Source organism: Vigna radiata, unplaced genomic scaffold (genome assembly GCF_000741045.1).
Source record: "Vigna radiata var. radiata cultivar VC1973A unplaced genomic scaffold, Vradiata_ver6 scaffold_332, whole genome shotgun sequence".
Lineage (NCBI taxonomy): Eukaryota > Viridiplantae > Streptophyta > Magnoliopsida > Fabales > Fabaceae > Vigna > Vigna radiata.
Window position 1 is genome coordinate 168197 of NW_014541824.1, and position 69620 is coordinate 237816.

Sequence of the window (69620 nt, forward strand, 5' to 3'; positions counted from 1 at the left end):
GGATGCATCAACAAGTACAAGCCATTTTTGAGTGGAGACTATATTTCCTTCATTTTCATTCTATCTCCTCTAAATTAATAAGACACTAAAAACAGCTGCAATTTGACAATAATAATATTTTTACAACTTTTTTTTACAATATTTTAATAACAAGATACGTGTCATCATTTTACTGTTTAAATTTATGTTTAAAAAAATATTTAAAACGGATCGATCATATTCTCCCATATATATATATATATATTCAAAAAATTGTAAAAGTTGTTTTCTTTTCAAAATCTCATACAACCTACTTTTTTTGAATAGTTGTGTCTCCCAATTTTTCAGAATTAACAGATACTGTACTCTCTCTCATCTAATATTAAATATCTGTTGCTTCATTTTTTTTGTTCACCCATTACAAATAAAATTAATAATAATGAATATTATTTATTGAAATAATGTTGTCAAAATAATTCTATTATCTTGATAAATACATCTTTTTTTATTTACTATAAATATGAAAACTAATGTAAATAAATTAAAAAGTAATATTTTAGTGCAAATTAAGAACAACAGTCAATTAAAAATAAAAATAAAAATTATAAATATTTGAAGACGTGTGATTTAGTAAACGTTCAACCCTCTCGTGCATTTGATATTTCAGTCAACAACTTGACAAATCCAATTGGATGGAATGAATAGTTATCAAAATCAGGCATGGCATCGCCACATATAACATTGTTTTTAGAAAAACTTGTTATTTTAAAAAAGCATCTTATATTTAATAATTCAAAATTTTAAGAAGATAATTATTTAATTTATATGTTGAAATAATCTAAAATAGAATGATAGTGGGTAGAAATTACAAGAGATTGGGTCGTGTATGATTAGTGTTTTAAGAAAATCAACCGGTTGGACGTGAAAAAATATCAATGGATACATTTTTTATTCTTTAAAATATATATTTATATGAAAAAAAATATTTTTTTAGTATTATATAAATAAAAATTGTATATTAAAATATTAAAGTGAATAAATTTAATTTTTTTAAAAATAAATTTGAATGAGTTGCACCAAATATAAACTTAAATTTATTAATTTTTTACAAGACATCCAAATAAACCAATAGATATATATAACATTATTTTGATTACTTAATTTTTAAAAATTATTAAAAATAAATATATCAATAATTAAAAATAAGTATTACAAATACTAATAAAATTTGTACTGAATTAAAACTAATTTATCTAAACTAAATACTAATAGTTAGTTGATATTTACGAATTGAATATCGTAATAATTATATTCATTCCATAAAAAACAAATAATTAAACAATCATACTCATTATTTTGTATGTATCAATTAAAAAAAATATGTATTAGTGAATGGATAAATTAGTGTACAACAATTTTTGGAGAATTTTATTTTAGTACACATACAATGTCACAAATTTTGTTGGCAACACTTGAACAACTAGAAACACATCATCCAAAAACTTGATTACGTCCACATAAAAGGTAAGTGGATATTACATATAATACACAAAATTTCATAAAATGAAATATATAATACACAAAAAATTTCTTTGCATTATTCTTTAATTAGAAAATGAAATCCTTATATATTAAAAGTTTGAGAAATGATTATTTCACATGCATAAGTTTGAAAAACACTCACAAAGTTTTCCTTAGTTTCTTTTCACAATTCTTAATTAAAAAAAGCTGGATTTAATTAAATATTTCTTCAGTTTCTTTAATTAAAAATTATTAATTTATACATTAGAATCATCTAATTAACAAAATAAGGGATCACGTGATTTAAAAAAACATCATCAGACATCAAATTTAAGAGTAACATTAGAAACATGATGTTCACATAATGTCATTTTTGTTGATCCATGGAATGAAACATCTAATGGTAACAAGAGCCAGCGAGTGTGACGTCATTCTGATCCTAAAAACTCTTATTTTAAGTCGTCTCTTAGACAGCACCCTACGATGCATGCTCAAAACAACTCCCATGGCTGCTTCGTTAACCTCCTTCACCGATTTCTTCAACTTTTCCTTGAAGCTTCTTCCATTGTTGTTTCTTTCCAAACTCAAATGGTAACTGTTCAGAAACGCTCTTCTCGCCTCACAAAACTCACGACCACGCCTTGACCACCCTCCATGGTCAAGCTGTGGATAGTGTTGTACATCAGGTGATTCATCAGAAGCTGCATCTGGACGAACCTTGGAGTGTCGCATTACAAGAGTACGAAGAAACAATGAGAACCACATGTGTGGGTATGAAGAAACATTAGTAGAAACAAAAGGGTTTATATAGTTAGTAACATATATTTAAGATAAACTTAGTGTAGTGGTTAAACCGTAATGGAAATTAGAGTAACCTGGTTGGTAGCTTGGTTACACCCAAGATGAAGATTAAATTTGCAAATCCTGCTTGAAGTTTGATGCGTATAAACTGTTCTTGAAAATGACATGTTCTTTATTTTGGAGAATGTAAATTTTCGTTGATAACTTTAACTACCTTTGAAAGGCAATGAGATTCACCAAGTTTTGCAGTGTGGTTTTCCTTTCTAGAACGGATAACGTAGGTCAAAAGTTACATGCTATTTTCTTCTGTTTATAATTATGTTTTCAATGTTTGAATTTGATTCAGCATAGCATGTGCATGGAATAAGCAAAAGGACTCTGCAACTTAACCAAATGGCAACAAAATAGTTGAAATTTGGAAAAGCGTGATTCAGATGCTACCAATTAATTCACTCTAGTCAGAAATAGTGGCAATTAGTTTCTCCAAATTCTGTTCATACCACATACATATATATATTATTTATAAATTACAAAAACTATATATATATTAAGGGTTAAGATGAATTTACATGTGGAATTGAAATCCTTTTTCTCAAAAAAGAATGTAAATTCATTTTATATTTTAGTAATGTGTGAAATATGGCATTTTCCTTGAGCAGCAATTTTTTTCTGAGATCTCTAGATGTTAAGTGAATTAAAAAGTTTAGTTAGACGTAATGTAACTTTAAAAAAAGCTTCTTTTTTTTTATCTTTTACATTTTTTTTTCATCTTTTCTTTTCATTTCCATATATTAATTCGTAAATGTTAAGTATAATTTAATTTTATAAAATCAATTTTATAAGATAAAATTTATATATATATTTATATACTATTTATACCGTCTTATCGATTTCTAACAAATTAATGACTAATTTTAGAATTATTATTATTATTATTGTTATAACATATTACATATAGCATTGGCACATTTCAATAGGATCCATTTTAGATTTGAGATCATCCTTGCATGGAGTCAAATGAGGACACAGACTATCAATAGAATGATGACCAAGCACGCCGCTAATCAATAATCTAGAAGTTTTATACTTAGTTGGCATATGCCTGTAAGCAGCATGCTTTTTTGAAGACCAAACTTTGACTGCAACACAATATTTTCATTAAAATTTTCTATTATGAATCAAAAATGGCAAGATAATTTTATTTTCATTAAATTTTAAAAACATTTCATAAGTCTCATTAATTTGAAAAAAAAATTAACAGACACGTATCAAGAATTTTAAATATCAAATATCTAATAATAAAAAACACGATTAAAGTGTTAAAATTATATATATATATATATATATATATATATATATATATATATATATATATATATATATATTATATTTTTGGCCCTGTTGGAATTTGGAGGGAGATTGGTGTTTTAAGCTTCACACAAACCTATCCTTCGGAGCTTATTAAGATCGGCCAAAACCATTGTCTGGGTAAGTCTCTCATAAGGTATTTTCATAAACTCTTCCAAACACTCAACATAAGTCCAACTAAGTTGTTGATAAATAGAACATCATGAAACTAAGTGATTCATGAAATAGATAAATATACTCAACTATAAATATTAGTTTCAATCACTTGATTTCTCAGAACTGTTTTAAAATAAATCTATAAATTTAAAGAGCGAAAGTGATAAAATTAAGAAGATACATCACATTGATATGTGTTGAGGTAGATCCAAAACTAAAACAGGACTTAAATTTGAAATTAAAAAAAAAAAGTGCTACGTTTTATGAAGTGGAACCGATAAGAGGGGTACTAGCAGATATTTAAGGTTGAATAATAACAAGTTCATGGGGCTTTGGCAGAATTAAAACTACTAATCGAAATGTTAACTTGAAAATGTAAAAATCCCTATAAAAACATGTAAATATGATAACATGCAATTCAGGAATGGACATCAAAGCCAATAATATGAAAACGATGTAAAACAACCAACCTTTTTACTTTCAGCATAAAAATAACAATCTGGCTTGGGTACAGTAACACCACACCTCCAAGCCAAGGATATAACATAAAGATTTCCTACGCAATGCTACAACAGGGATTGGTTACCGAAAATTTTCAACCTCAAAAGCACAAGCTGTTCCATCAAGCGAGGCCGAAACAAGGTAATCCCGATTAGCAGANACAGAAAGAGANTGAATGGCATCAGNGTGTCCCTTTAATGTTTTTACACATTCACCAGACCGGCTATCCCACAATCTCACCTTACCATCCACACAACCAGTAGCTACATATGATGCACCGAGCCATGCCAAACATGTCACTCCATCCTGTCCACAAGGCAAAATTCCTTTAAAGCACACGATATAAGCCAGTGTATGGTGCAAACAGACCAATCCAGTCTCTGAATGCACAAACAAAGCAAGATTACAACAAACCTCGTGTTCACAGGTGGCTCGGGGTATTAAATGCTCTATATCCCAGATGATCAATTTTTTATCCATGCTTCCAACTGCGGCCCACGAATCACTATCATACAATTTCAAGGAACAAATTATTGATTACTTATAGCAAATTTAAGAGTACAAACTATTCAAAATTCCACATGTATAAACTATTCATATTTGAGCAAGGTTTGGATCATTTTGCTCTCTCTTATTCCTCGGAAATAAGTAAAATTCTTTCTTGAATTGGTGTTTGTACTGTAACCAAGTAACTTTCACTCTTCTTAATAAACAAACCCTATTATATTATGCGTGTCATCCTGTTATCAACAAGGGCACGTTTGTTTCACAGATCATTGTTTTCCCAATAATCATATTCCTTGGAATATTATACCCAGGAATGATATTCCTATAATCATGTCTGGTTGGTATTTAATAATTTTAAAAAGAAGTATGTTAGAAAATAAATCTTATCCCGAAATTATTGAGAGAATATATTGTTACTATTATAGGTGGTTTGGAGTAATAATGTTACATTATTATAGAATAATTACAATAATAATGTTACATTATTATAGAATATTTATAGGGATAAAATAGCAGAATTATAGATTCTTTCTCTTGTATATATTTCTCATATTTTATTCAAAATTAATAAGACAATTTTTCCCTTATTTTCTTTCTTTGCATGTTCTACTTTGTCTTTGTTGCCGCCCCTAAAAGTCTCCTTTTCAACCTGTGCTTTTATACTTCAATGGGCAATCTCTTGTTTTTGTCTCGCATATGTCCGGTGTTGCCATCCGGCCACCATCTCCGACCACTGTCGCCGGCCACTGACGTCGACCACTTTCGCGGCCATCGTCTCCGCCACTTGTGCCACCGATGCACCAACACCTAGTCCTACCTCTATTGCTTCTGCTATCTTCTCCTCTATTCTGAAGGCCTCCCTTATGTTCAGGGCAGTTAAGTCCCTTGAAGTTTTGTTGCTACTCAGGGCAGTGAAGTCCCTGAAGGTTTGTTGTTGTTTGCCTCTGCAGGACAGTCGTTTCCTGAAGGCCTCCCATATGTTCAGGACAGTTAAGTCCCTTGAAGGTTTGTTACTGTTTAGGGTGATTAAGTCCCTACAGGTTCCAATCGCTGCATGGTAGTGTAGTCCCTGCAGGTCTGTTGTTGTTTGCCTCTGGAGGACAGATATTTCCGGAAGGCTTGTTGCTGTTTAGGACAGTTAAGTCCCTTGAAGTTTTGTTGCTGTTTAGGGTGATTAAGTCCCTACATGTTTGTGGCTATTAGCCTTTTAATTCCAGCCGCTGCAGGATAGTGTAATCCCTGCAAGTCCGTTGCTGTTTTCCCCCGCAGTTTGTTGCTGTAGGCCCTTCATTTGTTCTTGCAATTTGTTGTTGTGGCGAACAGCGGAAATGACGGCGCGCCGATGACACTCTTGAAGACAAATTACATATTTCAAATTGAGTTTATGTATTCCAAGCTTTGCCCATACAATCTGTATGCTCCAGCTTGAGGGGGAGTGTTAGAAAATAAATCTTATCCCAAGATTATTGAGAGAATATATTGTTATTATTATAGGTGATTTGGAGTAATAATGTTACATTATTATAGAATAATTACAATAATAATGTTACATTATTATAGAATATTTATAGGGATAAAATAGCAAGAAGAATTATAGATTCTTTCTCTTGTATATATTTCTCATATTTTATTCAAAATTAATAAGACAATTTTTCTCTTATTTTCTTTCTTTACAAAGTAAAATTCAATTAAAGCATATAAACATAAAAATAAGATAAGAAAGACAGAACGATGTAGTGAAAATAGGTAGTTATTGTGGCGATAACTTCCATCCCATAGCATACCCACTCCCTTCCCACGGGAATAAGCGGTCTAAAATGTGAAGGGGTCATTTTTTTGGATGTAATGTTATCAGAGAATATATTTTCTTAATCATCTAACAAAAGCAGGAATATTTATTCTTATCATCATCATTGTCTTCATCCCTTTCAGAAAACCTCTCCGTCCATTAAAATTTCTATTGTACACATGCGAGATTGCACATATAGATAAAATATGAGAAGTCTCTTAATCGTAAAACATACCTTGGTGAAAACCCAACACACTCGATGGAATCGGAATGAGGAGCAAGGGCATTATTATCAACAACCTGTCAAACAGGAACATGTTTCTTAGAGACAAAATGGGAAGCTAATATAATCTGTAGAATGCAGATACAAACAGACAATTAGCACGGTATAAAGTGGTGAAAGTGTGAGAATTTGCTGTCATAAAACAGGACAAGATAGGCTACAGTATTAAGGAAAAATTCTTAGAAAACTTTGGTTCCTCCATAAAACAAAAAAAATAGTAAAATTGAAGGCCTCCTTAAGAGTCTAGCTAGGTTACAGACTGTCTAGCTGAATTAACTAATTACGCAATTTCCAAACACAAGTCCACCAAGTAACTATTATCCGTGTACATTTGAGCATGACTAAGATAATATCAATATTGACCAATGTATATTGGAGAAAGGATGACAGCTGGTTTGAAGTTAATGTCGAATTAAGCATCAGACTATTCTTGCCAGTGTGAACTTTAAATTAAAACAAAGGTACAATATAGTCCGAAAGTAGTCTTGCTAATCGCTCTATGATCTGATTCCCATACATGTTCACATGCTTGTTCCCTTTAGCTCTTGACAGGAAAGAGGAAATTACAAGACAACAGTAGTCCAACAAAAATTGTTCTTCAGTCAAATATTTATAACTGACATTGGAGGAGGCTCTTATTGTTTGAATAAATGCCAAGATATTTAGCATTAATCAGTTGATTAGATGATGTTACCTCGAATTTCTTTTAAGAAACTATTGCCTCTGACATTTTCAGTAAGATATATAACTTGAAGTCATAAGACACAAAATTTAGTTTGTCAAGACAAGACTTCTTAGAATAATGAGACGTGCCCGAAGGCAAAGACACGAGACAGGACAAATAGACTAAAGAAAACAGTGCAGTGAATATCAAATGCAACGAAAAGACATACTCTTCCTGTGGTAATATTCACAATATGAACAGATCCATCCTTAGAACCAGAAAGTGCGAGAGTTGAAGTTGAATTTATTGTCAAGCATGTTAACCCCTCGGTATGATACGGATGGCCTAGAAAGCAAACTCTAGAATGTTATCAAAAGAAAATAAAGGAAAAAAGAAAGTTCGCAGATGAAAGGAAAATTATTAGATTTTTGTGAAACTATCATGACATGATGTACATCAAGTTTTATCTCATGAATGGTGTCCCTACTTCGTATAAGAAAAATAGATATAATATGCATGTGAAGTTGCTTTTAATTGATTTAAAAAGTTGTTCAAACTACATCCTATCCTTTTTTCTAGTGGAAAATTCAAGAATATGTTTTCAAAATAAAATAACTACAGAGAGTTGCAATACCACAAACTATTTAGACTGGAGGCATGAATAATCGGCAATATGTATTACCGGGGAATAGAAAGCAAACACAATAAACACAAATAAAGATCAATTTACATACCCCGCACAACATGAGTGCTTTCTGCACTTTTTGGATTCCATATTCTCAAGGTTGCATCGTTAGATCCAGTACATATTATTTTCCCTGCGGTATCAAGTAAAAATAAACAGAAGCGTGTAAAATTATATGGCACAAATAACAACAATTAACAAAAATGCACTAAGATGAAGAGAAATACTACCATCAGGAGTAAAATCACCACAGCTTACACTATCACCATGACCAATAAATGTATTAAGTAAGGCAGCATTATCAGTATTCCACATCCAAATGGTAAAATCCTCAGAACCAGCTAAGAGTATATGTCCTCTTGGATGCCAACTAAGCCACTGAAAAGTTTCATGAAATCTAACTTAGCAACTATTTACAACAGGGAAAAACAAGAAAAATAAGGGTGGTTTTTTCTCTACATTTCCAGTTGATATTTTCTTTTACTACTAACTACAAAATAACACCTTGTTTTTACTAACAATCTCACCTCAATGCCCCCTCCAGGACCTTCAAGTTTTTTACCTTCCAAATTTCCTGATACATCCCAGACTTTAATAATTCCATCTAAGCTTCCTGATGCCAAACGCTGTCCATCATAGCTAAAAGCTAAACTAGATACAGATTCTTCATGACCTGCACAAATTTAATAATAAAAAACCATTTGGATATTCAAAAAACTGCAAGTAACATATCTTGACTTTACCAATTATTGTGCAACAGCACTAGTCCTAAATGGAAAGATATCAATCCATGAGTAAACCTGGAGTCATGCAACTACCTGGAAGCTCAAAAGCCCAATCTCCTTGGCCAATCTTCCAGAGAAATCCTCTGTCATCACCACCCCCAGTAGCCACTAGGGTTGCATCAATTGGGCTGGAGGCAACTGAGTACAACTCCCCTATATAAGAATTCAAGAAAACAAAGAAAATACCATAAATTCCCCGGTAATAATACATTGCATACATAAAATACACGACTTCAAAATTTGAAAAAAAAGGAAAATAGTAATAATAATAATGATAATATATTGTTAATAAAACCATTGAGGAACGTCTACTTAGAATCCAGAATTTGACCTCAATCTAATTAAGTCTCAACAGAATCAGGATAGCTATGTATGAAATAGGAAGAAACTATGCATAAACACAAACAAAAAAGTACAAAACTTACCGGTATGAGCCGTGAATTTGTGCACAAAATCACCATCCTCGTCCTCTGAAATGGTTCAGAAGAATATCATTATCAAATATATCATCACATAGAAAAACAATACATCTAAATTCTGACACAATGAAGGTATAACAAAGAAAATAACAGTCGAAAATTTTCACATAATAGAGAAATAATACACAAGACATGCCACATAGAACCCTACTAATATTGAAATTAAGGATCAGAAGGTTTTACCGCAATTCCCTACCAAGTTCAGAATCATCATCAGCGTCAGGAAGATCTTCATTATCCATTTCAACTTCATGGATAATGTCGGCCTCGTCAATGAAAGATGGTTCGTTATCGTCTTCATCATCAAGAAGAGGTGGAGAACTCATTGTGTTTTCTCAATTGTCAATGAAATATTTTCGATACTCAACCTGAGAAAAATTAATCATTATCATATAGCTTCTTTCTTTATCCAACCAAAATTAAATGCATCATGAATTTCTTTCACGTAACAACTCGCAACTTGAACATCTAAGAGTGTAGATAGAATTAAATTTACTCAAGAAATATCTAGATTATCCAGAGAAACTGGACCACTTACTGCATTGAACAGCACCGCTTTCAAAGTAATGACAAAGTTTATTATTGTTTTATACCAACCCAATTCCTTACTTATGCTCGTTCTGTTTTTTAATTCTGTTGCACTTCTAGAAAACCAACCTAATACATCCTGTATCATCCCGGTTGCTCAGGTCCGACCGGAAGGTTGGACCCGAATCTGAAAAAAGAAATATAACACCTCCGGAGACCGACCCTATACTGAAGTTTGTTTCAGAAATGAATAAAGCGGCCATGAATCGACCCAAACACATGTGGTACCTTGAAGATACAACAAAGTTATTGGGTTCAAGACTCTTAGGAAGTTTTGTATAACAGATTACCATAATTTAGTTAATATTATAGTAAAAGATACCATTCCCTTTATCTTCTAGTTATTTTATTATCTCTTGGGGTTTAGAAATATATAATTTAAAGTGGTTACAAATAATAGGTACTTGGATTTTCGTACCTAAAATACTGTTAACTTTGAATCAAACACACAGAATTATACTGTCCGTGACAATAGCTCCATAATTTACGAGCTGTTTTAAGAGGATCCAAGCATGCATAGAAATAAGTAGCAAGCAGAGAGGTATTGGAAAGAGAAACAGAAGGAGGAAGAAGGCAAGGAAGGATTGAAAACGAAGTAACGCACCTGCGAGAGGTTGATCAGAACCAAACTGACGGATTCCGGCGGAGGTTGAAAAGAGGAGCTAAAGAGGGAAGTTTGTGTCGGTTAGGGATTGATTGCGGCGATTGAAGGACTGCTTCGGTGGGAAAAAAAAAAAGATAAATGGTTGAAATATGTTTTTAATGCGGGATTAAATAATACTTAGGTCAAGCAATAATGTTTTAATCAATAAATAATCACTTAATTAGTGTGTAATTAATTATCATCATATTATAGTATTCTTTCTTTATTATATTATGATGAAATCAATTTAAATAAATCTTTGTAATATTTTTTTACTGTTTATTTTATCTCAAGAAAAAGGTTAAATAACCGGTTGAAATTTGTATCGTTGCAATTAAGAAAATCGTAACAATAATTTTCAAATACCTAGAAAATTACTCTAAACTTCTGATGTAGGGTTGTTTGTTTGGTCCTATTTTTCTTTGGAATAAACTACACAATTTTTTTTAGTACAAACAATAAAAATCTCAATGTGATTAAGAAGGTAATAATTTTTTGTGGTCACTTAATTATGAATAAATTCATTAGGCTAACTGAACATCTAAATCACACTATTAATTATCTGTTTAACTGGACATTCTCATTCAACAAATAAATAATGGTGTTATCATTTTTTTTTACACCTCAAAATATTTCATCTTACACTTCCAATTTTCAAAAATAATTTTAAAGATTATGTTTCTTTTTAACATCCCAAACCTTCAATTTTCAAAAGTAATTTTGAAAATTAAGGATTTCAAAATCTGTTTAAATTTTGATTTTCAAATTTTTTTTCTTAACAAATTTCGAAATCTGTTTAATTTTTTTTTCTTTTACCAATTTTTAAATCGGTTAAAACTTTTGAAAAATTCTTTAATAAAATTCAAAATTTATTGAATATTTTTTTTAACAGATTTTTAAATTCATTAAACACAAAAAATATGATATAGGGTTTTCTGAATTGCAAATACTAGTTTTGGAATTTTAAAAAAAAAAATCAAAAGTGAAGTGTGAAATAAGTGGAAATACAGTGAAAAACAACCAAAATTTGAAGCAATTCTATTCAGATAATCCATCAACTATAAACAGTAGATTTTACTTTAAGAGATATACATAACAGTCCAGCTAAAAAAATGTAGCCACTCTTAAGGTTTCTAAGTTTCTGTAGTATTACAAAATACTGACACAGGAAAGAATCAAGTAATACAACAGATGCTATGAACTGAATAATAAAAAAATGGCTAAAAGAATAATCATCTCAAATGGAACTCCACACCCTTTCAATTCCTCCAATATATCTGCAGACAAAATCATTGGACATTAAACCCAAATGAGAAACCAAACATACGAGGATGTATGTTTTTAAAGTAATATCAAAATGGTTATCAAATCACAAACACATGAAACTCACCAGTTTTTGACTTCAGTTGGATTATCGTTGTGATCTGCTACAATTTTAGCATGTTGTGAATCAGAAGAAGAACCATCTTCTTGAGGACCTGAATGAAGAATATGGGAAAAGCCCTGTCCAATTGACTTCCACAATCTAGTAGGTAAAGATGTTTGTACATCGTCACAGTTCACAACAGATGATGGTTCAACTGATCTAGCTGAAGCAGGATCAAGATCAGAAAATCTGAATGCACCTAAAATTTTTTCAGGAAGCTCTGATTCATCTTGGCTCTCAATAAGAAAAGCCAAGTCAACAGTCAGAGTTGAGATATAACCAAATGCCAAATGAACTATTGCACTTGCAACCATGGAAGACCCTATATCAATATCTACTTCAATGAAATTCTCTCCTGTGCAATATTTACAGGAAAGGGCACGCCCAATCACACAAATAGCCTGTTCTCCAACAGCTTTTCTAACAATCCAAGGACCTTTTACAATGTTGGCAATCAGCTTTAGTCTTGAGTTTCTGAATGCATTGTCACCCTTCAAAAATTTCTCCACTAGGGAATCCTCAAGAACTCTCTCTTTGGTTGTAAAATAAGCAATGGCACTATAGTTATCCTTGTTTGGAACTTGAATATTGAAGGCCCATACAAAGGGTTTTTCAGCTGCTGAAAACTCATCATCAATGACCTTCCTAACTCTACTATTTGGATCGTTTAATATCTCCCCAATTTTCACAGAACTTTTAATCCAATCAAAACCAAGAGGCTTCAGCAGATAATCACCAGCAGGAATCTTAACCCTTGTCTTAAAATACTCAGGGCCTCTGACCATGAATACATCACCAGGAGGTGTAGCCCAACCGTTTGAACAATTGTCTGGCTCAAGAAGTGGAACGGCCCCTTCAGATATTATCCTATCTATCCATTCAACGCTGGCCATAAATGGGTGCTGCTTCCCCAGTAATAACAATATTAGCTTGCTTATAGTAATGAAACTAAAATGGAAAAAACTTTCTTTACCAATACGATTGCAAGATAAACAAGAATGTTGCATGCAGTAATCCTAAGCTCATCCCAACTCCAAAATTTACAAGCTTTGCTGAATATAGACAGAATTTGTCTCTAAGCAAAGAGTATATCCCTAACTCCCAGTCCCAATAACTTATTGTCAGTAAATTTCATTGACGGAACTCCTATAGGGTTTTAAAGCTTAAACCGTGATCATAGACTTCCTTTGAATTCTGCTAGCACAAACGCGCAACAGAACCAGATGAACAGCAATAATTCATAGACCTTTTCTACCTATGTAAGATACAACCTTAGTGTCAATTAGCAGCCAACTACAATGCCAAGAGCCAATAACCCATACATGAAGAAGGAATTGTACCATCAGTTGAAAATATTGCACTAACGATAAACCAAATTTGGAAATTATAAGATGGTTACAGTAGTCTCATAACTGAATACAATCTGAAAAGAACTCAACTTTACTTTAGGAAACATTTAAACCAAAACCTTAGAATATTAGGAGGCAAAACATTGGAGAGTACAAGAAATTGCTGGTTAAACAATTCCAGGAAACAAGGTCTAGAAAAATTGAAGTAGAGCGAGAGGAGCAAATTGTAAAGAGTGACGAAGGAAATAGCATTAACAGTCAATTCAGAAATGAGAAGTAAACAAAGATAGATAAAGATGAAATACCTGTGTCTTTGTGTGAAGTGATCAGAGAAATTAAAAGGGTAGGTAGAAGAAAACAGCACAATCCTCTTGTAGAAGTTGAATTGAGGAAGAACTGAAATCAAAGGTTTGTTTGTTTTGGGAGAAACAGATGAAAAGGTTTTCGTGTTGGAAAACACAACCGACAAACAAAAGGGCGAAGAACTCGAACTTTACAATCCACGTCATCCGCTATCCATGCATTATATATTTTTATGGTTAATGAAGTGCATTATTCGTTAAATTAATTAACTACTTATCTGACTTTTATAAATTAATTTGAATAATAGAAGATAAGAAATATTATACGAATTTCTTTTAGAAATTTTATAACTTAAATTGCTATCTACAAGTTATTCTATTAATAGATAATTTATAATATATTTAGTTTATCATCTTAAGTTTCTTTTAGTTTAATTATAATTTTATAGAAACATTTCTTTTCCTTTATATTTTTAAAATTTAATAACCATTCAATCATTTTTTTCAAAGATACAAAGTATAATTATTTATCAATATGCTTTATATTTAAAAAAAATGAAAACTTTACTTATGAAAAAATATATATTTAACTATGTCGTTTTATGTTTATTAACTAGTGTATATTAGATAGGAGTTCAGTTTCTTTATTGTCACAATGAATATGAGAGGTTTGGATTTTAATAATGTATAATTTAATTGGGTTAATAAAAAATTGTTGATGAAATTAGCTTCTTTTAATTATTGATTATACATTAGATATTGCAAAAAGCTCATCATACAAACATAACAAAAAAAAACATTAACTTAATTGAATCATACAAACAACTAATCATGAATTGTCTCAATATATAGTAAAATTTATGTGAAATTTTGGGATGATGCAACATCTAAATAAATCTAACTAGGTTCTAATTATTAAGTTGATGTAATATTATAGTTATCTTGAAATAAAATAAAATTTGTTAGTAACTTTAATAAAATAATTTGTTGTAAGTTATTGTTACATTTATAACAAGTTATTCTTAAAAGTCTTAACATAATTACTTATATTGTTGAATTTTTCAGTTTAGTAGCAATGTTAATGGACTCTATTACAATCAATCATTGCATCACTTTCATGTCTTGTTCACCTTTATAATATTTTTTTTTTCAAAAAAAGCTTGATATACTAGCAAAATAACATATTAATGAACAATGACAACACAACATTCCTTATTATTTACATTTTCTATAACTAAAATGTCCACTCTTTCATTCTCTACTATGAAAATGTCTATTTTTCTTTTTCTTAATATTACTTGTATTACTCATTAAATATAAAAATCAATCTCAATTATCTTATTAGACAAGAAAAATATACTTTGAAAAACAATAACCAAAAACAATAACCAAAAACAATTATAATGTCAAATTATAATCAGACTAAAATTGAACACTAACATTAAAATTCAAATCCCCTAAACCATGGACTCATCACATTCATAAAGTTTCAATAACCAAGTAAAACTAAAATTGCAGAGTTTTGAGGACTCCTCAAAGTAAAACTAACTTGGAACTAAAATTGAACAGCCCTCTAAAATAGGAAAGTTGCAGAGTCCTCTAAAATATCACTCTCTAAAGGACTGAACACTACAAAAAAAAGTTTGAACTAAAATTGCAGAGTCCTCCTTAAAGGACTCTTCCAAAAATAGGCGTATGCCACTTAGTGAAACAAACACACGGTATTCTTTAGTAAAAGGCGAAAGAATAGTTCGCTATGTGTTTATCTCATGGCTCCGTGAGAAACATATGAGAACATTTTCATGTTATATAACGATCATGTATAGCTTTATACACTATCACAGTCGATGTGGACTTTGGTAAGAAATGTTTGCTTAGTCATGATATAATTCAATTTTATTTGATTTTTATATATCATCATTTCATATGTTTTAATAGGCGTTAGTATAATTTTTCAGTTTCTATTATTATAAAACAATTTAACATCCTTTTAAAAGATTACAAACATCTCTAACAAAAATACTATTGAATATTTTGTAAAGAAACTTTATCCAACATAAATATGTTAACTATTTTTTTTTTCATAACTTTCATGTTTTCTAATTTTAATTTTCCCATTGTTAAATATTTTCAGCATCTATTGGTACTAAATAATTAAACACCATTTTAAAAGACTCATTATAAAGAAAAATCATCAAACACACAAACATATTACAAATTATTTTTTATAGTTAGTATATTTTGTAATTTTAACTCTTCCTCCAAATATATTACATATATTTTCAGTTTCTATCAGTTGTAAAACTTAACAAATAATACATTGCCATTTAAATGAATGAGAATAATGATAATTAAACCCTGCTATAAAATTACTTTTAAACTAAGATTCATAGGACTTGCCTCTAAGGGAGTCCTTCCAGAAATTCTCGTAGGCCCAGGATGAACCAAGGCCTAAGAGGGGGTTTGGAAATAGTTTTCAACCAGCAATAGACGCGCCTCGGTTAGAACCTCACTAGCTGCGTCATTGCCCCAAGCGCAAAGATAGTTTATCCTGTCTTGTGTTAAGGTATTTATTAGCATTCGCCAATCTCAACAAATACTTATATCCTATGTGGGACTTAGGAACTAAGTAAGAAGAAGAGATTTTAATATCAATTAATTCATAATTCATGACTGAGAGGACTAGAGAAGACCTACTCAAGGTTTTTCAGATCTTTGATTATATTATATTATTTATATATGTAGCAACACACTAGTGTGTGCATTGGGAAATTGGAAACCCATCTACCAATGTTTGTTTTCATATATTTTTCTTGTTTATTTAGGCAGATATCTAATGTCTTGCTTGATGCCAAATTTAACTAATACTCATAAAATATGCTAATTTCAGGACAGAATATGTTATATAGTACAAATACATTAGGTTTTATTTACATTAGGTTTTATTTATTTGAGTGGATTTGAAAGAGAGTAATTGATTGGATTTGAAAGAATTTAAAGATATTTTTTTTATATAGTTTATTTGAGTGAATTTGGAGATAAACGAGAGTGAATTTTGGAGTAAAATTTGTAAAAATTAATATAAAATTTAATTTATAAGACAGATTAAAAAAATTTACTTCCAAAATAGATGTTAGTGATTATGTATCACAGTCATGCATCAATATGTTTATTAGACACCAACTATTGTCAACTACTTTCTATATAGATATATGTTTGTAAAAAATACTCTATTACTTAAATTAGGTACATGTGAGTTAATAAAAACAATAATTGAATGTGGGATATTTATCTTGTGAACAGGGTATTAACATATTTGTGAATTATACTCTATCTTTATTAGCTTTAGTAAAAGTGTTCAATTCTAACTCAAATCTAAATCTGCGATGAATTAGATTATCTCAGGATTGACATCAATAATTCAACTTTACACTTCTAATTTAGAGGTTTAAATTAAGTTAGTGTTCACTTTAGTCTCCACTTTTAAAAATGTCAACCTTTGGTCCCTAAGTTATAAAAAATGTATCAAATCAGTCCTAACTGTTAACGAAATCAATGAAATATGTACCAAGTTGCCATCCAAATATGGAGATTTTACAACCTTCAAAAAACCCACAAGTATAAAAGAATATAGATGAGACTGATTTGATACATATTTCATTGATTTCGTTAACAGTTAGGACTGATTTGATACATTTTATATAACTTAGGAACCAAAGGTTAACATTTTTAAAAGCGGAGACTAAACTGAACACCAGCTTATGACTTAGGAAAAAAAAAGATTTAAACCTGTAATTTAATAAATCAATGTATTAGATAAAACATTAACCAATTTATAAGTTAGTTCTTATAAATATAACTTAAATATTTTAGTAACCCTAATGCTTTTTTATAAAAAATTAATTGAATTTAATAAAATTTATGTAATTATTTTTATAAATTTAAATATAACTTATAAGAAATATTAACTGTATGTTTTGTTAAATTTAATTATTAAAATTAGAACAATATATGTCATTCTTTTTAGACTAGGGGACTATTGTTTATTTACTTTAAAAAAGTAATTGATTTATATGATATATATATATATATATATATATATATATATATATATATATATATATATATATATATATATATCTGTGTGTGTGTGTGAGAGAGAGATCCAATGATATACCCTTCCAAATCATACTTTTTTAAATATGTTTTAAAATGGTTTTAATTTGAAATTTTCAATATACGATAATTAGTTGTGAGTTAATTTTAGTAAATTAAAAAAAAAAACAGTTGAGAATAATAAGAAGGAATTAATAGAAAGTATAAAATAACCATTAATGTTAATTTGTCAATAGTTATGCTTATATATATTTATAAAATTTTAATAGCGGTATATTATTAATTTCCTATCATAAGTCTCAAATTTTAAATGATTTTTGTTGTTATTTATAAAGTAAGGACTCATAATATATATTTTTACATTCATTTATATTTTCTATTAGATACTTCTTTACATTTTTCGGTTTTTATTCTGATATGTTTTTACTTTGTTTCCAAGTAGTTTCTCAGATGTGTTAGGTATAAGACACTGTCAGTGTTTGAGACGAGATGTGACTTCTAAAACACTCTCATGCTCAAAGTTTAGGTATACGTCTTAAATGATAATAGAAATTATAATAGATGCAGATATTTAGATATTTATATCAGGAATAATGTTATTTATAACAAATTTGATAATTATGCTTTTTTTTTTTATTTTCTTTAGTCAAAATACTTAATTAATTTTTGTAAGTGTTACACTGTATTAATCGAGATGTTCTCGTATGTAGTTAAAAAAATATTAAAGACAATTTTTTTATAAACGAAACTAAGTAGTTGTTATAATATTGAATTCATGCAGTTAAAAAAAATATTAAAGAAAAGTTTTTTATATATATAAACTAAATTAAGTAGTTGTTATAATATTGAAGAATTATCCAATTGAAACTTAATAAAACAAAGGGAAGAGATTAGGTGAGAATTTAGAACTTATTCATTTGAGTGTATTTGAATAAGGAAAATGATATTTTAACACTATTTTTTGACACTATTTTGACATTGTACACGTGTCAAAATGTGGTTGGACGATTTCAAATTAAAAAACAAACTTTGGTTTTTCTCTTCCAAATATACCTCTGTCTCAACTTTTTTAATTTGAAATCGTCCAATCATATTTTGACACGTGTGCAGTGTCAAAATGATGTCAAAAAATGGTTTTAAAATATCAGTTTCCTTTGAATAAGATCTTAAGACCGAGGTAATTGTATTTTTTTTATTCTTTTTTTTTTAAATTTTACCACATTTGATAAACTTTATTTAGTAATAAAATGAAGGGTAATGAAACTTCGACACCCGTCACAAATTTTTTATACCGCCACGTGTCACATTCTGGGTGATCCATGTGGTTTAAAAAATAAAATAACAGAATGATGTGAACAGAACTGGGATCAATGTACAAATAAGTGGATAATTTAGGTTAACTTTTAGCACGAGGAGGGCATCTTTGAATCTGCCACTTGTTTTGAACTCCAGAGTTTATTTTTAACCAATTTATTGAATAAAATTCATTAATTATCATTTTAGAATACATTTAAATCGAAGTCCATCTTGAAGGAATCATTTTTCTTTAAAGTGATGATGCAGAAAGGAAAGTAGTAACAATGTACAAATAACGGGATAGTTTAGGCTAACTTTTAGCACCAAGAGGACATTTTTGAATCTGTCACTTGTTTTGAACTCCATAGTGAATCCACGTCATTCTGTCATTTTATTTTTTAAAACACATGGACCACCTAGAATGTGACACGTGATGGTGTAAAAAATTTGTTGGGTGTCAAAATATCATTACCCTAAAATGAATAAGTAAAGGAAAATGATATTTTAACACCAATTTTTTGACACCATTTTGACAGTGCACACGTGTCAAAATGCAGTGTCAAAATGTGGTTGGACGATTTCCAATTATAAAAAAACTTTGATTTTTCTCTTCCAAATATGTCCTTGCTTCAGCTTTTCTTAATTTAAAATCGTTTAACCACATTTTGACACGTGAGCAGTATCAAAATGGTGTAAAAAATTGGTATTAAGATATCATTTTTCATAAGTAAAACAACAAATCATACATGTAATTTAAAAGATATTCTTTCGCTATATACATAAAAGACATACATAAATCATAAATACATTGGTAATGATAGTTTGGATATACTTCATTCATTTCACAAAATATTTTAGGAGAAAATTAGTCATAAAGAAAATCAACTTGGGTGTTTGTAAAGAGAGTGAATTTGTGTATTTGTAAAGGGTAATATGAAATAAGTGTAAAAAATTTCTGTTTATAAAAGTATGGTTAGTCTAATTACATAATAAAGAATGAAAGAACTCAGTTTTTACCTTCTCATCGTGGTTGGTAAATTAAGATAAAGAAAACAAAGCACTGGTGACTCTGCAGGTTTGCAGAAGTAGTCTCGATGTTCCTGTTAACTGTAGAAGAACACTACACGTTTCTGTTTGATCATAGCATTGGTCACTATCACCACAGCATCATTCATAAATTCATAAATTCATATCCTTACGGTTATGTTATTTTGTTTTTCATTCAGGATTCGGCACACACGACATTTCGGAATGAACTACCACAACACTTTTCACCAATCAATTGTTGTTTTCCAAAATGCGAACATCGTGGACAACGAAAGACAACCTACTCCAAACCATAAACCCCATCATTAACAATGCATGTTACCAACACTTCTCTCAAACCTTTCAAATACCAGACTCCATCCAGTGCTTCTACTTCTACCATGTTAGACCATCACCATTGCGCCTAAACTCTGCTTTCTTTCCTTTCCTTTCTCATTCTCTCGTTCCATGCATGGAGAAAATAAAACTAAAACTACTCATCAAGGATGAAACCTTTCTCCAACACCCTTTTGTTCTAACTCTTGTTCTTGTTTTTGGCCTCGTTATGATGGACCCTTTTCATCTGGGTCCTCTGTCTGCGCATGAATTCCGACCCGTGAAGCATGACATTGCACCATACCACCAAGTCATGAAAAATTGGCCCAGGGACAACATGAGCAGGTTAGCACTCTATGGGAAATCAGAATTCAATAATCAAGTCTTTGGACCAGAGTCGCTCGAGTTCGATAACATGGGTCGTGGCCCTTACACTGGTTTAGCCGATGGACGCGTTGTTCGATGGATGGGAGAGGAACTTGGTTGGGAAACATTTGCTGTTGTCACTTCTAATTGGTAACTGTCACCAAAATCTTACTTCATTTCAACTTTCTCTCGACTCCAAATTCACAACACTTGTTTCAGTTTAAAGATCAACTCTGTCATGCATTTACTTTGAAAACTCAAAGGAATAAGATTGTCTTTTGTCAATGACATATGTGATATCATACCAATGAAAAATTGGACAAACTACCAAATTCACATGCTACTTTAGCTAAACATATTCTGAGAACGTTCTTTTATATGTCTACTTATGTTTATGTCTTTGTCTTAATTTAAAGGACGGAGAAGCTTTGCTTTAGGGGCAATGATTCGACCACTGCAAAACAATGGAAGCATGAGAAGACATGTGGGCGTCCCTTAGGTCTAAGGTTTGACAAAGAGAGTGGAGATCTATACATAGCAGACGCATACTATGGCCTTCTTGTGGTTGGACCAAATGGGGGATTAGCCACATCATTGGCAACCCATGTTGAAGGAAAACCCATTCTCTTCGCAAATGACCTTGACATTCATAGGAATGGATCCATCTTCTTCACAGACACCAGCAAAAGATACAACAGAGTGTAAACGTTTATTCAGTCATATACTATATATGCATGCATGCAATAAATGAATTTAGGTCCTAATGGTTCCATTGATCACTTGTTGTGTTTGTAGTGCACACTTTTTTATATTACTGGAAGGAGAAGCTACTGGTAGGCTCCTCAGATATGATCCTCCAACTAAAACAACCCATGTTGTTTTGGATGGCCTTGCTTTTCCTAATGGAGTGCAGTTTTCTGAAGATCAATCCTTCCTTCTCTTCACTGAAACCACCAATTGCAGGTAACTACATCTGCCATGTGTAATTTAAATAAGTTTCGTAACAGATGATTGGTAGGTACACCTTAAAAATCATGTTATTTTTATTTAATGATGACAGGTTAATGAAGTTTTGGCTAGAGGGCCCTAGAAGTGGAAGTGTGGAACTTTTGGCTGATCTTCCGGGGTTCCCTGACAACGTAAGAATGAACGGAAAAGGGCAATTCTGGGTGGCTATAGATTGTTGTCGCACTCCAGCACAAGAAGTTCTGAGTCATAATCCATGGTTGAGGAACATTTACTTCCGTTTGCCCATCAGAATGAGCTTGTTGGCTAGAACGATGGGGATGAGAATGTACACTGTTATTTCACTTCTGAACGACAAGGGAGAGGTTTTGGAAGTTCTTGAAGATCGAGAAGGTGAGGTTATGCAGCTGGTCAGTGAAGTTAGAGAGGAGCAAGGAAAGCTCTGGATCGGGACTGTTGCTCATAATCACATTGCCACATTATCTTACCCTTAAAATTAACAATAATTTACCTTTTTCTTTACTTTATTTATATTATTAAGTGGTGTGATTGCATTAATCAATAACATAATATCCTTTGCAATGTTGTGTTTTTAAATAATATTAATATATTAAAGATTTTGAAAAGTTTTGCTATACCAAAACTGGATAAGGACGAAACGACTTAATCCACATTTTTAAATTAAAAATTAAAAATAAAGATGATGAACTAATCTATTAGTTTCTCATGAGTAATTATAGTAAAAAAAAGATTTTTGACTAAATTTTGTTTTATAAATTAAAAAAATATTATAAGAAAGATTCGTGGAGTCTAATCTTAAATAAAGATTAATATTAGATTATTTTATGAATAATTTATATCAATATTATAGTAAAAAATTAAATATTTAATTGGAAAGAAATGGAATAAAAGGAAAAGAATATCTTAAAGAATATTGATTTTATGATCATAGAAATCAATCCAAAGATTACTGAACCGCGAAGATGGTGGTAGAAGAAGTGTAGGAACACGTCAACGTGTTACGTGCGCTGTTCAAACTCATGTATGCGATATGATAATGTAAAAAAAGATCACTGATCACTCACTCTGCAATTGCATCATGCTCAACTTACGCTCTCTCTTCTCCAAATCCAAATCCAAAATCGCCAGCACCGGTTTTCTTCTTCGAGCAACCATTACATCCCAATGTCTTCACACGAAAATCCACACTCCCAATGCTAACAATTCTCATCATGTACTTTCTCGTCGCTATTCTCACGTCGCTTTCTCATTCTCTAAGCCACCTGCTCGTTTCAATTCTAGGGTTCCGACTTCTCGGACTTTATGCACCGCCTCGTCGGAGAGGGACTCCATCGAGTACGACGTCGTTATCGTCGGCGCTGGTCCCGCCGGCTTGTCGGCGGCGATTCGCCTTAAGCAAATGTGCCGCGAAAGAAACGCCGATTTGTCCGTCTGTGTCCTCGACAAAGGTGCCGAAGTAGGTGAGTAGCGTTTAACGTTCTTAATTCCGTTTTTTGGTTGAATGTTTTGTTACTTTATTTCTTGATGTGAACGCGTCTTGGTTGATATTTGCGATTTCTTCGCTGTTGCGCTTAGGTGCTCACATTATATCTGGAAACGTTTTTGAACCTCGCGCACTGAATGAGCTTCTTCCGCAGTGGAAGGAGCAAGAGGTGCGTTCGTTTTTTTTATTTATTTTTGTTTGATTGTGTTACGAAGTGGTTTGTAGGTTCTTCGACTGATGAGTCGAACTGAGGTTTTGTTTTTTATCTGCTGCAGGCTCCGATCACTACTCCTGTTTCTTCTGACAAGTTTTGGTTTCTGACCAAAGGTCGTGCAATTTCGCTTCCGTCTCCTTTCAACAACCAGGGCAACTATGTAATAAGGTTTATATAGCATTCTATTTTCATTTTACACGGCTAGAGGTTATAAATTTACCTGAGCAGTCAACATCTTTTGCGTCGTGCTGAATCAATTGTGTGAAGTTTTTATTTTTACTCGATTGATTACTGAATCTCCAATTTGGCTACTTTTTTTTTTTTTTTTCTATTTTGGAAGTTGATGTATAATGGTTCCAAACTTAATGATGTTTTATTCTCTTAAGAAAACATTATTTTAAATTTTTATCGATCAGTTGGTACGTTCCATTACAAACTAAAATTGCTGGAGAGTTTACTATGCATAGCATAAGTTTGCAAAATTAGAATTTTCAAATGGAGAATATATCTGGAATACAATCCGTAATCTGCCTTTCATGATGTGAAGATCTAGAAGAACAACAATTTATTTTAGTTTTCTTTTTTACTTTTAGTCATTAAATAGTTTTTTCCTAGTATACTTTCTAATGTTTTTCTTGTTGATTAAAGAAAAATCGAGATTGGAAGAACCCTTTTTAATTTTTCCAGCATTAAGATGCTTGTTCAATGTTTATCTTTCCTCTCACTCTGGAGAAGCTTCTTATTTTAGACCATCTGTTACAGCCTAAGTCAGTTAGTGCGTTGGATGGGAACAAAAGCTGAAGAGTTAGGAGTGGAAATATACCCAGGATTTGCTGCAAGTGAGGTATTTCTGCTTTTGTTTGGATGTTGGTTTTACACGTCTGTTACTGTTTACAAGTTTTTTTTTTTTTTCCTGGCCAGATATTGTATGATGCAAACAACAAAGTTATTGGTATTGGAACTAATGATATGGGAATTGCAAAAGATGGTTCAAAGAAGGAGAATTTTCAACGTGGCGTCGAGATCAAAGGTTTTCACTTCACATGTTTCTTTCTTTCAGACACATATTTATGGGATTTATTTCATTTTTCTGAGCAAAATGGTTTCCCTATTTAAGGCTTGTATAGATACTCTAGGTAATTCCCTTTTGTTTGGACCAATAATTTGTTCTTTCGTATGCAAATATTTGTGAATGTTCCTATCTTTTTTAGAATGGGAATGACAAACTTCGAATTTGTTGATAGAAACAAGTTTGGACACAGTCACAGTTAAGCAGTTATGATTTTTACGGCATATGATATTCTCAAATATGAAACAAAGCCCTGTACACTTGGTAGTTTTCATTGCTCACTCCGAGCTTATGACTTCTGTGCTTTCCCTTATATTGCTCCATGAACCATACTTATATTTGTAATAGCTAATGATATATGGTTATTTAAATATTTATGTGGGTTACTTGTTAACTGTGTAAATATTGAATCATGTGCAGGCCACATAACACTTCTGGCTGAGGGATGTAGAGGATCATTGTCAGAGGTTTGAAAATCAAATTTTAGGATTGAACAGATTCAAGTTTTTCCTGTCAAATCCTGTTTTTGATAGCAACACTTTCAATCATGTTTCTTACAGAAAATAATAAAAAAGTACAACCTAAGAGAGAGGGGAGGTGCAGAACACCAGACATACGCTTTGGGAATTAAAGAGGTATTCATGTGTTGCATAAAGAAATTCCCCAAAAAGATTTTCCTTTTATTTTTTTGTTAAAAACTACAGTCTATGAGGATTGTGTTTATTGTTCAATACATTAATGAAGATTGATTGGTTACTGACTGTTCTAGTAACCAAATATGGTATCTGTTTTCTTTAACCAAATATCATACTCTTAGGTCTGGGAAATTGATGAGGAAAAACATCAACCTGGTGCTGTAATCCACACTTTGGGATGGCCTTTAGATCATAAAACATATGGAGGATCTTTTCTGTATCACATGAAAGATAATCAAGTAAGACTTTGTTTCCCTGCCTTCTGTTTTTAGTGCCATGCAGTTCTTAATGGTTTTCTGTTCTTAATAAGTATCATCTTATAGCAAGTTATTAAGGAGTCGTGTGCATTTATTTTGGCAAACTTTGAAAACTACAGAAGTTGAAGTTTTCCAACTAGTTTCTTAATTCATTTTTGCTGATGATATATTCCTCATTTCAAGATTTTCATTTACTATTGTGACAGATATCTATTGGCCTTGTGGTTGCTTTAAACTATCAAAACCCGTTCTTGAATCCGTATGAGGAATTTCAGGTAATTTTTATTATTCTAACGATATTTTTATATCACATGTTTAAAAAATATTTCCATCTAGTCTAAGTTACTCGGTATTGACGTCATACTTTTTTTAATATGGAAACATAAAAGGGGAAGGTTAAGGGCTTGTTTAGTGTTTCAAAAAAACATTTTTATTTTATAAAAGATACTAACAAGTAGCGGCTTCAAGAATATGAAATAACTCATAGGCTAAGCACTTGAAGAAAACAGAAAAAGGGAACGAAAAAACATCTTTCTACTATTGCTATACACTTGTTTTGGAAATATTTTCAAAACTTTATTTTGATTGAGATTGATTTCTGAGTGTTGTATTTGTGGAACTTTTTAAAAAAATGGTTTTTACAACAACAAAAAAAGTGAGGAGAATCAAACATACCATAAGTGTTTTTGAAGTTGCTAAAATAAGCAAAGAAATTTCTTCCCTCGTCCTCAACAATTAGTTGGGTAGAAGATATTACGTATATTCTGACAAGTCAAATTAACAATTGTGTTTTGGTTCTTTTTGTGAAAGGGCTTGTTGTTTTTAGTACAATATCTATTTAAGAATATGTGAAGTTACATACCGGTGCTGAATTCCTGATCACTATATTTGTTTAATTATTTTTTTTTATCCTTCCTTCTCTCTCCCCTTTCGTATCTCTTGGTTCTCAAGAAACTTAAGCATCATCCTGCAATTAAACCATTTCTGGAAGGTGGAACAGTTATCCAGTATGGAGCTCGCACTTTAAATGAAGGTGGTTTTCAGGTACATTAATAATAACAGTCTCATTTCTTATATGCAATAGACAGGAAAATAAAAGAATGTAGAGAAAAATTATCTTTGTGTACCACATGTTGCCAGCCTCATGACGTGTTGTGCTAGTGTTACAGATGTACTAGCAAAAATGAATTGTGCGTAATGGATACTCCTCATTTCTAAGATTTCACATGTAAAATTTAATAGTATTTGGTGGGATTAAGAATTGAAGATTGGAAAGATCCTTGGATAAGCGCAAAACAGGATTGAACATTTCAACACAACAATGTTTAAATTGTCCAAAAGACATCCGAGTACTTTTGAAGTGTTTCACTGTGTCTGACCCCAACAGCGTTCTTTTTTAAATGGTTGTGTTCTTTTTTAAATGTTTGTGTTGCACTTCATTGTCTTGGACAATGTGTCTGCTTATTGTTACAATGATGTAAGGGTTGGTTAATGTCTTTGTTGTTGACAATGAAGTTTTACAGCCATGAAGAGCTAGCTTTTATAGAAGGGAGGCTAATTCATTGTTTATTATCTTATTGGTTGCCTGATTACCTATTATTTGCTGCAGTGTATTATTTCTTTACTTATTACACATTATACAAATACAAATGTGATTCTAGTTAAATTTCAGTCTATCCCATATCCAGTTTTCCCTGGAGGAGCACTTATTGGATGTTCAGCTGGCTTCATGAATGTGCCTAAGATAAAGGGAACTCACACAGCAATGAAATCAGGTAGAGGCTCACTCCCTTTTACTGGGTGATTTTTCAGTATATTGCTAATTAGTATATTTGTACTGAAGTTCATTTTGTAGTCTTTGTGAAAGGAGTCTCGCATTATCATTAATGTTTCAGAATTTCAATGGTAATACATATGGATATTCATGATTTCAAGAAATTAATCAGTACTTGACATGGATCTAATATATTGATCTGCAATTTTAAGAAATTAACAAATTTTTAGAGCCATATTGGTTATTGCATTTGTTAAGCGAGCCCATCAATTCGTTTTTAATCATTATCACCATTTGACATGCAAATAGCAACGTTTCATAGTTATTATTACATGAATTTAATACATCTTTTTTGTAGGAATGCTTGCGGCCGAAGCTACATTTGGTGCACTTAATGAAGGTCTAGATATGGATACATATTGGGATACTTTGAAGAATTCATGGATTTGGGAAGAATTACATAAATCTCGGAACTATAGACCGGTTAGTGAAGCAATTCATTTTCATTTTTATATTTATTTTTATTTTTTTCTCTTGTCTCGCCCTTACATCCTTGTTGAAGGTTACGTACAATTTTCATTTTCTGGTGATTTTCTTTCATTTGGAAATCTTGAGCTGATAGGCTAACTCATTAGATGGCTATGTATCAGCTTGCTAACTTCTAGAGTACATTATACCATTATAAATGTAAGATTGCTGTAAAATAACGGTATTAGTTCTCATAGCAAAAATTGATTCAGTTCTATTTGAACCTAGTATAGCTGGATTTCTAGTCAAGATCCCAGACATAAATCCCACGGAATCATGAATTTCTTCTTCTAATAAACCAGAAAAATCTGACCCTAATTATTAGTTAAACAGAAAAAATCAAATCAATGTTGTATTGTTATAATGTGCTTTTATTACCAACAATGTCAATTTTATATTTTCATTAATTTTTCAAATATTTTTTATTTAATGTTTTTGTATTTCATAAAAAATCGTAAGGAATTAGATATTTATAATCTTAATTTCAGTTTTTGATACTTTAAAGTTATTTTTAACAAATATATGATTTAATAAAATATTAATTTAATTTTAAAATTTATTAAAAAATAATGATAGTGAAAAATAAATCTGATACAAAATATTGTCTGTGTATAATAGAGGGGAGATTTGCAAAAACCGGGATTTTTTTTTGTAAGAATTGACCCATTGGCTTGTTAATTGCGTTTTATAAAAGGCAAAAAATATCATGAAATACATGGAAGGGCCATCTTAAAGAAGTAAAATGCACTATCATATGAAAAGCCATTTCTGCTCATACCATAGGCGGCAAAAGAGCTAGGGTTCTCAGATTTACTTAGTATGTATAAAGATTCGAAAATCCTTAAAAGTATTACTTTCCAAAATTGTGAATTAATAATACAGTGATCAATGCATGATTAAGTAATTGCACTTAATTGTCTTAATAAATATATCATATAGAAAAATAGGATATCTTAGCTTGTTTACTTGTTATTGTCCTTATAATTATATCTTTTATTGTAGGCCTTTGAATACGGGCTTATTCCAGGACTGGCCTTAAGTGGTCTGGAACAGTAAGCTCAAACTTTTCTCAACTGCTCTGTCCTCGCTATTTAACTCCATCGACTAGTCTTTCCTGTAATTCTTTTATCATCCTAAGAGTTCACTTACCTTGTGTTATTCATATCAGTTACGTATTCAAGGGGAGGCACTCATTTACTTTGAAGCATGGTAAACCGGATCATGAAGCTACCAATGTAAGAAACATTTTTCAAGGAATTAGGTGTACAAATAAAAAAAGATAGTGTAGTTTAACTTATTTTCTTTTGAAAAGTGATTATAATGCAATTGGGAATTGCTATTCACATCATTAAATTATGCATGATAATTTCCCAATGTTCATTCTTGCTTAGCTTCAGAAGGGTCATGTATTCTCTTTATCCCCTGAATGATGATTACTTTATTTTTTTTTGCGTATATATTTTGTGTGGAGTATTTTGTTTCATATTGTTTCACCATGAGGGCACTTGTTGAATGCTAATAAGCTTCACAAAGAAAAACAAGAAATAACTAATTAGATAGTTAGAGTAAGATTTTCATTCCTTAGATATTCTGGATGGAATAAAAGAGCATGTTTCTTTGATATTGTGAAATAAATCCCATTATTTGTAATATGGTTGGAGAAGAATGGCATAATTTTCAAAGAATTTTTTTTGTTACCTTTATGTGATAAAGTGTTTTCTTTTTGTTCCATGAAAAAGTTTATTTTAAAAGCCTTTCTTTATTGAATATGCAGATACTAGTGACCTTTGCTTATTCTGTGTTTTTCTTGTTCGTTCATTTTGTTGTTTAATAATAACAAATATAGCAATTACATGTCAGTGTAATATATTTATATATAGATTTTGTCATTTATGCAGGCTGCTCGGTTTCATTCTCCAATTCACTATCCAAAGGCTGATGGTGTCTTGTCCTTTGATGTACCTTCGTCTCTGCACAGGTTTTGGAACATTTTCTCCTTTCTCTTGCTTACTGTTGAGAGTTGAGACAAACAATATTTTTTAATTAGAATTAAACCAGGGGAAGGTAGCAAGGCTGTTTCAATGTTAGTTTCTAAAGTAGTCAAAGTTACTTGGTTTAAAAGAAGTTAAGGAAACGAGAGAACATAATGAGGGTGGCAGAGGAGAGTACCCTTTGAAATTCTGATAGTTAATTTACATGGAGAAATACACTTAATTTCCTAAAGAAAATTGTAAAAACACGTAATCCTTTATAACACTATTTCTATTTTTTCTTATAAAAATAGGTGTCTATTCCTTCTTCCACCTCATCCTATAAGAAAGTGCTAACCCTATGCCTATTTAAGAATCGGCTTGGTACTCTTGAGTTGGGTGATATCTTCCTCTATTGCATTGTCATCCGGTTAAAGTTAGGGTAAACTCAACTGTGTACGAACCACTTTAGTTATATAAGATGGCTAGCCACTTCATTTATGCAGATTTATTGTGAAAGAAAAACAAAATCAATATTCACGGATTTATATAGTAACTATTATGTGTCAGCTTCTCTATTTAAGGCCTTAATAAATAATGGCGGGCCTTAATAAATAATGGCGTAAATTATTGATTTATTAGTCAACAAATAAAAATTTGCAGTTCATTTTTATAGGCATTATATTTAGTTTGTTCACAGGAGCAACACAAATCATGAGCATGATCAACCTCCTCATCTTCGTTTGAGAGACCCAAAGAGTCCCGAACATATAAATTTACCAGTGTATGCTGCACCTGAATCGAGATATTGTCCTGCACGAGTATATGAGTAATGCCTACATACTAAAGCTTGGTTTCTGAAAGGATTTTCAATTTTTGAATCATTTCTTGATATTTTCGTCCATTTTTCCCAATTACAGGTATGTTGCGGATGAGCAGAATCAGATGAAATTGCAAATTAATGCACAAAATTGCTTACATTGCAAGGTAAACTTTTAAACCAATTTTGTATTCTGTCTTGAATTTAGTGATTGGTATTATATGCTCAAGATGTAGCACTAAATAATTGAGTAATTAGTACTAGGTTTACTTAACTTATTTCTGTTGTGTATTCATCTAAAGTGGCATATATCATCAAACAATTAACAATTATTCTAAATGTGACTTTTTACCACTGCATGTGTTCCTAGCGCTTTAATAAATTTTATCAATAGTATTGTATTTTTGTTTTGGAGTTGTGGTTGAAAATAATAAACGTCAGTTTGTAACACAATTTGTGTTAAGTTTTTTGGGTCACTGGAGAGCATTCGTTCCTATTTATAAATAAAGGACAGTGTATAAAGGTTAATGTCAGTGCATCCTAGTTAAATCCTTTTCTTTTTCTGCTTTGTGATTTTAGAATTCCCTGGTGAAGTTGACATACAAACATACTTGTGAACTTAAATAGCATTTGTTTCGAACAATGGTCGTCATTATTATCATGTTGTTATCCGCTTATACATATATTTGTTTTGCAATCAAGTTTCATGGAGAAAATTGTGTCCTCGTGTAAAAACTTAATGATGCTATGCCCACACTTTGAGGGTTGAATTTTCCAATGTATAGTCTGCGTTATTTTGTATTTCTTTTGAATGTATTTTACTGTTCTGAATAAATGCGGTATCTTCACGACGGATGTAAAAATTAATAGGATATGCAGTAAAAAGGAAGAAATTGTTGCTGTTAATAATAGTTGTAGCTTAACGAAGTTGAAATCTATGTTATATGACATACGTCGTGATGCCTATGTATCATGTATATATATACTTAAGATGAGATCTTCCAGGTTTTGACCTTTTTAGATATACGTTTAGGTGTTTATGTTTGGATCCTACAGAGTTTAATTCAGTTGTTTAATATTCAGGCATGTGACATCAAAGATCCAATGCAAAACATTGAGTGGAAAGTGCCTGAAGGGGGTGGAGGTCCAGGATACTCAGTCATGTAGATCCACTACGTAATCATCCCACACCATGTGTCTTATTTTATTACCCTGTCACGTAAAAAAATTATTCTATGAAATTGTTTACCCTTGAATATTTTTCATTTTTAAATATGCGATATTATTCTTGCCGTCATTTATTTCAGGGTACTAGCTGCGGGTTTTTAGTTTCACTTGGCAGCTATTTCATGAAAAGCTTTTTGACAAGCGTTCTTAAAACTATTAACGCACAATTATCTTTTTTAATTTACGAATAACGGTCCCACTTAATGTTAGCTAGTTATACATTTTCAGTTGGTTTAATAACTAAATAAAGACATTAATTTGGTTTAAATTTTATAAATTTAAAAATTCTTGATGGCAAAAAAAAAAAAAGTCATGTGAAATAACAGTTTATTTTTCATTTTAAGCAAACGAATTGTGCAACCATCGATCTCAATTTGAACAGTACAAATAAGTTTCCATTTATCTTTGACGGCACAAATTGCAATCTTATGTTAAAGATAACGAGTTCAGAATCGTGATTATTAATGCAGGCTATTTATTAGCAATGAATACTTTCAAGTTAGGTTGCGAAGCCTGCGAATGGCAAAATTTGGAGTTACCTCTTCGTCTCCTTTCAAAGTTCATTTTATTCCTGACTTCATTTCCTTTAGTTTGCTAGCTAATTTCTAGCAGTGTTGGTTTTTTCCTCGTGGATTTTAGTCGGGTCTAGGCCTCCTTTGTTTCAACAAAATGAATATTACCGACTACCTTCACAAGAAGCCAGAAAAGGAGGCTTCAAATAAACATTCGAAATCTCCTCATAAAGACAATATGCCTTGGTCAACGTGCACGAACTTTCTCAACAAACAAGAGTTAGCCTATTTTGATGTAGCAGTAGGCAAAAGGAACTGACAGCAGACTGGACCACATGAACCTTACCTACCCCTGTATATCCATAGAAATAAACCTACTATCAATGAATTTTAGTGTTGCACAACAGCAAATATGCAAACGCATTATTCTCAATCTCTAACTAGGACCATTTGTACTGTTTAAGAATGAAAAAATGACAGGTCATTATCTAATACACTAGGACACAAGACGCAGGGAAATCTACTAAGGTAACACAACAAACAAGGCAATGAACAGTCCAAATTTTCAACAGTCCTTAGCTCCTGAAGGATTTACATCTGATAACGCATTATCTTTGGGAGGACATGGAGTAGGTGAAGCTTCTCTCATTTTCATGTCGCTTGATTGTTGGTGCTGCTGTTCCCTCTGTTGTTGTTGTTGTTGCTGTTGCAACATTTGTTGTTGAAGCTGCTGAAATTGATGCTGCTTCTGAGGATGAATTTGGAGTTGCTGAAACTGCTGTGCAGCTAAAAGAGTGTGCATGGCATGATTATTGGGATAGAATTGCTGCCCCCCTCCAAAAGAGGCAAAGTTCAGCATAGGCCCTCCTCCATTAGGTGGCATGGCTTGTCCAGTCAGTATTTTCAAATGCTGAATTTCCTCTTTTAATGCGTCATTTAGTGCTACAAGAAAAAGACTCAATTAATTTTCTTAATGTTAGAGATAAACAAAATAAAGATTCCGTGTGCTCAAACTTACTGATCAAATTTCACGCAAGACAGTGAGTTTCACCTTTTAATCATCATACAGGGAACCACAAATCCAACAACAAAATTTAGATACCAGCTATATACTAAAATGCAATTTCATCCAAGACTACTAATCCATCGCCAACTAAGATATTACATACAAAGATCGCATTGTTTAATATAGTTTACCAAAATATTTTCAAAGATAGGTATAGAAAAAAGCAATGGAAGCAGCAGATATTACATACAAAGATCATCTTGTTTCAGTATTAGCTTTAGAGAAATTTACAATTTTAGGATCTTACCATCTTGCAAGTGAACTTGTTGCTCCATGGTTTGTAACCGCAGCTTCAGTTCACTGTTCTCAGAATTCAAGCCATTTGTATCCCTCTGCATATAATCAACAATGATGTGTAAATTATAATCCTCCCATTAGCTTTTCAATTGGAATGTGAAATGGTAATACAGTACTAAAACACGGTTTGTCTAAATATAACAGGCAGAAAAACATTACCTGCAAGAGACTTAATTGTGCAGACAAAGATGTTGCTTCCGTTTGCAATGTCTGTACCTTCCTTTCAAGCTCGGCAATGTACCGCATCTTCCTCTCTTTTGATCTCGCAGCAGACTGTCTATTTGCCCATATCCTGGTACACAATTAAAAGTAATGTTTGCCTTTTTGTCATTCCAATTTTCAGGTGCAAGAGATACAAGAGATAATACAAAATAGGTCCAGCATCCGGGGGATGCCATAAAGACAACCGCAAATGTCAATAATGTCAATTTACAACTAAAGGAATATGAGCAGACTCCGCTATCCTCTACGGGTGTTTGATGTGGCCCACTAGGCAGAGAAAGGGCCAAAAACGTGACATTTTAAACAAAGTAGTCATGATGCAAAATACAATTTTTTGAAAGTAACGTACTGTGCCAGTACTTCCAAAACATGGTCTACTGAATAGCAGATTAGAGATACAACCAACAGAATGTTAGCACTTTCCTTTTAATAGACTGAAACAAACTGACACCTTTAAGCCTTCCTATCTTTCATTATTTCCTCTGATACATTGAGTTTAATACTGCCTACCAGTTATTATCCGTGTTCCACACAATGATAAATGATAAATAACTAGATACATAATGTCGTTCTTCAAAAGTCAAATGCACGTAACTATTAGACAATCACAAAGGATTGAAACACAGCAATTAATAGTTTATTAGCTAAAAGACCTTGGCTACTCTCAAAGTGTGAAAGTGAACGAACTTCCAACGATGACGAGAAGTCAACTGTTGTGATTGTGAAAAAGATATATGTATAAATAATAAAAAAAGAAGTTACAACTTCAAGCATAGATTTTCTAATCAACAATTGTACTACTGCCTCTTATGTTATCAACTAAAAGTACACAACTCTAACATTACAAAAGTTTATTGTCCTGGTTAAAACATTACTGTAGAAAATATCATCACATTCTACCATGCTTCATAAAAAAAAAAATTGAAACCTATGTTCCTATATGGTCCAAAGCAGCACTAAAAAGAAAGACAAAACTTAGCTGCAGTACCGTAAATACCATTTTGTGTTCTCCTATCAAACATGGAGTTTCACCTCCCTAATCTGGGTAATAAAGTATTCCATCAGATGTGAATTTATATGACCCAGATGAAACTCTTCTTCTGATCGGAGAGCAGTTCAAGCAGTATCTACAGTTCTGTATCTAAGTTTAGCCATAACAAGAAATGAGGTAACAAAAATGCAAGGGTTTTGAGAATGTGTGTGCTAAGCATGATGTTTACAATTGATTTATCACCCAAAATATGAACGAGAAATAATGCACGAAGAAACCATAAAGCATACCTTTTCGCACGTTTGGGGTCAATCAAGGCAAGCTCAGCAAGCTTAGCAGCTGACATTGCTTTTTTGGAATCCGCCGCAGACAAGTCTTCCGAACCAGAAACCAGCAGCTCAGGCTTGATGGTAGTTGATCCATCCATGGATTGACTATGCTGGTGTCTAACTCTGGGCCGCTCAAGAGTTCCAACAGCACTATTCTCTGCAGAAGAGGTGGGTGCCCCTGATGCCGATGCTGAACCCGACGCTCCCATTGCACCAGACGGTTCGCCCATTTGAAACGTGGACGTCGCCGACGACGAATTGAACTTATCCATATCAAGGTACATTGACAACAAGTCCTCCTCGGCTTCGTCGGAGAAGGAAGGCCCATCAGCACCTCCAACCACACCAAGGTCACTGTCAAAGCTAATATCATCCGGTAGGGTAAGAATCTCGGAATGAGCACGCCTGTGACCTCTATTTCTCGGAGGATTATCGGGCATTCTGCTAATATCATGACTAAACCCACTAGACTCCGGTGTGGAAATTCCCGGAGCCAGTGGCGGATACGACGACGTCGACGACGACGGCGGCTCAGATTTCACACTGAACGCAGTTCCGGAAGGTGAGTAACCCGAATAACGTGCCGAGGGAGGTGGCAAACCTCCCCCGTGACCTAGAGATTTGTCCTTATCCATGAAGACGAAACAGAATCCTTAATCGTAATCCGTCTATTCCACTACTCCAAAACCCTAGCTAGCAATATCTAGTTAGACAATGAAAATTCGAAACCGCGAATTCAATTAAACATAGTAGCTTGAAGCTAAAGATAAAGCACGGTGGTACCTTCAGGCGAAGATGGTGGAAGATCGGAAGTAGCAGACACGGTGAAAGTGAAAACCCTAAGAGATCTGTGAGAGAAAGAGAGAGAAAGAACGAAACCGAAGTTTCCAGCTCAAGATATTAGACATTAAGACATTGGACAATATACCCTTACTCTCTCAGACACTATTATTTATTGTTTAATAAATAAATGTCGGAATGTAATCAAATTATATAATTAAATAATAAATAAATACAACACTCACTTTATCTTATTAAATTTAGCCATTTCACATATTTATCTTTTTTTCATAAACCAACTTTATGTGCCAAATGTTTGATTTTTTTTCATAAACCTATCATGCAATTAGATTGAGGGTGACATCCAACACTGAAATTATAAAATTATGTTAAATCATATAAACAATAACAAAAAAATAATAATTTATTGAACTGTAAATCTGAAATATTATAAATACATATGTGGGTGTGTGTGAAAAATTAAAATCACATATTTACAATTTTTCAAAAAAAATTAAATAACAATTCCAATAAAGTTAACTTATCATAATTTTAAATCAGTTTATACATAATTCAATTTCACAAAATTGTCTCAGAGAAGTTTTATCTCATTTGCTTCCTTCCAGATACAAGATAATTATTATCTAATGACTTTATTAGATAATAGGATTGTTAATTATTTTTTTATATGTGATTCTTATAAAAGTCATTGCTCTCTTATATGTTCTGAAGTCTCAATTTATATTATTTGGATGTGCAAAATCCGATTTTAGAAAAATTAGTGTTAAAAATATTTCCTTCGCTTTTTAAGTTAGATTAAGACAAGTTGGTATTTGATACGGTAGATTTAAGAGATAAGTCTCTCTACAAGTTTTATAGTTAGTCTTAAAAGTAAGTGAATCTTCGAATACAAATTTTAGAATCTTCGAATACAAATTTTATATTTAGTGTCAAACTAATTTAACAATCGATATACAATTATTTTTTAGGTCTTTCATTTGAATAGATTTAGTGAAAAGATTTGATGATAAATTTTTTTTATTGTTTATTTGAATAGATTTTGAAATAAGTGAGAGTAAATTTAAAAATAAATATTTTTAATCTGTCACATAAATTAAATTCACACTAATTCTCACAAATTTTACTTCCAAATCTATTCTCACTTATCTCCAAATCTATTCAAATAAACAACAACAAAAAATTACCTTCAAATCCTCTCAATTACTCTTTCTCAAATCTACTCAAGTGAACAAGACCTTAAAGATTCAAAAAATCTTAATAACATATTGGAAATATATAAGAAAATTAAATATCATATTAAGTTTTGAATCAATATCAATTTTTTATAAGTAGGTTCATCTCGTAATATCGTTCTTTCTAACAGAAATATTCCCTCGAAATGTTCATAATTTTTTATAAGTAGTTACGGTTCATTAATTACATGACTTTCAAACAATCTGGTATGAACGAAAGTTGGCTTAATTATCATTAAACTATTGCGAAAGAAAGTCAAGTGAAGCAACGCTAAATGTAATAACTCTTTTTCAAACAATCAATCCATCGGCAACTATTCAAAGTTTATTATGATAGAAAAGTATTGTATCTGTAAATCACATGGTTCAGAAATCAAAGTAAACGATCCGCGAGCTAATGAATGACCGAAACGTAGATTTCTCTACAAAGAAAATGGTACAATAACATAATTTTTTTCAGAGAGTCACATGGGGGTACCTTTCTAAAATACAAAGAAGTAGAGCAGCGGATGATGATGATGATAAGAAGAAGGTTTGAGAAGATTGTCCGCAATGAAAAAGGTAATAGAGAGAAAAAAGAAAAATGATGTTGGTTGTATTTATTAAATATGGTGGTGAGGTGATGCGGCAGAGGGACACGTTCATCTCATAAGTACTGCGCACTCAGCAATCACCTACAACTCCACAGAGAGTGGACATTAGGACTCATATCCATTACTGCACCAAACCTTCTCATTCAAAGTAAATCACACCACTCATCAACATTAAGGCAAATGAAAAATTATTATTTTCTGAATGAAACTTTTAAGATCATTAATGCGCAACCAAACGGCTCTTCAAATGTTCAGACTAATGAATAACCAGTAGGAAAACAATAATCCAAAATTAAGTTTTACTATTCTTTTTTTTTTCTACAATCAGATTATCCGTACGGTTTATACGTTAATATTCTTTAATCAAGCTCCCTGCTTATTTATCCATATGTTTAGTGATTTGGAAGCGAACTTTATGCAGGAAATGATGAGCAAAATGAATTAATACAAGAGAATTTTCTGATTCAGAAACGCGTCACAAAAGCATGGTTAGTAACAGTAAGTACTCCGCAGTAATTCACTCAACTATGAAATAACATAAATATGCAATGGCCATCCCGATGGATGAACAGGAATTGTTGGAAGTAAACGGTTCCCTAATGTTTCGTATGCTAACCAAACGCAGAACGAGGAAAAGTACTGGTGAAAAAGATTGAAATTGCAGGATCATAAAACTAAAATGAAATCAAAATGATAATCGTCTTCTAGGATATAATCGATTATCAAAGCCATACCTGTTATCCAACATTGGTTTATGGAGTAAACCAGAACCCCCACACCCATACCCATACCCACAGACAGATCCACTTTCCTACATTTAATAATTAGACCTAATCAATTGACTTTGACTGCTCTGCAAGGAAATAAAAGCATACATTTATAATAATAACATGAAACATTTATGCCTAAATATCCAGTATGGAGTTTATCATCCTGATGAAATTTTATCGGCAGTGATAACAACTAGCATTAGAAGGAATTGCAATGAATACTTATCTTCGCATTAAGAAAGGAAGAGAATACAAGTCCGGTCCAGGTGTTGAATTTAAGGTATAAATCATTCTGCATTATGTTATCCTTTATTAAACTGGGAATGGAATTTATGAGGTTGAATCACGTCTATTGCAATCACGTGGGTATTTACGCATTGGCAATAAAATTAGAAAAATGCAGTTAGGGGGGTTCATGTTTTTCATCTAATGTTTCTTGCCTAGGATAAAGCATAAACAATCAATAAATGAACAAGGTCATTTAGGAGGGAAATTTTCACCTCTGATCAACTAAAAAACCTATCCTCTAAAGCCAATTGATGAAGTAATTAGGATATATTCAGTAGCTATAGAATGAATGCAAACAAATCTTCATATTATATTGGGTACGAAAGAGTTGACAAGGAAGCGTGGGAGGAAAAAAAGGGAAAATCAGAAATGGCATTTGGTACAAAAATATTAGATTCTATTAATCGTTCCATGAGAATGGTTAGACGAGAAAGCAGTAAATAGCAGTAACTCAACTCACTTTACAAATTTCATCAGAAAGTGTCTTCAAATAATCTTTGGAAGCACACTGAAGATCCTTTACATAGTTCAAATTACAACTCAGAAATAAGTTATAGTGTGATTGAGTTCCCAAGCCTAATAATATTTAACCTTCTAGGGAAAGAAAGTGTTCTAAAACTACAGCTAAAAAATACTGGGAAACAACATTTAAAACAAGTCATCATCGTGCAATTGCAGCGTAGTGATATTCAAAACTTAATTATTATGCCGTATTTTGTTACAATTTTGTATCCACGCAATTAAAAAAATAAACACAAACATTCTGAAAAACACTGGAAACAGAGAAAACGAATCTGGCATATGTTAGAGAATTTAAAGACAACTAATTTAAACAAATCAGAAATAAATAATAATGGATACATTTAATGCAACTGTTCAGAAATAAACAGAGAGGTCTACTACAAATGAGGTATTTACTTGATTTGTCTGAATCATTACGCAAGCACTCTAAGATTTGTAGTATGGTAACTGTTACACAGTTGATGTATCTATATACGTATGAAACCATATATGAAACTAGGTCACTTACTGGCATTGTTCTACCAAGGAATGTACTAAGGACTGTACTGAACAAATATTATGGTGGGAGCATTATTAATACTCCCAACAGAGTTCCTAATAACCCCTAAAAGTAACTAACGCCCACCAGACAGCCCCCTTCCCATTGATGACAATTTAACAGAAATTTACAAAATCAATTACATCTAACCTAACACAATGCCACACCGAATTGAAGAAAAAGTGAAAACTAATAAGCATAACTATAACATCAATCATTGAATTGAATCATTCCCACAAATCCAGGACCCATCTTGATGTATTTCCTTAGACTCTTGCAGAAAAAAATATTAAAATAAAAAATACAGACTTCTACTACAAGAAATTGTGTCCTAGGTTTAAATATTTAATAAAACAACATGAAAAACTATTGCACATAATAATACACACACATATAACAAGAATGAAACAGAACCTACACCATTTTTCATACAGAATATAGAACTACAGATATGGTTTCCATGAACTGTAATTTACCATAAACAGCATACATGACTTCCATGAACAAAAATTTAAAGCACTGTGCAATGAGGTAGCCAATTTTCTTAACATACCTGAATAAGATTTTCCAAATGTTAGTGAGAGGAATGTAGCAACTCTAGAAGATATCCAAGATGATGGAGGAACATGTACACTTAACAAGCAGCATTCCAGGGACTATTAACAGATTACGGGGCAAAACTGTAATCAGAAAAATCGACAAAGTAAGATATAAACACAGAAAGGGTAGCCATGCAAAGCCTAAATGTACATTCCTAAATATAGCAATAAAGGGCAGGAAATAAATGTCACGCTACAACTAGCAGTGAAATTCTATTTATGTGCGTAAGGAAAAAATAACAGAACAGAAGTGGTATAAAACTGCAAATATTACTGGTCAACCACCATTATGACATTCTATACCATTAGACTAACCACGGTGTACCCACACTCATTTTCACACGATGTACACATGGAAATCCAAATACAATTTACTGTTATCTAACAGTACAATAGCATGTCTGCAAAAAAATTATATATTTATCAACAAAAACAAAAGAATTTTTTGTATCCTAGAATTCACAATTAAAGGAATAAAAAAAAAGCATTTAAAGCCATGTTATTAATTGCAGAAATAGTGGCAATATAGCGCCAGAGCACAACAGCAGACACAATATTAGAGGCAGTGCAGCCCCAATTGAGAAGCACAGTCGAAATCCATGAAATGCCCTTATGTTTTGATCCATATTAGGTATTAGGGACAGTTCTCCAGCTTCAGAAGGAGAGAAACCCTTGGATAAAATCGCACCGCAATTTCCAGCAACACCTGATTCATGAATATAACAGTTCAAACCGGGTTTGTACTGACTATTCCCGGTTTTGGGCCAGTTCAATTAGTTCTCACTATTTCTGATTTGAGATGAACTGACTTTTTAAGTTGACATACTGGCTCTGGTCACCTCACCAGTCAAACTGACAGGTCTGATTTGGTTTTTTAAAACAATGTTATCATGAATTAAAAACAAAAACTACATCTAAAATCCAACACATGCTAACTTGAAAGTAATCTAAAGTCTAACTTAATATATTTCAATTTTAAATGAGTTAGGACTTGAGTGTATAACTTAATATCCTCAGATCTAAAAGGCATGGTATTTAATAGAAATGGTTGCAACGAGATGAACCACTGTGGCATTTGAACATCACGTCGTGTAGTGATTTCCTATCACAGCAATTGACTGTAAGTAATCTTGGGCACTATCTCATAGAGCTGTTGCAGAAGCTATCCTCTACAGGAAAAAAGCCCATCTACACACCACGCTTTATGATTATAAACCATTCTTAAGGGTATTTTTTATTTCCCTAACATTGCTTTCATAAGAAACATGGGGTTTCTGTTTCAACACACTTTATTGACAGAAAGACACCCATTTCTAGTTTCCAGCCAACCCTGTCCTACTTTTTGTCAGGTCATTTTTGGAAAAATACTCTGTTGTTCCCAGGTGTCTCATGCAGGTCTCCGCTCTTCCTTTTGACTCTATTTATACAGCACAAAGCCTCTGATCACGTGACGTGACCCATCATAGCTTGCAGTGCTTTTATAGATGACATACACTGGCTGTTGGCCAGCTGATAAGAGCTGGACCTAGACTTACTAACCAAACCTCAAGCGGAAAAACGAAAACATAGTAGCATGCAAGCATAAGTTGATTGTAATACTATATTCATGCTCCGTTTTTTCTGGCTAAATAATATTCAAATTGAGTTTCTATCACCTGAACAGCACATTGGAAAACTTTCTATATAGCATATGTACTCCAAAACAAAATGCAACATATAGAATATATGGCCCCAGAACCGTGACACGTAAAAGCTGCAGCCAATTGGTACAGTATACCACATGCCATATTATCAATAACTACATTTAAAAGTACCATTGTAAATAAATATGCCAAAACCTACCAAGATAGAACACACCCAACCTGATAACAAATAACAAATTGACTGAAAAACTACCAAAGGAAACACCCAGCCTAACAACAAGTTACCCACAAAATCTATCAGTTAAGCCTTCATTTTCTCCTCAAATCTCTCCACATCCCCGACCCCCTATAGAAATACCCTGATCCATAAGACCATCCTCACAGAACTGGATAACAGCATAGACTCACATTTGCTTACAAGTGATAATTTTATCTTTTTAAGTTAAAATACTGAGGGCTTGCATCATTTCTCATATTACTACTACATGATTCTCAGATTTAGAAGCCAGAGATGACTTATCCATATAATATGCAACTAAGCTATGCAACAGGTAACAAGCAATATTGTTTATTTCTGGGGCATAAAAAGATTTGGGAAAATAATGCAATATGCTCACAATCCCTAGATGTGAAGAAAAAAATCAACCAAATCTTATTACGATGTAAAGAACAATTAAAAGAATTAGCCATAGGATGATTACTCACGAAAAACAATTCTTATTGTTGATTTCCAGGTCCATGCTCTCCTTGGGTTTGCTGTTGCTGTATTTGGAAGAGAAGGTTTGCAGCAAACTGTAGTGTTGAGTGGTACCTCTGGTTCTTATCAGCCTCCAATTCAGAGATTCCCTGGCCAGCAGTTTGAAGTTGCTGATTTGGGGGCTCTGAATTCATGTGTTGCTGTGAAGCAGCATTGGAAACTTGGTTGGATGAAGGAATAAGATTATTAGGTTGTTGGAATGCCTTAGAACTATATAGAACAGAGGGATCTGTTCCCTGAACTACTCCATATCCTTTCTCATTGCTGTGGGGCACTTCCACCTGATACTGTTGACTGAGTTGAGAGGGAACAGCTTCCTGTCCATTTTGAGGAGGTATAATGAAACTAGTCAAGGATGTAGATGACGAAAAAGCTCCCAGCTGCTGAAGACTTGAAGCCGCATCATGGAAATGAGCACTGCCAGAGACAACTTGAGCAGGGTGCCCAGTAGAAGATGCAGGTGGATAAGGATGATATTGAGCATTATTAATACTCCCAAACTGTTGAGGACGATAACTAGGTGGATCCGTAGTTTGCTGATCTTGTTTCCACAAATGAGATTGATTTCCATCGTTAGATGCAACAGATGGAAAAGGTGGCTTCATAGTAGAGGGACCAACCACTGTCGTTGTGCCACCAGCTGTTGATGATTGCATAGTTGAAGGGAGAAACGAACTTAAAGTTGCAATAAGTTCAGGGGTCAATGTAACTCCCGCTTGGGATGCAGAAGCTGTATAACTAGAAGAATAATCAGTTGGAACAGAATGAACTGGAGGAGTGACACTGGTCGCAAGATGAAGTGGTTTTGGCAGATGCTTAGAATCATCGTGCAACAATCTATTATATTCCATTGGTAAAATTGGTTGCTCCTTTACAGAGATTGAAGCATACTCTGGTTGTGAAGGGGGAATCTGTTGCACATACTGAGTAGAGGGCGAAGGAAAATGCATTGCTTGTTGCATAGATGTGCTACTTGGAACTGGTGGAAACTTAAGAACCACACCGTATAATCGTTCAGGTCCCGTGACTTTCAAAACCTTGGTCAAGAAATCAGAAGGAGGTACCAAAAATAAGGTGGTATTATCAATAAACTTGGCAACACCAGCACGGTTTTTTGCTTTAAGGTAACGAAGGAATTCAGTGTATGAAGCAAAATCCTCTTCGCTATCAGGGAGAAAGAAAACAATTTCAAAGCCAATTGCATCAGTATAGTGTTTCGTTAACATATCCAATCCAGTTCTAGCAGCACAATCTACAACATCAGGACTGCAGGAAAAGCACAAAACAAACTTTAAATACAACAGCAAAAAGAGTAGCCTGAAAAAGTAGAGGCAGGAGGCTATAAAAACATTATCCAGGACAGACGAAAGGGTAGGCATAAAGGAAATAGAAGGCAATGATGCCCATCTGTACACACGTAGATTTTACAGAGTGAATAAAGTGATGGTTTTCCTTTAGCATTACTTTCAAAATAGTTGTCATTCAAATTCATACCAAAACTATTATGTATAAGTAGGATTATAGTTTACACACATCATGTGAAACTACATTTCATCTACAAATTTTAAACCATAGTTCGGGAACATGAGACTTCGCAAGAACAATAAACAGACTATGCTTCCTAACCATAGGCAGGAAGAATAATAAAACATAACAGAAAAGCTTGCACACACTGTAGAACACTGAAATTTCATGTCAAGGTAAATGCTTCACAGTAAGGAAACAGCATGCAAAGGATAAATTACATGCTGCATGAGGACCTTGCATGAAACAGGAGATTAAAAATAACAATTATGTGTATCAAAACTATTTCCTTCATCCAATCCCTTGAGTTTCAAAAAACGGACTAAGACAGTCAAAAGAAAAGGGAAAATTATACTCACATCTCAGTGCCTATCCCTTTTCCAATAGGCACACATCTAGCACGACAAACAGGAGTTCCCCCTTTCGCAATAACTCCACGCCATATATGATCAATATCAGGTTGGACAGAACCAGGAACTCCAGAAGTGATCCTAGTGCCAACTGGACCAAGGTGACCCTTTGGACCAGAACCACCTCCATCAATAATTGGATCGATTGCAAATGGTTGTTCTAATCTTAATCCACGGTCATCATTATTTCTTAAAGGAAATGAAGCATCACCAATTAGCAAAGCATCATCTATCCTTGAACGTTTAGAATCTCTTGAAAATTGGTTTGTGTCAAGTACATCCCATGGACCGGAGCTGGGCCTAATACCAGGCATAGGAGAAGAAAGCATACCAGGGGCAGGAGGAGATGGCCTTTTCCAGCTTGGACCCATTTTCGAGCTACCGTCTTGAAATTTGTGAAGTGTGTTCATCTCATTAAAATCAGGACCATTGCTAAGAGGATCAAGACCTTGGGGAACAAAAGGTCGCATCGAGACAGTAGGTCCACTTATACCACCAGGTGGCAATTGCCCTGGAAAATTATTTGGAACAATAGGACGATTTTGACCAAATACATCCGATTGTGGTGGTCTAAATGGAAGCTCGTTCATTAATCCATCGGGTAAAGGCCCTTTACTTCCAGGGTAAAATCCAGGGTAATCTTTGCCAGGTGTTGTATCACTGCTTGAATACATAATCGTTATTCTAGGATCATTAAAAAGCCGTCCCTGAAGGCCCTCTTTGGCACGGCGAGCTTCATCAATGCTTCTAAACTCAACAAACGAATAATGTCGAGAAGGAAAACTCTTGATTCTCTCAATTTCACCAAACAAAATCATGGCATTGTGGAGCATTTGTTCATCAATTTGAAACGAAGGAGGAAAACCTATCCACAAAATGTTACTGGGTGGACTATTCCTCCCCATTGAAGGTTGTAAATGCTGTGACACACGAATGAGTATTTATAAGGAACATTAGTAAAGTTCCAAGTAAGAGGCATATAGAAAACTGAAAAAGTTAATCATTTTATGAACCCACTCTTCCTAACAAAGTGTGGTGCATGCATGTCTGACCAAAACATAAACACAGCATGTATCCAATTACAGATAAACAGAACTAAACAAATTCAATTAGGATTGCAGAACTCTAACCTGTGGTCTAGCCTGAAACTGCACTTGGTCAACCATAAAATCCTATAGAAATCGGTAAAGGAAGCAATAGGTAAATGAGAATAATAGGCAGAAGAGAAAATGCTAAGCAGCAAAAAGCTAAAGCGCCAAAGATTTACAAGGAAACAACCCAGTTCAACAGTTTCCACATAAAACATGAAAGTAACAGTTGTTGAAACTGTTATAGCTGACATCCAATAGACATCATTGAAGAAATCAGAAAAGCTCTAAATTAAAGCAAACAAAACCCTCTTTTCTATTTACAAAGATTTAGGAAGATACAGATATGTGGTAATATTGATCAATGTTATAATGATTAAGATTTAGAGAGATTGTTTGACCTTATGATCTATACCCTGATCCCACACCAATTGAATTTAGATTGCTAAATCTGACTCTGAATCTCTCTCTATCAAACACACACACGTGAGTGTGACAGCACATTTGTATTTAAGCTAGAGTATTATAATTAATATTACAATCTCGTGTTTTTGAGTCTATGAACCCTCCTTAGGTACAAGAATCTTGATCTTAACATAATTTCACATTTACTGAAAAACAACATCTTCATTCCACACAAGCTTAAAACAACCACTTTCCACTGACCTCAATGAAACTACTTTACAGACACAACAACGACACATCAAGATGCATGTAGACTAACAGGCAACCGAATTAACAAAAAAAAATTGGAAAATGAACGAAAGAGCGAATTAATCAAAAGAAGCTTACCCTATTCATAGATTGTGACCTAAGGAAGTCCACACAAATATGGCTACCACCTAATCGCTTCCCGTTCATGACTTTCATGGCCCGCGTAGCATCATCCAAATTGAGAAACTCAACACACGCAGTACGACGGTCTCTGAAGAACTTGAAATCCTCAATCTTACCGAATTTACGAAACTCCGCTTCCAAATCCTCCATCGCTACGTTGTGGCTAACACCACCCACCCATAGCTGTTTACACGGTCTTGCCTGAAAACACATTACGTTCGTTTTATTATTTAATCACCATCATTAAAAGTCACATTGTGAAAAAAACGAAAAATAAATATAAATCATAACGATAAACGCTTTCAGTTCCCACAAACCGGTATTGCAAATTCGATTCTGATTTGAAAGCCGCGCAGCGACGCGCCTTGTAAATTTGTTTTCGCCGCCTTGGCTTCTTCGACGCGTCCGAACAACACGAAAGCGAAGGTGCGTGGGGAATAGGAAATTAGTGCGTCGAGAGAACCGTACGGAGTGAATAGTTCCATGAGATCGGAATCGGCGACATCCGGCGGCAGATTTCCAACCCAGAGGTTGTTTGTTGGAGTTCCCCACTCCTCGCTTTCCACGGATTTTGTAGGAGGCGCCATTGTAATTCGAAAACTGCAACAATGGAGAAGTAGGTTTTGCTTCAATGCGGGGGGAAATCCCCAAATGTAGTTTATTATCGCAAAGAGCGTTTCAAACCCTACGAATGAAAGACAAAGAATTTTGATTTTGTTTCCACTCCTCGCATGGACCCACCTCGCCGCATGAAATTCTTAAGCTAAATTATACAAACTCTCTTATCCGCATTAATTATTTAACTTTCGAAAAAAATTACTTTGATCTTTATTTTTATTTTAAACCGATTTTAAATGGTGATTATGTGAGTTTAATCTTAAGTTCAATAACTTTCCAAGTTTATCACTTCATCTTTGTCTCTGTCACTCTTTTTTTCTTTCTATACTCATCAGATGCACTTCCAACATTAAAATTACCTTCAACAACAAAAACAAAAAACCTATGTTTCAATCATGAATTTGTTCTTCTCTTGGCAAGATGAAGGAAGAGGTTAACTGGGTCCACTTTAAAGAACGACGACAAATTGAAATAATGAGAAAAGCAAAATAAATTAAACAATTTTGACAGCATAAATATTAGACAGTTTGGGGTTTGTTAAGCAATTTTTAAAATATAAAGGATCACTTTTTAATTAAATTTTTATTGAGTATTTAACATTTTTATATTTTGTATTGAATTTTTAATGTTTTTAATTACATAATGCGATCGTCATTTTATTTTTATTTCTTTACTGTTTTAGTTGTTTTAACGTGTTAATAAATATGAGATATGATTAATATAAAATGATCCACGCAAGCCATTTTTATTCTTTTTGTTAAAAACACTTGTCCATATATATTTATTATATAAATATAATTTATATTTTTTGTATTCATATTTTTTTCAATCGTATACTTGGTAAATAATTATTTTTAAAATTAAAATAATTATCCTACCAATTTTATTTTGTAAGTAATTGTGTTTTATTCAACTTTTCTTTTAAATTAATATTTTTTAAAACTAAAAAAAGTATCTAAAATAAAATAATATATCTACAAAATAAATAAATAAATCATTCACAATAAATTAAAAAAATATTTATATTTACTTTTATAATTAAAAAAATAAATACACAGACATGTGTTTTCATTAGTATGCATAAATAGATTTACCTTTTTCGTGTATATATTTTCTTTTCAATTTTATTGTTTAAGTAATTGTTATTTTAAACTAAAATAATTACATTTTTATTTTTACTATTTAAATGAATGTTAATTTAAATTTAGTTTTTTTATAAATTAAAGTAGTTATTTTTATCATTTTATTCTACTATAAATCGTTGTGTGTTGAAATTTAGTTGTTTTAATTAAATTAATGACCTCGAGAAAAGTGTTAAATAACAAAAAAGAGTTAATTGTGTTTTTAGTCATTTAATTTACATGTGAAATTGAACATGATAGGAAGGCAAAAACAATTTTGCAAGTAATTTTAGAAGTTAATCTCTTATTTTATTTAGCATTATGTTTATTTTTAACAAATTAATATGTGATGTTTGATGATTTTCAAATAATGTGAATATGGTTAAAGTAGGATGGTAAACATGTATAGTGCTTGTTCATGTGTGATATTATGATGACGAGTGTGTTATTAATGGTGAATATGGTATATGTGCTTAATGTAGTTTTATGAATCTAATGGATAAATTCTATGGTAGTATTCAGCAATGTGATGTACTGATGTAGGATGCTTTGAAAGAGGAGATGATCATGACACTCTTAATAATTCTCCAATTTCAAATAAAGAAGGTGGGATATGTCATGAATAAAAGCATGATGTCCTTAGTTTAGTAGTTGTTTCTTGGCTATAAATGTTTGACGGTAGTGTGGAAATTATAGAGAAGTAATTTTAATAACTATACTCAACTAACAAAGACTATAATTTCATCAATTTTGAAATACTTTTATTTAGGTATTTATGGGATGAACAATAATTCATTGTTAGTTTGATGATACAATTTATGATTGTATTGGAATTGATTCTGAATGGTTTCACCATACACGGGTGTAGATACCTACGAATTCAACATCAATACATTTATGTCAAATTTATAAATGATTTTAATTGATTAATTTATTTGTGTTATAAGCTTACTTCTATAAAAGTAAAATATGATCTTTCTTAATGCATTAGCTCACCCTCTCCTTTCTCTTTGTTTATACGTGTGTTTCTTTTTTGTTGCAATGATCACTTTAATAGTGTAATGAGACGAAGATGTTTCATTTGATTTCATGCAGGACGAAAGTGGTGTTGAAACTTAAAATTAGATAGTTTTTGCTTTCTCTTTCATCAAACTTGGAAATCAATATTATGTTCTTATTTTCAATGTAATATAACTCTCAAAAGCATAAGATTCAATTATGTGTACATATTTAAGGCTTAAATGTTTATTTGATCTCCATGTTAAGTGAGTTTTTTCAGTTTAGTATCCAATTTTAAAAGTATATACGTTGGGTCCCAAAGTTTTGAAAATTATATAAATCAAGTCCCTTCTGTTATATTAGCGGTAACGGAGTTAATTTCCATATGACGGGCGAAAAAATATGCATTTTTTCTCTCTCTTTTGCTTTTACTGCAATGTTTTGGCTTTTTTTTTATATCTTCATAAATATATTTTTTCTCCTTCTTCTTCCTCTGGAATCTCTACCTCCAGAATAACCGGTTCTCAGTGAGTTCCCTTTGAGTCTCGCCTGCCTCACTCGTCTCACGCTTGGATCTCTCCTCGAACGTGAAATCCCTTTCTCATCAACAACTTAACCCTCCTCACCGCCTATTCTTGGAACTCAACAACTTCTCTGGAAAAATCCTCAGCATCACCGTCAAGCTTATTTGCCTCAACGTTTGCATTTTCCGACCTCTCCACTTGCATCCAAATGCAGGTGTCATTTGGATCCAACAAAATTTTACTTCAATAAAATCAATGAGACATATTGGGATTATCCACAAGCGGAGAAAATAAAAGACAAACCTGCGTCCAAGGATGAAGAGTCTGTGAAGGCAATGCGCCATAAATGTTTGGAATCTAAGATATTTAAGAAATAATGGTCATAGAAGTAATTGTTGAAGGAAGGCACATTATCAGTGGGGGAGCACAAAGAAAAACAGCAACAGTAATATTTTCAAATAACAAGACAAGAAATCACTTCCCAAAATATATAAATCATGTCCAGGAACACATTATTATATTTGATCCCAAAAGAACTTTACTATGTTCAGAAATAAGGAACGAAAGCCAAAAAAAATCCCCCAAGGAAGCTCTAGCACCCTTTCCCACTACTATGCAATGGCAGATTCTTTCGAATCTGACCTCACACACCAACAAATGAAATCGCCACCACCGGTTGGAGCAGGTATGGGAACATCTACGCCCACCCAGTTGTGTAGCAAAGCAATCGCAATGATGGAGATGAAAACCCTAGCGATTTGAGTGGAAATGATGCAGCGGTGATGAAGAAAAAGGGGAAGGTGAAAGCTCAGTGGATGTGCTCTGATTGTGGGCACACGATGGGCAGATGGGCAGACGGTGGGGAAAAAGAATAAAAATAAATTGAAACCATTAATATGAAAAAGAGAAAAAAAATTGAACACAGAGAGGAGAGAGAGGAAAATTCTGATTTATTCGTCACGTCAGCACAGAATTAACTCTGTTACTGTTAAGTTAACGAACATGACTTCATTCATACAAATTTTATAACTTTGGGACCTAATCTATGTCCTTTTAAAACTGGATACTAAATTGAAAAAATCTATTTAACATAGGGACCAAATAAACATTTAAGTCTGTATTTAATGTTATAATTATGCATGAGATAATTCTAATAATCTTAGGTACATATTCTTTTAAAATTATATATTATTTCAAGTGTGATATCTGAGTTACATTAATCTCTACTCTCATTACATAGTAAGCATTACACTTATTAATTTTAGAAATTAAATTATGCCTAAAATCGGAAGATGAAGAAAATTTAATTTCTCTTAAAAATTTAGAGATTAAATATAATAGAAGATAGATATTGGTTTTGAATATATTTACTAAATTAAAATTAATTTTATTGATTTGAATTGAATTACAATTATTTTTAAACTTGTTTGTTATTATTAACCATCTTTCTTCATAATGCTGAATTTAATGTCTTCAAATAAGATTTATAAGTGTTTCATGAATAAAGAATAAAAAGAAATCTGGCTAAATACTCTTGGCGTTCGTTTTCAATAGTTGTTTTTCAATAAAAATATTGTTTTTCATTTGATATTTTAAAAAATTTAAAATAACCATTTCTTTTTCTAATTATATCTCCAATTTAATTAACATAAAAATAGTAATTAGTTATCTATAGCTTTGTATAAATATTAGGTTAAAACTATTTAGGCGTCCCTATTTTCATAAGGTATTCCCATTTTGGTCCCTTTCTTTTAAAACTTTCCAATTGGGTCCTTATAAGTGCTAATTTCAAACAAATTAACCCGTGCCGTTAAAAATCACTAACGGTGTTAAAATTATGTACAAGTGGTGAAATGAGATGGTAAGTTTTTAGTATGTGGGTTTATACGTGGAATTTTATAATATTAAATATTTTAAAATTAAGATTTGTTGGTAGAATTTCTGGGTTTTACTGTGTACAAATTTCTTGAGGAAGATGATTCGAACATCGGAAAATTTTGGTTGCTGACGATTTGCGACGAAGAAGTTACTCTTGAAGGTTTGTTATGTTTTGCGATTCTTGCGAGAGAACATTATTTGCTCGTGATTTGACCTCGCTTCTCTGGTCTGCGGTTAGGGTTCAAAAATGGTGGAGGACGAGATGTTAATTGCGGCCTGAAGGAGATTCACTGGGGTGAAGAAGGGGTTGGTCGTAGTGGCCACAACACCGCAATGAGACACCCTGAGAAACGCAAAAAACGAACTCAGGGCATGATGACCTCACCCTATCGCACGCCCAATCTGTGGAGGCCGGCCGCCACTTTTGGGCTTCCTGATGGTAGGGCTTCCTTAAGGTGAAATCAAATGTTAGGGCTTCCCGATGGTGCCTTTAGAAACCTGGCTTAGTGCCGCCGCTCAACGCCTCTGAGTCCTGCTGGACCTCCTTCCAGTCCTTCATCAACGAATTCCATTTAAAAAAGCAGCTTCCTTTCCCTCCAATTGCTTATTCATTTGCTACTCAGTACACCCACTCATGGAGCAAACTAAGAGTTTTTGGCCATTTCCTGATGAAACCCACTTAAGGGATCCTCGCACTGTTCATTTATTTTGTGCCAACACCCTCAAAGTCTCTGCCAAATGGGCCCTTTTACCTGAAGGAAAACAGTTGCATTCCCATTTGATAAAGTTTGGATTTTGCCATGTTCTGTCCCTGCAAAATCAAATTTTAAGTGTTTATCTTAAGTGTAAAGAAACTAAAGATGCACAAAAACTGTTTGAAGAATTGTCCATGAGAAATGTGGTTTCGTGGAACATTCTAATTTGGGGCATTCTTGGATGTGGCAATGCAGTTGTGCCACTGACCCCGAAACCGCCAACACCCTTCCCTCCCGCAAACTCCTTCCTCTTGTTGAATCTAATGTAAGTCCAAACCCCAGCAAGAACAAGCAAAGCCACAAAACAGAAAACGGAAACGACGATAATGATGGTTCGGATTTAAATTTCCATTGTATTATATTGTTTAATCATATGCCTTCAGCTTTGAGTTATATTTTGACTTGTGTTTGTTGGAGGGTGGATGTCCTTATGAATGGAGCAGAGTTCAATTTGTGGTTAATCTGATTATACTTTCTTAACTTTTGGAATAGATTCAGAAGGTTTGCTCAATGAAAACAAAAATGCTGGGAGGAAGATGCCTCTTTAAAAACTCTATTTTTTTTTTTTTTTTTTATGAAATGCTACGTATAAAAGTGCCACGTTTAAAGAACAGGCCACGTCAACTTCTCACCTCATCAAAAAATTAACTCCGTTAACAATTTTTAACGGCAGGAGCTAATTTGTTTGAAATTAGCACTTATAAGAACTTAATTGGTAAGTTTTTAAAAAAGGAACCAAAATGAAAATACCTTACGAAAATAGGGTCGCCTAAATGGTTTTAACCTAAATATTATTGTTTTTTTATAACTGTTTAATAACCGTTTTGAAGTGTACACGTTTTACTATCAATTTTATCTTTATTAATAAAAATTATTTTATCTTTTAAACTTTGTTTATAATTATTTTGAACTATAGAGAATTAATTTTAATAACTATTCAATTGCCGCTTTTAAGAATACACAATGATTTTATTCTTATTAATAAAAAATATTTTAACCTTTAAATTTGATTTATATTTAATTTTTAAAAATACAGTTTATAATTATAAAGAAAAAATTGGACACATTTACATATGTTTCCACTAGTCACTCACAATATAAAAAGAAAATATAGTAACATTTAGATAAAATAATATAAAAACTGAAAGAAATGCATGTAATTACATTTAAAAATAACAAATGAATTTTGATATACCTTTAAACAACACAAGGAAAGGAAGTATAATCAAGGAAATCCAACTAAAAACAATTTAATATAAAAAGTAATCATCATAAACTTGGTTAATATTTCTTGAGAAAAATTATTAGTTACTAATAAAACTGATGATATTTGAAACAAGAGTAAAATAATCATAAAATGATAATTTTTTATATTTAAAAAAAAGTAAAGAATAAGAAAAAATCATATCAAATAAATGTAAAAAAATCATGCATTAAAATATTAATTTTCTTTCAATTTTCAATTTGAATATAAAGGTTTGAATCATCCAGTAATGGAATGGCAGCATTGATTCAATTGAGTTTTGCATCTAATTAGCCAAGGAATCCAAATCAAATATTTTTCATAGGTCTAAATTTAAATCTCCCTTAACCTAAGAACATGCCTCAATTCAATTACACTTCACAATCGCAAAATTATTTTCTCTGGAATCAACTACACAACTCCCAAATGAACTCAAGAACAAAATTCTGAAATCGTATTGAAAAGATAGCATCAAGCACACATTATTCCAAAGATGGATTCGTACCCTAACCCTATATAGATCAAGTTTCAAGACTTATACAATATAAATTAAAAAAAAAAAATTCTAAAAATTATCCTTTGTTTGCCTAATGACAGCAAGGGCTTCTGCATCATTTGCTGTGGTTGCAATGTTCAATGATTGCCTAATTGCAGCAATGGATGTACGAAGAAATGGATTACAAGCCTTTTCCATCTTCAGTGTGGTGGGAATCTGAACACATACAAACACAACTTATTAGTTTGGTCCAAATTAATTAAAGTTTTGGAGTGAAAGAATTTTTAGAAAACCTAAGTTAGAAAAATTCAAGTGCAGCACTGAAACTTACCGTAGGCAAGCCTTTACTTCGAAGGTAAGCTACATGAGCAGCATAGGATTGAAGTTCTTTGTTTTCAGGTTCTATAGACAATGCAAACTTTGTATTCATCTGCCAACAGCAAGGTAAAAAAGTCAATTTCACAGCACTCAGGCTAAGAAAAAAGAAAGCAAAGAGCATAAGGGACAAGAGTGAGTGTAACTGACCAATGTATACTCGTGTCCACAGTATATATTTGTATCATCTGGCAGGGACATGATCTTTTTAAGAGAAGACATCATCTGCAACATGGACGACATTGTAAACAACTGAAGATGCAATTCACATTACAAGCTTAGACTTCACACACTTACAATCACCAACATCACATTTATGCTTTTATCAATGAACAAGTCAACTAATTGTACCATATATCAGAAGATAAGACATGTTCCTAGATGCAATGGTTTACCAGACAGAGATCTCAAACCTTAAAAGGAAAAAAAATGGACAAGTGCATTTTAACTAACCTCCTGAGGGCTTCCTTCAAAGAGCTTGCCACATGACAAGCTGAACAACGTATCTCCAGTAAAAATTGCCCCAGATCCAGGAAAATAGAAGCTTATATGGCCTACAGTATGAATCAATTAAAACTATGAGTTACACAATAGAAAACTGATAACTTTTTTACACTTTTCACCATTAAGAAGAATTAAGAATGGAAATGTGACCTCGGGTGTGACCAGGTGTGTCTATTACACGCACCTCATGGCCAGCAAACATCCACCTATCACCATCATTCAAATAGATATCAATGCCAGGAATCCTTTCCTTGTCAGTTCCTGAACCAATCACCTGTATTGCAGCATGGGAAGTGTTAGCATCTGTACTAAATAGTAGCTAGTAAGCATAACAAAAGTACACAGATTATTAACAGAAAGTATGATAAGTCTGCATAAAATGTCATACAAAATACCTTTGCCCCATATCTCGCCTTTAATTCAACATTTCCACCAGTGTGATCATGATGATGGTGAGTGTTGAGTATGTAAGTCAAATTTCGATTTTTCCTGCTCAAGACATCTATGACAGGCACAGCTTCAGAAGGATCAACAACACCAACCGTACCAGTATCCACATCATGTAAAAGATAAGCATAATTGTCCTTCAGGCAAGGTACCTAACAATTTTTTTAAACACAATAGCATCACAAATCAGGCTTTCAGCGTATTTCTTCAGAATTATCATATTGGGTGACCAAATAATTGCAATCCAACATCACCATGTCAACTGAAAAAGACTAACAAGAAACCTTCTCTCACCAATTCAATCTGTAACGAGGAAGACATATTCACAACACTGCAAAATCGAGCCACCCTCAGCGTGCGACTTGCTCCACGCAGCGTTTTCAATGGTGTAGAAAACAATCGCATAAATCCATACAGAATGCCTTTTCTAAAGCAAATTTGTCTCACATTTGGCCACACGCACAACCCACTTCTCACCTATGAAACATAGAATGATCAAATTCCAACACCCTCTTCGCCAAAGTATAATGAAACACACACACACCCACTTTGGAAGATAGGTCATAATCACTGACCAAGAAGCAGAGAAACAAATAATACACATAAACACAACTAATTCCAGAATTATATTACAAAATACACCAAACTCAATTGATTCCAGATCACAGAGGATAGAGAAGGAGAACACACCGAATCAAACGATTTGTTTCAGCAATCAAAAGCAAAATACCTTATTATCATTCATTGAATGCCGGAAGAAACAGGCACACAACGAGGTGCCACGAAAAATGTTTGGTTTAGTTTTTTAGGCAAGAAATAAAAAACATCATCGGACGCTGTCTTTTTTTTTCCTCGTTTCCTCCGAAACTCTAACAGATTAAAAAAAACCCAAATTTGAGGATACAATTATGCTCTGAAACAAAAATCAAAGACCCAAAAAGAAAGGAGAGAGGAGGGGAACAGAGAGAGAAATACAAACCCTGGAACAAGGAAAAGTGGCCATGGCAGATGAAGTCTTAGAGAGAATCTGCTGCATCTGTGAATGGTGTGGGGTGGTTATGGGAAAGAGTTAAGAGTGTGCGTTGGCACTATTTGGTTGAAAAGGAAGTTGCTTTTCCCTCTTTCTCTTAGCGCCACCGTGTCCTCCACCACCACCCCTTCTCATGTTCCTCAATATTCACTTTCACTCATTTTTTATTTCTGAGGTGGCAAAACATTGCAATGCCATGGCACCCTAAACACCAAGACATATAGATATTAATCAAGTTTATTTGTGCATCACACCACCACACACCATTCTTAATGCATGCCACGTTGACAACTATTCTCACCTTCTCTCATCCTCTATTATCTTCCCATTTGCATTGCTTCAAACCCTTTTTCCTCTCTCTCTTGACTGTATGTGATGAACATTTTTCCTTCCTTGCAAAGGGTAAAAGCAAAATCAGTAATTTCAACGGCAACCAGACGAAAGAAAACATGAAGTCTCTCATTCACTACCTTAGTTTCTGAATTTCGTGAAATTAAAAATTGAAACTTTAATTTGTTTCTCGATTTTTACTACAGTTTCAAACCATTCTTCTAAATTTATTAATTCCAAAGACCCTGTTAACAACGAATTTCAAATTCAGAAAGTAAATGGCCATTTACTCAATAAAACTGGTTAAACTTTAGATTAGCCAAGAGTACATGTAATTAGATTTGGAGGATAAAACCATGTTTGGTAAACGTGTCACACTGCGCACCACTTGTTTTTCGTAAGCTGGGTGAAGGAATAAACACATCCCTTCATTTATGCCTTCTAATAACTTTTCAAAATACAACATAATTAAACAAGAAAATAGAAATTTAATAAACATTTTTTGGTAGAGCATTCTAATTAAATTTATTGTTATTATTTATCAAGCATCAAATCAGAAGGCAAACAGAATATTTCCATCAGGTAATGTCTGAAATGAGAAGTCTACTCTATAGTGAGTGAGAAAGTTAACTGAATCACAAGTTTATTTGTTCCTTTACTTTTTGAGTTTCTCCATAGAATTTGTCTAAAGAACAATTGGGTGGTGGATTGATAAGGTTCATATAGGAGTGAATGAAAAAGTGAAATAACCAAATCTGAAAAGGGTATCCCAAATTAAAGAATGTTTATGTTCATCACAGAAGTAAATTTAAGTTATCTGATGTGTGAAAGTTCAATTGGATCCCCCAGTGAAGTTGCAGCTGTGATCCAAAAGAAATGAGATGATTGTAGTCAATTTATGGTTAATGTCAATATCTGCTACAGTTGCCAGTTAGGCACCAATTGCAGCTTGGTCCTACCATGAACAACACAATGAAAGATGGAAATGAAGATTTTCTTGCTTCAATCATGCACCAGGCAACTTGCTACAATCATAGTGCACATCTCAATGTTCATTCTGTAAGACCAAGGAATATGCATATTGGAGCTAGGAAAAACTAAAATCTGACAGATTTTAGGCCCTTATGTGGTTGTGTTGTGCATCACAGCCACTTATGAAGTCTCCCTAATGGACTTAGGCTTTCACATAACTCACAATTCTTCAGGCTTAATGTATTTCTTTCTGCTGATACCTTCTTGGTTGTACTTTAGATACATATGAAAAAAGAGGATTCTTAATGGTATGCATGTAAATTATGGGGCAAGGGACAGTGGTCCAACTCCACCTCATCTAGAGTAGACTATGAGCAACCTTTTGTCTTTAGTAGAAAAATTCATGCGTGATAGTACATCATAAGAATGTGGAAAACAGTAAAGTATTTTGTGATGATCATAGTGATAATCATCAGTGCATTATTGGGTTTGGCTGCAAAATATCAAGTTTCAGAATCAGAATTCAAAAACTCATGCAATGAGTGAGCATAAACATGAATCATGTTCACAAACATTTTCCAAAGGCAAAAATGCTGCTATTGTTCCAAACTGTGTTCTTTAACTTTTCTTCCTTCCTCTTTCTCATAGATTCCATACATAATCTACTCATTCCAACATTATTCTACGCTATCTACAAGATCACTTTTGGCTTAGAAAGAAAAAAGTTACAGAATCACAGTGTTGAAAATAATATTTATTTAACCAGCACTCTTTATTCTCTAAAACTAAATGGAAAGAACTAAAGTACAACAAATTAACCAATAAATGTGTTTGGACAAGTTTCTGTATAAGATACAGTTAAAAAATGAACCAGCCTTCACCTGAAAACTGAAATTTAAATTTTGTCAGGCTTCAGACACTTAATGCAGCTAAGAACGAGTCAATTTTGAAAGTGTTCCGTTATACATTCGTGGTTCAGTTATGCAATTTTGATAAAATTGTGTTGTAATCCGAGAAAATACCAACCCCTTTGAGGACATCTAGCAACATATCTATGAGTAAGGAATAATAAACTGTGAATCATTAATTAATCAGTAGTATCCAAACCACGTAGTTTTTGTTTGTGAAATAATCAGCGGGTTGTAATTGAATTTGATATTGCTGTACATACAAGTTGAGTGGATTTGCTTCATGAAAGAAATAGGTCCCACACTATATAGTTTTGTATAGAAAGCAATGTATATAAACCTTTAAGCTACACATCTTGTCGTCGAGCTTGGTAACGCTAGCTTGTGACTCGAGTGAGGGCATTAAGGTGGTGGAACATTGCTTTGGCTGCGCTCGGTTGGGCTGTTTGCTGCTGTATGCTGGCTTGCCCATTTCAAGTTGGGAGCTGGCCAATGGGTCTTATGCGAAAGCGTGGGTCTCCTTGGTCCTAAACTGAAGGGTAATGCGTGAGGCTGGTTTCACAGAGCAGCGAATACTTTCGGTTCCTGTCAGTGGAGGGAGGGATAACAAGCTGCTTATGCGTTCAGCCCACACATAAACTGAGTGTGCCTAGCATATGAACCACCACTTTTTTTTTTTTTTTTTTTTTTTTTTTTTTTAATGTGAAAACCTGGGGAGTGCCACAAAGAAATTATGGAAATGCAGGAAGTCAAAGCCTTAACTATTGCGTACAAAGTGGGTTGACTCTGATGTTTCCGAGAAAGTTGGGTGAAATCAGCCCAAGAAACTTTCAATTTCCCATGTTCTTATTCTTTTAAAAAATTTCCGATGCATGCATTTTTATCATCTTTGACTTCGACCTTCTCCAAATCATATAATATAACCAAAGTTTATTTTACGAAATTATGCTTTATTTGTCCACGACTTTGTCCTGCAGTGCACATTTGAACACTTCCTGCAGCCAATAGTATCATTCTCTTTGTAAAAGTTTGCAGTATTTCCGGTTTGATGAGTTGATGCAGTATTTTTAGGGGTAAACAATGCTACCTCAGAAGTCTCAAGTCATTATCTTGATGAAGAAACAATCAGTCGTACCACTTTATCTTATTATCTGTAGTTTCCAGTTATAAGTTATGGCATATTCAATATACATTCGAACCCGTTCAAAGAGAAAAATTCCAAAGGGGCAAATATAGAACTTAAAATGGAGATTTTCATTTGTCATGATGCAGCCTACTAATTAATTAAGATGCTGCATGTGATTGATACTAAAAAAAGACTACAAGTGACATGCTTTTTTGTAACTTCTAGCTTTGTAACCTTCTATCAGAGCGCAACTATTTTGCTAATAGATCTCTTACTATAGATTTATTCGTTTGATGATAAAGAATTATTAGTGTAGCTTGACTGATATTTTCAAGAGATTAAATAGTATTAGGGAGAATGATCATGACACACTGATTTAATTATAACCTACATCAACAAAAAAAACTTAGCATAATTAGTACTGCTTGCATAACTATTCTACATTCATAAATTTGTTAATAGCTTTGCTACATGCAATTCATTCATATGTTTATTCCTTAACTAGATCACAGTTTTATGCCTCTATTGTGATATTTAACCAGAAGACCGGTACTTAATTCCCTTCATTAAAATATTATCCGTGGTTGTATATGCTTCATGGTTTGGGAAACTGTGATTTGACACCAACGTGATTTGGGAAACCATGCAAGAGGAAAGGCATTGGAAAAGATCATGTCAGCTTATATCTTCGACTGTTTCAATTTGTATAATTTCACCTGAACAGTATTCAGAAAAATGAAAGAAAAATATCCTCACAAATTTGCTATCTCCCCTAGTAAAAATTAGATTCCATCTATACCTCAAACCCATGTAGGATTTATGTACAAACAGACGAAGGAGGGGAAAAAAATAAGTGAAATTTAAAGGGGACTTTGGACAGCTTTTAGTGACCAAGTTTGTACCCTCTGATCCCTACTAATCATGCATAGTTAAGCTAAGCTATGTACTCATTCACCTTTTGGCTTTAATCTGTGTTGTTGTTTGGATCTGAGGTGACGATTGTGATCCACCACTGAGTGCAGCAGCAGCAGATTCAACATGTGTAAGAAGATATTCATATATTTTCTTCCTCAACCGGTCAATTGTCTCTGCTGATATTTGGCATGATTCTGCCTCGTCCTTGCTTGAAACAATTTCATCTAACCAGTCATTAACACTCTTCAATTGAGTGAGCATACCTGCTATTTGGTCATTACCTGACAAGGTAGTGTCCCCATCACTGTCTAAGAACCTCTCAACAAAACCCAAAAACCAGTCCCGGGATTGTAACTGCAAAGTTTCGACCAAATTAACCACCTCATTGAGGCCATTTCCTCTAACCCATTCAGGGGATGGTTGTGGTTGGACTAGCTGCTTCTGCCCATTTAATAATCCATCACCTGGTTTGCGTAGAGTTCCTTGTGAGGCATGCTTAGAATTAGATGTCAGACGGGTCTTTGCATGAACTTTTGATGAAGCATCTTCACTTGAATTGTGTAGAACTAACATGGGTTGATTTCCCACAACGGACTTTTGGTTTTGAGAGCTGCTTGAAGCTGGAGGCCTCGATGTTTGAGTTTCTCTTGTAAAAACAGCAAAGGATGACAGGTTGGTGGTCAAGGCTGCCTGGACCCAGGAAGCCGCTTGTTTTTGTCTATCTGATTTTACTTTTAGTATGTCTTCTGCTGTACCCTTGTCATAATCTGGAGATGAACAATCTGGGATGTGCTTTGTTAAGGATTCAGCTATTGTCCGGGTACTATTCAAGCTAGCATGAAGAGTTAAAAACTGCTCTACTGCTGGCTGTGGGTTATGTTCCTTAGCAGAAGTCGTCAGCTCTGAATATGTTCTGCCGGAAACATCAAAAACAAACGTCAGGAAAAACTTGGTATGTGGCAGGAATTAGAACATTTTGACGTTACAGCCCCTCATATGGATTAAATGTGTTTATGGATAAACCTGAATTCCTCTATATATTCAGCATCTCACCGTGGTAAATGAAAAAATTATCACTAAAAATGTGAAAGATGTACATGATATGTCTATCAAGCCTATCCCTTAAATCAAGCAAAAGACCAGTTTTGATAGCATTTGACATGGATAGCATTCGTACACACTTTGTTTCCTTTATGTCTAAAAATTTTCAAAAGTGTCAAAGAAGTCTCTGCCTTGATTACACATAATGGTTAGAGGGTAAATTACAGGTATTCTGAATGTGATTTGGAGTTTTAACCTTTGGCTGATTTTGATTTTAAAAATGTCACATTCTCCACATGTTTCTCCTTTCTCCATGTCAGTTCAAATACCCTTCACTTACCCACCTAATACACTTCACCCTTAAATGTAAATGTGTAATGGATAAAGTCCAGGTATGAATATATTCGCACCTTAGACATTGCAGTAAACTCTCTGCAGCAGCAGCCTCTTGCATAGCCTCAGTCGCTGCTATCTGTGCTGCATCTCTCTGCATCATTACTTCCTGTAACAAATGTGAACATAGAAAAAGAATGAAACAGTATAGTTAGTTTTGCTTTTGCACACCAGTTTATAAAAAGATATAATCTGAGCAGAAGTTAAAGTAAGGTCATATTTCCAGTGAGTAAGGATATATATTTGGAACAATAACATAAACCAACTTTATACCTGCAGAACACTTATTCTATGGCATACATTAAACTTATTTGAGTTGTTTTTATATATCTCACGAGACAATATTTTTAAAACACCTCTGCCTTGTTTTCTCTTTTCTATTGCAATTCAGTGGACAGTATATGCTTGGACAGCCAAGAACCAAAGAAGTACAATGTGAACGTAAAGGAGTTCTTAATTGATATACCTTTCCAAGCTTTGAAATAGATGATGGGAGTGAAGCCCATTGAACAGTCGCATCTGTCACTTTTCTATTACTTAGAGAAACTTTGACCAAATTTCCAGGGAGGTTAGAAACTTCTGCTTTCTTTCCGGTGGAAGTTCTTTGCTTGCTAGACTTTTCTGGTTCTGCTGTAGTTCCATTAGCATTAGCCTTCTTTGCAGACGTTTGAGTCTTGAGTTGTTCCTTAGAGGGTTTTGTTGGTGCTTGAATCTTCTCCTCCTCTTTAGACGGCCCATTTCCTACTGAAATGCTTCTTCTCCTAGGAGTCTGGTAGAACAAAAAATTAAGGGAAAAGGTATATGTAGTTGCTTAATTAACTCAATCAATGGAGGTAATGAAATCCAAATCTCTGATACTGACTAAAGTTAATAGCAGATTATTCAGCATAAAATTTCAAAAGGAAAACAATAAAAAAGAACAATTACTCCAACAAGCCTGTGCATTTGACATTAAGAAATTCTGAAAAGAAGAAATGGCAACTCACACTTAGTTCAGGCTTAGGATCAAACTTGGTTGCAACCTTGGTTTTGGAGGACTCTCTAGTCTTGACCTCAATACTCCCTTCCCAGCTCTTCCGCAGAGCCTTAGTCCCCAGCTCAATTCCCTGCACCAAATTTCTAACCGGATTCGCAATTTTCTTTCCAGCAGGACCACTAGCCCCACGAACCAACTTTCCCGTCTCCACCACTCCCACCTTAGCCCCAACCTTAGTCTGGTGTTGCCTGACCCCATTGGCAAATTTCTCAAATGAGGTCGGCAAGGAATAGCAACTACTTGGTGACGAAGGAATGGACCGCGAATTGGTAGACCTCAATCTAGTCAAAGACTCCTTCTTTACCTCAATCTTGAGTGGAGGCTTCACTGGTTGAGGCTGAGATTTGCCCCTAGCAAATACAGCACTAATCTTGTTGGATTGTACTTCCTCCTTACCACTCACACCACCACCATTTGATCTCACTCTCTCTTTCTTCTCCTTCTCTCCAACCGCACCACTATAAGCTTTCCTCGGAGACTTCGATCTATCCATGTCAGAAACACCAGAAGAAACCCCATTGTTGTCCTTATCATTGTCAAGGAAAGCAAGGGAATGAGTCGCAACAATATCCTCAGGGGTTCCAACACAAGGGTGTCTCCCAGGAACAGGCCTGACCCCTCTCAGAATGGGGACGGGAGAAGCACCCTCCAAACGATCAACAAACACAAACTGACCCAACTGAATCTTATCACTGAGAATGAGATCATCATGTTCATCAGGGAGAGAAACATAAGTAGCATGAGATGAATCAGAGACTTTGAGGTAAAAACCTTGATTTGGGAAAAGTTCGCCCCCTGCAAGTGCCGGAACAATGCTCACAACCTGCAACAGCGAAGACCTGTGCTCACCACCGACCTTCACATCCGTGTTCATGTGCTGCAGAAGCTTCAGAAGCACCCCCGGTACCAGATTCGCCATTGTTTCCTCCACCACCCTCAATATGCATCCCCAACAAGAACAAACCCTTCTTCTTTCTCTCTCGATTCAAACAAACTCAGGCACAAAACCACAAACTATAACCAAGGAAATTGATTTTCTTTTAACAAATATAGCCTAATTCATAGGTTAACCAAAAAGGACAGAGGGCTTTCAGATTAAGAAAAAAATCAGATTTCGCTAGGCCAGTTTAGGCAGCAAATTTTAGAACAAAAAACAAGGAATAGGACAGTATCCACTAAACGGGAACATAATTAATATCGAATAACCAATAGAAAAAAAATACAAAATAAAGGAAAGGAATTTGTTTGTTGTACTATACCGCTACAGGTAGGTGTACAGAACATAACATTACAAACAACCTGCGCCAAATATTTGGTGAAATACCAGAAATTATTTGGTGGGTTGGTACGGTTGTGTTCGGATGAGGAAAATAAAATCAAGATGGACTGAAATGAATATTTTTTTCAAATGAGAAAGATAAAGGGTGTGAAAAGTTGCGAGAAAAGAGTGCAGAGAAGAGAAGAGTATAATTGGCGGCAGGGTTATTGCATTGCATGATTGATACGCAAAGAGGTGTCAGCATCTGACAAACACATGCTCTTCAACTCACACAATAGGCTCTTCACCTGACCCACTCGTTTTCTTTGTTGTTTTTTTGTTGGATCGAATTCAAGAGCTTCTGTTGCAGAGGCACCATTGTGGTAGAGATGTACCCAACCCACTCATTCCAAATCTTCTAACTTGTTCTATCAGAGACAAAAGGGTACTCTTCTTGCTATCTACCAAGCCTCTAAATTTCTCATTCCCTTTTCTTTTACCATGCTTTGCTTTCTTTCTAATTATCTGAAAAACTAAGAAAGAAATGTTTTTTTTTTTTTTAATTGTGGAATGATTACGGTTTAGTTTTGCATAGAAAATTGATGCATGTGGGATGAGCTTTCGTCTTAGGAACAAGGTAAATGGGTTGTCGGCTACCAACATAACACGCATTACAACACTCTATTAATGCAAATACACATTTTTTATTATTATTTAATAATGTTTTTATTAATTATTAATGATAACCTTGCATGCCTTATCTGTATTTGTGTGACTCGAATACGAAAACATGTTATCGTTTCGAGCCTTCCTTGTATATAAAACAGTTTCAAATTTAATAAATTGTTTTAATTTCAAAATATAATTTAGTAAAAAAAATTTTTGAAAGTAATTAGGCCTTCTTTTCATGGTTAATAGATTTGTTTGGTGATTGGTGACGTAGTTGAGTTACTGTCATAGGAAATAATAACAACAAATAAACTAAATTTAATTTTTTTCCTAAATATTGAATTGTTTCTACAATTTTCTTTTAATAATACAGATTTGAAAACTGGAATTTTAATTAAGCTAATAATTGTTTAGATTTTAACAAATTTGGATGGAATAAACCGTTCTAACATCGAATTTTATTATACTTTATTTGTATAATTAATTTGTGAGTTGATAAGGATGAACTTTCTATCTGCAAATTTGGAAAAACAAATTACAAGATAGTCTTGAATTTGTAGATATTTCAAAAAAAATATATAAATGTTAATAACAATTTTCTAACATTATGTATTTAAAATGGATTAATTAATATTTTACATAAATTGAAACAAAATATTTTCAAATAAATAAGTAAATGGGGTAAATAGTAAGAAGAAATTCTTTATTTATAATTAAATACAAATAACTTTTACATTGTGTTTGATAATTATTAAACACTATTACTTTGTGTTTGATAATTATTAAATGCAAATATATTTTATACCTTTTTCATATTATTGTACTTGTATCTATAATTAGCATTTTATTGAAGAACTAATATCTTAAGTAGATCTTTGCATATATTCATGAATATTTTTAGAGTTTATGATATTTTAGAAACTATGTACATTCCTGTGACATTAACACCCAACACGTGAATGATATTATATCGAACAGTTGACAAAGAATCCAGCAATTAATTAGTAATTAAGGTTAAATATTAAGGATATAATTTCTTCATTACAAACCTAAAAATAACTATAATACATTTGACAGAAGAATATATGGAAAGAAGAGTGATTTGTTTGTTAAAGTCAAAAGAGATATTCTAATTATTATACTTATGCATGTATAGTTGATATTATTGTAACATATATTAAACTGCATACAGGAAAATCCAAATGTATTCAAATCATATTGCATATTTTTTTTCTTATGCCAAAGATAATATAAAAGTTAAAATAATGATTTGAAAATGAAAAAAAAACAAAATTTATAAATAAATGGGAATTATAATTAAAAAATAATTAAAATATAAAATGTCATAGAAAAAAATAATAATAAATATATACATAATTTATAACCTTTTATTGTATTTTATTTTTTCTTCATGATAGGACAGAAGCATAAAACACTAACAGCATGAATGGAGTCCCACAACAGCATTATCGTTGGCAATAATTTGTGATGATATATATATCAACAACGTCTCAAATAAGAGAATTTTTGTCTCATTCATTGTTCGGCTCAATAAAGTTGTATCTCTTTGGTAGAGAGTAATGGAATTTGATTTCAATACAACACCTTATATAAAAAAGGTATATAAGCTGGTTAGGCAATTTTGTCATGTATTATCAATTTCATGTATGCATCAAAAAACTATAAATTATTTAATTGATTTTTTTTTTCTCATGGAAATTACTTTAAAAAGTATTGTCTGGAGTGATTTTTAACTCAGATGATCAAAATTGTAACATTAATAATTAAATTTACAAATTATAAAATCTAGTGAATATAGAACGATATGATATTCAGTAATTTAAATTTTATATTTAAAAATGTAAGAATCTACCAAATTATATTTTTAAATAATAGTGTATTTAATTTAATAAAATTCGATTTTTTAATATTAAAATAAATAAATAATTTATAAATAAGTTTTATTATTTTAAAATATTTTATTATTTTATAAATTATTTTTTTAGAAATTATTGGTCTTTTCTTGTTTGTTCTTATTACTTGTTTGTATATTAGAAACTGTTAGAATGATATTTTTGACAAATTCATATTTTCTAATTGATTATTTTTTCATGTTATGTTTTTTTTTTCTAGTTAAATCTATTTTATCTTTTGTGTGCAATTTTGTTTTGGTTGCATGTGTTGTTTGAATATTCTATTTGAGTATTTGTTGATCAAATATCACACTGATATGTTTTATTGTTTTTGTGATGTTTTTATATGCATGTAGAACATCTTGTAGAGTTAAAGAAATTTTGGTACTTTTTGAATTGACTTGAGATATATTTTGGAAGTTTTTGTTTTAAGTTGAATTGTTCGGTTGATTATATATGTGTATGGTTTTTATGTGTATGTATGCTGAACTATGATTTGAGATGACATAAACTTTGCTTAATCTATCATAGATATGTGTTACAGGTGTGTATAATACATGTTGAAAAAATGTGTTTTTTTTTTTTTAATTTTGTCTATGGGTTGTAATGTTTTTATGGAGTTTTTTAATTAAGTAATTAAAACTTTATTAAGTAGGAATTAACTCAAAAGGAGTCTCATTACTCAATCAAAACTCAAAATGAGAAATTTTGTGCATTGATACATCATCGAGCATCATTGATAGCATTGGACGACACTTAAACAGTGGGTTCTTCAACTTCTGTCATTAGGCGGTGATTTTTCTAATTAAGTAACATTAAAATCATAGAGCTCATTGATTTGGTGTCATTAGGCGTCACTTAAGATCATTGGACACTAGAAATTCGAATTAAATCCTAGGAGCTCTAGGAGTGCTCTTACTGATTCATCAAGTCTAAAAACTAACATCGTCAAAATTGACTAGATTCTTCTAGAAACACCTATATTAGAATTTTTCCGAAAAAAATTCTTGACACGGCGTAAATCAAATTATTATGTTTTTTTTGTTTTAAATAGAATAATGAAATTATTGATAAGTATATATATATATATATATATATATATATATATATATATATATATATATATATATATATATATATATATATATATATATATATATATATATNATATATATATATATATATATATATATATATATATATATATATATATATATATATATATATATATATATATATATATATATATATATATATGTATGATAAAGTATGATAATTATAACTGATCTTGAATGTGATAGTGGTTAACAATAATAAAGTAAGTATGAATTGGTTCGAAGAAATTAATTAACAATGTATCTCAAAATCACTTTAAGTACAAATCTCCAATAAATTTGATATCAATGTATCCATAAATACAACTTAGCATATGCATTTTTAACTACTGATTCCTTCCTATAAAAGTTAAGATTGAGTAATATAAGCAATTGCTTACTTCAAAGTGTCTTCTCTCTTTATATTTTATCTTGCGTTTTACGTACAATTACACACTATTTAATTTTTTTAAAGTAGCATGCTTTATCGATTTTAATTATATTTTTATGTTCTACCAAAACAATATGTATATTTTAATTTTCATATATTGTGTTCCTGAAATATATATATAAATATATTTCTTTCTGAAGCATTTATTTTCGAACTCTGAGAGAGAGGAATATCTGGTAAGATATGATAGTTTCCTAATAGAGTTAATAGAATAACTATAAGTCCAACCATTAAGTTGGCTCTCGTAAAGCCTTTCAACAATTAATTGCGGACAGGAAAATTGACTATGAATAATTTAGAAGCATGGCTTTTTTTGTTTAATTTCATCTTAGCAAAGATAAATGAAAAAAATATATTATTATATCTGAGTTTGAGTTTCTTTTTCTTTTTAATAATCATGGTTTCAATAAGAAAGTTTTATATCAATTTGACATAAATATAAGTATAAATAATATTTAATTCTTTTAAATAAGATACCATAGTATTTCCTTATTTTTCCTATTTGTTTTTATTTC

General features: G+C 32.7%; 9 protein-coding genes across 19 annotated transcripts; 2 read left to right on the forward strand and 7 right to left on the reverse strand.

Annotated features, from left to right (window-relative positions):
* Positions 1-1825: 1825 nt before the first annotated feature.
* Positions 1826-2943, reverse strand: LOC111240682. Its single transcript, XM_022776201.1, has 2 exons — positions 2376-2943; positions 1826-2217 (listed from the first exon to the last, which is right to left on the reverse strand). Exons 1-2 carry the CDS (start codon positions 2466-2468, stop codon positions 1858-1860), a joined length of 453 nt encoding a protein of 150 aa, XP_022631922.1. The 5' UTR covers positions 2469-2943; the 3' UTR covers positions 1826-1857.
* Positions 2944-4156: 1213 nt separating this feature from the next.
* On the reverse strand, positions 4157-10860 carry LOC106778465 (angio-associated migratory cell protein-like). Of its 2 annotated transcripts, XM_014666431.2 has the most exons (11): positions 10711-10860; positions 9715-9886; positions 9465-9509; positions 9073-9192; positions 8782-8927; positions 8485-8632; positions 8304-8387; positions 7799-7914; positions 6858-6922; positions 4741-4831; positions 4157-4632 (listed from the first exon to the last, which is right to left on the reverse strand). In XM_014666431.2, the coding sequence occupies exons 2-11, from the start codon at positions 9842-9844 to the stop codon at positions 4408-4410; spliced, it is 1170 nt and encodes a 389-aa protein (XP_014521917.1). In that variant the 5' UTR covers positions 9845-9886; positions 10711-10860; the 3' UTR covers positions 4157-4407. The 2 variants fall into 2 exon arrangements, with proteins under 2 accessions (XP_014521917.1, XP_014521918.2); XM_014666432.2 differs by lacking the exon at positions 10711-10860 and having other exon boundaries at positions 9702-9838.
* A 936-nt stretch (positions 10861-11796) lies between these two features.
* Positions 11797-14031, reverse strand: LOC106778466 (protein ENHANCED DISEASE RESISTANCE 2). 2 transcript variants are annotated; one of them, XM_022776208.1, is made up of 3 exons: positions 13830-14031; positions 12140-13430; positions 11797-12026 (listed from the first exon to the last, which is right to left on the reverse strand). In XM_022776208.1, coding segments are annotated over exons 2-3 (1044 nt in total). In that variant the 5' UTR covers positions 13183-13430; positions 13830-14031; the 3' UTR covers positions 11797-12025. The 2 variants fall into 2 exon arrangements, with proteins under 2 accessions (XP_022631929.1, XP_014521919.1); XM_014666433.2 differs by having other exon boundaries at positions 12140-13077; positions 13830-14030.
* A 6570-nt stretch (positions 14032-20601) lies between these two features.
* LOC106778467 (protein STRICTOSIDINE SYNTHASE-LIKE 13) lies at positions 20602-22474 on the forward strand. Its single transcript, XM_014666434.2, has 4 exons — positions 20602-21116; positions 21383-21667; positions 21762-21929; positions 22027-22474. The coding sequence occupies exons 1-4, from the start codon at positions 20737-20739 to the stop codon at positions 22424-22426; spliced, it is 1233 nt and encodes a 410-aa protein (XP_014521920.1). The 5' UTR covers positions 20602-20736; the 3' UTR covers positions 22427-22474.
* Positions 22475-22892: 418 nt separating this feature from the next.
* On the forward strand, positions 22893-32064 carry LOC106778468 (electron transfer flavoprotein-ubiquinone oxidoreductase, mitochondrial). 2 transcript variants are annotated; one of them, XM_014666435.2, is made up of 18 exons: positions 22894-23413; positions 23529-23605; positions 23712-23818; positions 24413-24494; positions 24572-24680; positions 25140-25186; positions 25280-25354; positions 25537-25653; positions 25878-25946; positions 26623-26715; positions 27344-27446; positions 27804-27928; positions 28976-29025; positions 29142-29208; positions 29872-29951; positions 30644-30772; positions 30864-30930; positions 31847-32064. In XM_014666435.2, the coding sequence occupies exons 1-18, from the start codon at positions 23032-23034 to the stop codon at positions 31928-31930; spliced, it is 1863 nt and encodes a 620-aa protein (XP_014521921.1). In that variant the 5' UTR covers positions 22894-23031; the 3' UTR covers positions 31931-32064. The 2 variants fall into 2 exon arrangements, 1 of the variants encoding a protein (XP_014521921.1); XR_002666203.1 differs by lacking the exon at positions 31847-32064 and having other exon boundaries at positions 22893-23413; positions 30633-30772.
* Positions 32065-32703: 639 nt separating this feature from the next.
* Positions 32704-36349, reverse strand: LOC106778470 (probable transcription factor PosF21). 2 transcript variants are annotated; one of them, XM_014666437.2, is made up of 5 exons: positions 36191-36349; positions 35369-36096; positions 34025-34157; positions 33816-33900; positions 32704-33444 (listed from the first exon to the last, which is right to left on the reverse strand). In XM_014666437.2, the coding sequence occupies exons 2-5, from the start codon at positions 36040-36042 to the stop codon at positions 33068-33070; spliced, it is 1269 nt and encodes a 422-aa protein (XP_014521923.1). In that variant the 5' UTR covers positions 36043-36096; positions 36191-36349; the 3' UTR covers positions 32704-33067. The 2 variants fall into 2 exon arrangements, with proteins under 2 accessions (XP_014521923.1, XP_014521924.1); XM_014666438.2 differs by having other exon boundaries at positions 35369-36100; positions 36191-36336.
* A 1394-nt stretch (positions 36350-37743) lies between these two features.
* LOC106778472 (flowering time control protein FPA-like) lies at positions 37744-47773 on the reverse strand. 4 transcript variants are annotated; one of them, XR_001377062.2, is made up of 7 exons: positions 47327-47772; positions 46965-47210; positions 46215-46256; positions 45034-46004; positions 43099-44416; positions 40705-40831; positions 37744-38114 (listed from the first exon to the last, which is right to left on the reverse strand). XR_001377062.2 is itself a non-coding variant. In XM_014666442.2 (6 exons), exons 1-5 carry the CDS (start codon positions 47594-47596, stop codon positions 43111-43113), a joined length of 2835 nt encoding a protein of 944 aa, XP_014521928.1. In that variant the 5' UTR covers positions 47597-47772; the 3' UTR covers positions 39753-40831; positions 43099-43110. The 4 variants fall into 4 exon arrangements, 1 of the variants encoding a protein (XP_014521928.1); XR_002666204.1 differs by lacking the exon at positions 37744-38114 and adding an exon at positions 38133-38844; XR_002666205.1 differs by lacking the exon at positions 46215-46256 and having other exon boundaries at positions 47327-47773.
* A 6718-nt stretch (positions 47774-54491) lies between these two features.
* LOC106778444 (probable hydroxyacylglutathione hydrolase 2, chloroplastic) lies at positions 54492-57214 on the reverse strand. Of its 2 annotated transcripts, none has more exons than XM_014666403.2 (8): positions 56949-57214; positions 56264-56446; positions 55918-56121; positions 55673-55796; positions 55472-55572; positions 55169-55243; positions 54975-55073; positions 54492-54859 (listed from the first exon to the last, which is right to left on the reverse strand). In XM_014666403.2, exons 1-8 carry the CDS (start codon positions 57003-57005, stop codon positions 54713-54715), a joined length of 990 nt encoding a protein of 329 aa, XP_014521889.1. In that variant the 5' UTR covers positions 57006-57214; the 3' UTR covers positions 54492-54712. The 2 variants fall into 2 exon arrangements, with proteins under 2 accessions (XP_014521889.1, XP_014521890.1); XM_014666404.2 differs by lacking the exon at positions 56949-57214 and adding an exon at positions 56700-56903.
* A 3777-nt stretch (positions 57215-60991) lies between these two features.
* On the reverse strand, positions 60992-65545 carry LOC106778475. 3 transcript variants are annotated; one of them, XM_022776193.1, is made up of 5 exons: positions 64980-65545; positions 63671-64734; positions 63151-63453; positions 62702-62793; positions 60992-62163 (listed from the first exon to the last, which is right to left on the reverse strand). In XM_022776193.1, the coding sequence occupies exons 2-5, from the start codon at positions 64637-64639 to the stop codon at positions 61287-61289; spliced, it is 2241 nt and encodes a 746-aa protein (XP_022631914.1). In that variant the 5' UTR covers positions 64640-64734; positions 64980-65545; the 3' UTR covers positions 60992-61286. The 3 variants fall into 3 exon arrangements, with proteins under 3 accessions (XP_022631914.1, XP_022631915.1, XP_014521931.1); XM_022776194.1 differs by lacking the exon at positions 64980-65545 and having other exon boundaries at positions 63671-64412; positions 64492-64629; XM_014666445.2 differs by having other exon boundaries at positions 63671-65545.
* Between the last annotated feature and the right edge of the window lie 4075 nt (positions 65546-69620).

What these genes read in the sequence shown, in the direction of transcription:
- LOC106778475 (XM_022776193.1), bottom strand. Translation starts at nt 64,639, where the DNA reads ATGGCGAATCTGGTACCGGGGGTGCTTCTGAAGCTTCTGCAGCACATG. An exon ending in ATCCTAAGCCTGAACTAAGT is followed by an intron (nt 63,454 to 63,670) that starts GTGAGTTGCCAT and finishes TTGTTCTACCAG; the next exon opens with ACTCCTAGGAGAAGAAGCAT. An exon ending in CTATTTCAAAGCTTGGAAAG is followed by an intron (nt 62,794 to 63,150) that starts GTATATCAATTA and finishes CATTTGTTACAG; the next exon opens with GAAGTAATGATGCAGAGAGA.
- LOC106778472 (XM_014666442.2), bottom strand. Translation starts at nt 47,596, where the DNA reads ATGGCGCCTCCTACAAAATCCGTGGAAAGCGAGGAGTGGGGAACTCCA. An exon ending in AGTTTCAGGCTAGACCACAG is followed by an intron (nt 46,005 to 46,214) that starts GTTAGAGTTCTG and finishes CGTGTGTCACAG; the next exon opens with CATTTACAACCTTCAATGGG. An exon ending in AAAGGGATAGGCACTGAGAT is followed by an intron (nt 44,417 to 45,033) that starts GTGAGTATAATT and finishes CTTTTCCTGCAG; the next exon opens with TCCTGATGTTGTAGATTGTG.
- LOC106778466 (XM_022776208.1), bottom strand. Translation starts at nt 13,182, where the DNA reads ATGCAACATTCTTGTTTATCTTGCAATCGTATTGGTAAAGAAAGTTTT.
- LOC111240682 (XM_022776201.1), bottom strand. Translation starts at nt 2,468, where the DNA reads ATGTCATTTTCAAGAACAGTTTATACGCATCAAACTTCAAGCAGGATT. An exon ending in GTAACCAAGCTACCAACCAG is followed by an intron (nt 2,218 to 2,375) that starts GTTACTCTAATT and finishes CGACACTCCAAG; the next exon opens with GTTCGTCCAGATGCAGCTTC.
- LOC106778468 (XM_014666435.2), top strand. Translation starts at nt 23,032, where the DNA reads ATGCTCAACTTACGCTCTCTCTTCTCCAAATCCAAATCCAAAATCGCC. An exon ending in CAGGGCAACTATGTAATAAG is followed by an intron (nt 23,819 to 24,412) that starts GTTTATATAGCA and finishes CATCTGTTACAG; the next exon opens with CCTAAGTCAGTTAGTGCGTT. An exon ending in TAAATGAAGGTGGTTTTCAG is followed by an intron (nt 26,716 to 27,343) that starts GTACATTAATAA and finishes GTTAAATTTCAG; the next exon opens with TCTATCCCATATCCAGTTTT.
- LOC106778444 (XM_014666403.2), bottom strand. Translation starts at nt 57,005, where the DNA reads ATGCAGCAGATTCTCTCTAAGACTTCATCTGCCATGGCCACTTTTCCT. An exon ending in CCACTTTTCCTTGTTCCAGG is followed by an intron (nt 56,447 to 56,948) that starts GTTTGTATTTCT and finishes TATGTTTCATAG; the next exon opens with GTGAGAAGTGGGTTGTGCGT. An exon ending in AGGCGAGATATGGGGCAAAG is followed by an intron (nt 55,797 to 55,917) that starts GTATTTTGTATG and finishes GCTGCAATACAG; the next exon opens with GTGATTGGTTCAGGAACTGA.
- LOC106778467 (XM_014666434.2), top strand. Translation starts at nt 20,737, where the DNA reads ATGGAGAAAATAAAACTAAAACTACTCATCAAGGATGAAACCTTTCTC. An exon ending in GCTGTTGTCACTTCTAATTG is followed by an intron (nt 21,117 to 21,382) that starts GTAACTGTCACC and finishes CTTAATTTAAAG; the next exon opens with GACGGAGAAGCTTTGCTTTA. An exon ending in ACTGAAACCACCAATTGCAG is followed by an intron (nt 21,930 to 22,026) that starts GTAACTACATCT and finishes TAATGATGACAG; the next exon opens with GTTAATGAAGTTTTGGCTAG.
- LOC106778470 (XM_014666437.2), bottom strand. Translation starts at nt 36,042, where the DNA reads ATGGATAAGGACAAATCTCTAGGTCACGGGGGAGGTTTGCCACCTCCC. An exon ending in CACAATTAAGTCTCTTGCAG is followed by an intron (nt 33,901 to 34,024) that starts GTAATGTTTTTC and finishes GATTATATGCAG; the next exon opens with AGGGATACAAATGGCTTGAA. An exon ending in ACAAGTTCACTTGCAAGATG is followed by an intron (nt 33,445 to 33,815) that starts GTAAGATCCTAA and finishes TTTTTCTTGTAG; the next exon opens with CACTAAATGACGCATTAAAA.